General features: G+C 41.8%; 1 protein-coding gene across 1 annotated transcript; it reads right to left on the bottom strand.

The window, feature by feature from the left end:
• Positions 1-51,961: 51,961 nt before the first annotated feature.
• Positions 51,962-71,775, bottom strand: HRH4 (histamine receptor H4). The gene is made up of 3 exons (XM_036244920.1): positions 71,559-71,775; positions 59,084-59,247; positions 51,962-52,861 (listed from the first exon to the last, which is right to left on the bottom strand). The coding sequence occupies exons 1-3, from the start codon at positions 71,749-71,751 to the stop codon at positions 52,070-52,072; spliced, it is 1,149 nt and encodes a 382-aa protein (XP_036100813.1). The 5' UTR covers positions 71,752-71,775; the 3' UTR covers positions 51,962-52,069.
• Positions 71,776-72,089: the final 314 nt, after the last annotated feature.

The raw sequence follows: 72,089 nt of genomic DNA, 5'->3' as shown, positions 1-72,089 counted from the left end.
CAAAGTATCTTAGACTGGAGCACTTACACAACAGACATTTATTTTCTCACAGTTCTGGAGGCTGGAAATCCAGTTCAAAGTGTCAGCAGGGTTGATTCTTCTGAGGTCTCCCTCCTTGGCTTGTAGATGACAGCCTTCTTCTCCCTACGTCTTCACATGGTCTTCCCTCTGTGTGTCTATGTCCTAACCTCTTCTTCTTATAAAGGCACCAGCCTCATTGGATTAGGGCACTCCCTCATCACCCCTATTTTAACGCAATTACTTCTTTAAAGGCCCTTTTCCAAATACAGTCACATTCTCATATGCTAGAGGTTAGAACTTCAACATAGAGATTTTGTGGGGATACTACTCAGCTTGCAACACAGCAAAATATATTTTTGGAAATGAAGAGAGAGCTGAGTGAGTTCTCAGTGCAGCATGGTGATAAGACCTAGAAGGAATAGCTCTGAGGGAGCCCTAGAGAGGACAGACCTAAGCCAGCGAGTCCTCAGCCTCCTCTGGGATTCCTCTGCTCTGAGCACTGCTCTCAAGTAACAGACCAGGACACTACGAGTTCCTGCAGTCAGGGGAACAGACTGGTGAACACTGACCAGATGGTCTTCTCTGATGCCCAGGCTGTAAGTCCCAAATCCTTGGCACAAGTCAAGGTTGGGAGCCTTAGTAATAACTGATACCCTGTGGAATAGGGGCTCAGAGGCAGATTTATATTAATTTAAAAGAAACACAGAATGTTATATTTCTTGTTGTTTATGGACTGAGTCCATACCTGCTGGCATTAGGTCAGGATGTATGTAATCTTTGGGAAAAATCAAACAAAACAGGAAACCACGTCCATAACTATAGAGTAAGCCAACCAAAGTGTCTAAATCAGCCAGCACAGAAGCAGAACAGAGCTTACACTAAGAATTCTTGGGTTACAAAGCAATTTATTTGGATATCAAAGGCAAGTGTAAGTCAGGTCTGACCTATTCCAAATTCACTGATTTTCTCCATGAATGAAAAGAACAGTAGTTAATGAGTGCTAGGAAATGACCCATGTTCAGCCTTCCTACGCCATCCGGTCACACCGGCACTCTCATTTCAGTTTGAAATCCTTCCTGTAGATCTCTTATATATCTTGATGTTATTAGCATTATTTGTGATTTTATATCTTTTGTTTATGCAATCTTCCTACCTAAAAATGATCAACTTTATGAGAGCAAGATTTCTGTTTTCTACTTCTTTGGACTGCCTCACAGAAACTAGAGAAATGTCACTCAGTTGGTCACAGGTCACAGCCATGACTAAGAAGTATTTCTTTTTCTCTCTCCATAGTCATGTGTTCTTTGTACTCTTGAGACAGAACGGGCAAACTGGATGAAATCTTCGTTTTTTTCATTATCACAGGTTAAATCACATTATGAAAGGTGTTTTCAGAAAATATTTCTTGCAGGTAGCTACATTCCAGAAAGACAACTAGGAGAGAGAGAGAGAGAGAGAGAGAGAGAGAGAGAGAGAGAGAGATCTGGCATTAAGGAAGATAAAAGAAACCAGAGGAGAAGCAAATTCCAGAAAAAAAATTCTACATGACAACATGATGATTTGGGATAACATTAACCCTTGAAAGTTCTAATACCACTTACCTACCCCAGCCAAATATATGTCTTTTCTAAGTCTGGAGTTAAGAAATAAAACAAAAGAGTAAAGCAAATACAAGATTAAAATGTCCCCTTTGTTTTAAATAAAATTGATAATACAGAACATAGTACACACGTGTAGACAAGTGGACTTTCTTTTTTTCTTTTAATTTATTTTCTTTATTGATTTTAGAGAGAGAAGAAGAGAGAGGAAGAGAGACATAGAAACATCAATGAGAGAGAACATCAACTGGCTGCCTCCTGCCTACCTCCAACTAGGGATTTGGCCCACAACCCAGGCATGTGCCCTGACCGGGAATAGAACCAGCAAACCCCTGGTTCATGGGTCGACACTCAACCACTGAGCCACACCAGCCAGGCCGACTAATGGACTTTCTAAGATGGAGCCACTGAATTTGACCACCCTCCTCACCTAGGGAGGACTGTGTGTCCTTTGGTTCCTCTAGTAGGTGCCCAGCCTTGGCCACTAAGCTTCCTACAGGTCAAGAGTGATCAGGAGCACATGCTGTCTGAGAGCAGCTTACCAATCAGGGGAATTACTCCTCTCCAAACTGGCGAGAGTTGGGAGAGGCTAGAACTGTTACGCTAATGAGCATGACTGCCCGTTGGAAGAAAACATCAGAAATGAAGAATAAGTATTCTCCCTCTAATGGGTATGTTGAATGTAAGCTTCCATAGAAAATCTAAGTGGATCACCCCACAGGCAGATTCAGAGAAAAAGATGGGGAATGTGCAGGAGAGAGGTCGGGGCTGGGACATACATGTGGATGTCATCTGTGTACAGTAGTAGCTGAAATCATGAACAGACATGAAAGTCCTCAGAAAGGGGATATGGAGTGTGAGGAAGGGGGACTAGGAATAGAGCTCTTAGGAGGAAGAGCATTTAAGGGTAGAGCAGAGAAAGAAGCCAGAAAAGAAATGAAGAAAGAAGAGTCCAAGAATGGTGTTGCAAAAGCCAAGAAAAGGAGAGCTGGAAGGAGAGTGGACGATAACATTAAATGCTGCCAAGCCTTCAGGTAGTTGAGGATTGGATATGGGGTTGGCGATTAAGTAGCCTTTGGGGCACTCTGCCTTTCTGCAGGGCAGCTTCAAGGGGTTGGTGGTGAGAAGGCCTACTGTAGTGTGTTAAGAACTGAATCAAAGTTGAGAAAGACCCTGTTCCCTGCCCTCAGGAAGAGAACCCGGCAGCAGCTATCAATATTCAAACAGGCAGTAACAAAAGGCATGGTCTTTATTTTGGATTCATAAATGTGTTCCCAAAAAGTCCCTCCCCCAAATCATATGCCAAACTTTGTGTGCTTTTCTAGGGAGAAATTTATAGCTTTCTAAAAATCCAACTGTCCAGCATTAGGACCCACGGAAACAGATATCTGAATGGAAATGGGTCAGGATTCTAAGGAGATGGGTCAGGGGCACGGATATAGCTAAAGTCAAAGGCCTTGGGTCCAAGTGTAATATGAAAAGAACTAAACCAAGAAGGCAATTCTTCTGTTTAACCCGTCGATATGTAGGAGACATTTGAGAGGTGAGTTGAGATCTTGGTAAAGAACAGGAGAAACAAAAACAAGCCCTCCATTCATTCCCCAAACACTTGATAAGTACCTGCTACGTCCTGGGGTACACTGCTAGGTCCTGGTGATACAGCCTAAGGGAGCTGGTGTTTAGAAAGCAAGGGACTAAACCTTGAGATTTCAGGGGTGAAAACAGTTCTTCCACTACCTCGGGTTAGGTTTGCTCAATTATTTCATTCATAAATCATAATGTTCACATTTGAAGAAAAAAAAAAAAAGCAAAACCATACGTGGTGAATTAACCCACCAAACTGCCAAGATCAATCTCCTGTTCACTCATTTGAGTCATGAGAGAAGGAGGAAAAAATCAGGATGACAATAAAAGAAAGAGAGAAAATTAAGATGTTAAAAGTTTGCATTTCAACTTTGAGCTGACATTGTGGAGAGGCTCTTTCCAGCTGCTTTGTCTGGCCATGTCAAGAAGTGACCATGATTTATTGTGCCACCTCCATAATTTCAATGCTCTTGATCTCCCACCGGAAGCGGTGACAAGTAAGGTTAACTGCTGTGTAAAGAGACAGTATGAATAATGCTTCATGCACAGAGCTGGCGCTGATCTACAGCGTGAGGTGGGGGGAGCAGGGACATTACCCATTGGTTAAATCCCCTCCAAACAGCAACCTCCCAAATGCCCTAACACTTTTTGGAACAATCTGTACAGGTATGGAAAAACACTCTGAATTGTGTTAGAAATTGTTTCCTTTACTTGTCCCTCACAAACTTGCAAACAACCAACTTTGCATACATTTGTATTTTGTGTTGTTGGTAATAGCTAATAAAGTGTCCCGACACTGTGCCAGTCCTGGTGAAATGGGGTCACGAAACACTTTGAGCCCACTTCTACCTTGCACATAATTAAGCCTAGAGAAATGCCCTTAACTTTCTTGAGCTTCCATTTCCCAATTTATGAAATGGGGGTAATTGTACTTACCTCAATTGTACTTACCTGTGAGGCTTAACGCACCCAACACAATGTTTAGAATGCAGTGTCATAGGTTACTGCTTCATGCTTTATATTCAGTACTTCAATTGTCTTCATGCTTTATATTCACCCCTTCAATTAACCCTCAGCTTGTCATCCCCTCTTATCCCCATAGACAGATGAGAAGAATGAGGCACCAAAGGTTAAACAGCTCATCAAAGAGTCAGAAGCAAAGTCAGATTTGAGCCCAGATATCCTACCTGCAGGACCCTACTATCTTGGTCCTCCACTGGCTCATTCTTAGTCATTTAATTCAGTTAACTTTATCTAACTTGTATTTTCTCTTCAACTAGCTTGCATACATGGCTGAGCAAAGACCATTGCTCTGCCACAACTGTGAGTCAAGTAAGGTGTGCATCACCACAGATAATACTTTTTTGGTCTTCCAAAGTCACAGCTTGTCTTCAGGAACGAGGTCTAGATGGGATGTTTCTGTATCTGCAACTATTTTCATTACTGCTAATCACTTTTTCATATGTTTGCATCTCATTGCCCCCAAATGAAGGAGAACGAGGAACCAACATTGATTGAACACCTACTGGATTCTAAACGTTGTGTTGGGTGCATTAAGCCTCACAATGGCCCCTCGAGGTAAGTACAATTACCCCCATTTTATAAACTGGGAAACACAAGCTCGAAAAGTTAAGAGCATTTTTCTAGGCTTAACTATGTGCAAGGTAGAAGTGGGCTCAGTGTTTCGTGACCCCACTTCCCCAGGACTGGACACACGCTGTGCATGTCTTCGTAACTCAGTGTCTTACATTTCATTATTCATGCAGACAAGGGGAAAGAGAACGGCTGGAAGAGAAGAGATTAAGAAGTAGGGTGAGCATTGGCTTCAGAGTTTAGCTATCCCCGAAACACCAGAGAAACGGCTTCTCTGCATCCCAACTTTCCTCAAGGTCTAAAGTACTGTCAAAGACTTTAGATTACAGGAGTCAGACGGCAACCTTGAGATGCTATACTCAAAGTTTCTTCTCTGGCAAAAAGCCAAACTCCCTCCATCTTCTGGCAAATGAACAGTACCTGTGTGAGGTCTTCTGCTTTCCAAAATGCCTGAGGACAAGGTCAAGGCTGTGCCGCTATTGGGATCTCATGCCCCACGGTGACTCAGCTGGTAGAGATTGGTTCCTGGAGAAGGAGGCAGGGAGGGGCCTAGCCTTCTCTCTTCACACAAATAATTATCTTAATCTCAACTTCTCAACCCTTTCCCTTCACTGAAGAGTTCTTGAAAGTCGATTCAAATCTCACTTTAAACTCTTTTTCACCTAGAGACAGAGGGGAAAAAAATAATAAAAAACCACTGTTGTTTTTGCCTAATGGAAGTACTGTGCTGTGACTGGATTTGTAACTGCGGCGTGTCAAAATGCCAAAAAAGTGTGTCAAAAATAACATTTAAAGAAACTCAGGGGAGACATGTTACAGTCCTAAATGAGTATCCTTATTTCTCTGAGTTGAAATTTGTTAGTCTCCTCTCAAGGGTCTTAATAAACCTCCAAGAAACACACAACCTTAATGAACACAATGTAAGAGCCAACTCAGCCCTGATAATCTCATTACTGTCAAAACGTCTCTCACTTGTATTTGTGAGTTTTCCTCTTCTAAGTCTTTCTATTCGATTTCTTCTTCGACGGATGCCTGTTTTCCCAATATCCTTAACCTCCAAAGTATATGCACATTGCCACAAAGTTAATCAACTAAAAAGAATTAATTTCAATTTATGTTCTTTGTCATTGTCGGGCAAAACATCACAAAATATTTCCTGCCTCTTGACAGATAACAGTCAAATTCATGGCAATCCCGTATTGTCAAGGTTTTGTATATTTAATTTAATGAGTTTTTAAATAATATTCAAGCATATCTATAGGCAGGATGCTGGCCTCCCATGATCTGGCCTAGAGAAGATAAGAATATTCAAATTTCCAAGGCTATTCAGATAATTTAAAGTATCATTGTCTTTTGCATGACTTGAACAGAAAATATTTACTTCCACCACACAGGGTGAAGATGTGATCAGATGCCAGGGAGCTCCTTGAATGTTCTGCTTCCACTACCTCCGTGGCCATGGACTATCTGTCAACTGCTCTGCTTTCCCAGTGCAGAGGCAAACACAAATCAAATCCAAATCAAAACGACCTCATTTCCTGGGCAAAGTGATTAGAAAAAGGTGGGTATTTGTTTTTGCAAGAATTATTTTGATGTGAGGAGGGGAAAGTGTTTCTCTTCTTAGTTCAAGAACAGTGAAGGGTGATATAAACCTAGAGCAGCTGGTGCCCATTTTTGCTGTGATGTGTCTTTCTAAGCATGAAATCCACGAAGGTAGCCAAGAACGTTCTGGGTAACAGTGTTTGTACCCTTGGATCCAGCTATCCCTAAAGTCAGATCCACCCTCTTAGATTTCCAAGTTACACAAGGAAATACATTACCTCTTGTGTTTCTGTTAGTCAAACTTGGCTTGTCTGTATTCCTGACTGAAATACCTGATTCTTCTCTTAGATACCCAAAACAGTGTTTCATATGCCAGAGGCATCATGGTTCAGTGTGGGTGGGCTGTAAATTTTTCTGTTGCATAGCTGTGTGTTGCAAAGATGCAAGGTGCTTATTCTCAGCTGGTTTTCTCCCAGAAAGGGACTAAGGTTGAATATTTGCTCACCCCTTGCTTCTTCAGTGGTAACTTGTCACTGAAGAAGACGACTGATAGCTTGCCCAACACTCTATCTGCTAGATGTTCTGATACATTGACAGTGGGACTATAAACCAATGTAATCTTTCTACAAGGCAATTTAGTGGTAGAGATCCCAAGCCTTTCATATACATACCATTGGAATTATTCAAAAAGCACTAAGAAATCCATCTATGGATCAAAAGTGACAATGCACACAAAAAAAATCCATAAATGTTGAAAGGAGATTTTTAAATGTCACTATGTACATTTAATTTTTAAATCTTAACAAAATAGGAAAAGGCGGATACTTCCTTAGCATGCTACAATATGTCTATCTAATTCCCCAAACTCTCATTATGTTTAATAGGGAAAATACTATACGTATTTTCAGTAAAATGAGAAACAAAACAAAGATGTCCATTATATCAATTACTATTTAACATTATTTTGGAAATACATATATATCTGCAAATATAGGCAATATAACCAAACAAGAAATAGAAATGAAGCATAAATAAGAAGAGGAAGTAAAATTATTATTTGAAATGGTCTAATAATTTATCAAGAAATACCAACAGAATCAATTGCAAAACTATTATTAAAACCAAGGACAAGTCATAGTATGACTAGCAACAAAATTACTACATAGATTTAATAGCCACCCTGGCCAGTTTGGCTCAGCAGCTAGAGTGTCAGCCTGCAGACCAAAGAGTCTCGGGTTCGATTCAAGTCAAGGGTACATACCTCGGTTTCAGTTCAGTCCCAGCCCTGATCCGGTCATGTGGGAGGCAACCAATTAATGTGTCTCTCTCACATTGATGTTTCTCTCTCTCTCTCTCTCTCTCTCTCTCTCTCTCTCTCTCCCACTCTATCTGAAGATAAATGGAAAAAAGTACTCTTAGGTGAGGATTAAAAATATATATATTTAGTGTACAACTACCAGTTTTACTTTTAGATGGAAAAGACCCCACTTGCAATAGGAAAAAAAAATTTTAATATCTAGGAATAATTTAAAATCCTATGAAAGGGTAAATACACAAAAAACCAAAGGAAGGACAATTTCCAAACAGAGAAAATCAAATTATAAAGATGTCCTTTCTCCCCAAATTAATCAATGAACTAAAAATAATCCTAATGCAAACAATTATAAAATTAAGAGAGAAAAAACTTGGTAAAATAATTCTAATATTTCTCTGGAAAAAATAAGTGGATAAGAATGACACAAACACACACACACACACACAAATCTGAAAAAGAACAACAAAGAAGGAAGACTAGTTATGCTAAATGTTGAAAATATTAAAAAGTTGGCATAATTTTTTTAAATATGTTTTTATTTATTTATTTATTTATTTATTTTTTGAGAGAGAGAGAGAGAGAGGAAGGGAGAGAGAGATAGAAACATTGATATACGAGAGAAACATCAATCGGTTGTCTCCTGCATGCCCCCTACTGGGAATTGAGCCTGCAACCCTGGCATGTGCCCTGACCAGTAATCAAACCAGAACCTTTCAGTCCATGACTGAGCCACACCAGCTGGGCTAGAATAATTTCTAAAGTGTAGTACAGTTCATGGAAAACCAGACGAATCAATAAAACAAAATAGAAAAATTGAGAAACAGAATCTAATATATATGGGTATTAATGTAGGATAATGTTGGCATTTTAAAATAATGAGCAAAGATAGATTATACAACACATAATATTGGTTAGCTACCTGAAAAAAATTAAGTTGTATTCTTTTCTCACAAAAATAAATTTTAGATTGAGCAACACTTTGTGTAAAATATAAACTCATAAAAGTACCAAAGGAAAATACAACAATATATTAAGACTATACTTTCAGGGGTCATTTCTATAGTTCATTACAATAATATATTTAAAATCTCCAATGGAGAATGACTTTTTATATATATGACAAAACTCAGTATCTTTAACATAATAAAATAAAATAAAATAAAATAAAATAAAATAAAATAAAATAAAATAAAATAAAATAAAATAAAATAATAGCCCTGACCGGTTTGGCTCAGCGGTTAGAGCATCGGCCTGCGGACCAGAGGGACCCGGGTTCAGTTCCCGCTAAGGGCACGTACCTCTGTTGCAGTTTGTCCCCAGCCCTGGTTGGTCGTGCGGGTGGCAGCCACTCGATGTGTCCCTTTCACGTCGATGTTTCTCTCTCTCTCTCTGTTCCTCTCTCTCCCTCCCACTCTACCTCAAAAAAAAAAATGGAAAAATGTCCTCGGGTGAGGATGAAAAAAAAATAGTTAGATAGAACCATGCATATAAAACATTTATAAGTGGCAGAAAAAAAAAAAAAGCAGCCCAGCCGGTGTGGCTCGGTGTGGCTCAGTGGTTGAGCGTCAACCCATGCACCAAAATGTCACCGGTTCGATTCCTGGTCAGGGCACATACCCAAGTTGTGGACCAGATCCCCAGTGGGAGGCATGCAGGAGGCAACCAATTGATGTTCTCTCTCATCAAAAGAAAAAAAAAATTTTTTTTAGGCAAATAACATAAACAACTGAAAAGATAATCTGGACAAAAAATCTTGCAAATAACAATCAAAGGAGCTAATACTTCATCAATATAAAAATAATGCCTACAAATTAATATGGAAAGAACTTAGAATCACCTCCCCCTAAAAAAACACTTCCCAAAAATACTGCTCCCCAAAAAAGAAATAAGTGGCTGCTGATAAATACACCCTCACTCAAAATAAAAGTTAAAATGATAATAAAATAACATTTCAACCTCTTAAATTGGCAAAGATCAAAACATTTTAATATATTATTTAGATGGGGAAAGTAAGAAAATAGACTCTCCTCTCTCATATAACTGATAGAAATATAAATTGATATAACCTCGATGGAAATACATTTTGTAATGCCTATCAAAATGCTGGATGTTCATAACTTTTCACCCAGCAATTCTACTCCTAGTATTTTATACTGTGGAAAATAAGGTCTATCCAGTAATAGTCAGTACAGCACTGTTTAGAGCAGGAAAGGGTTAGAATCTATGTAAGCGTCAATCAACAGGAGACATACACTCAACTATTACACAACTATTAAAAAGAATAATGCATTTCTTTTATGTGCTGACATGGGATGATCTCCAGGATATATGTGCTCACAAGACAAAGGATTTCTCTGAAAGGAAAATCAAGAAACTGAGGCTGGACTCTTGGTGGCTGGGAGATAGAAGTGGGAAGGAGACTCAATTTCGCTGTACAACATTTTGTATCTTTTTAATTTGTATTATTTAATAAAAATAACTAAAATCATTTCAAATTATTAAACTATTTTTAAAATGATAAAATCGCATATTCATACTTTAAAAACATAAGGTCATTTTTAAGTCTCTATTTTAAGAAAACAATCTGAAATGCAGACCAAAGTACATGCACAGAGATACTTATCACAAGGGTTTTGGTTTGTTTTGTTTGTTTTAATAAATAGGAAATATGGCAACAACCTAAATAGCCAATACCAAAGGAGCAGTTAAGGAAATAATATTACATTTATATTGGAATATTATGCAGCCATTAAAAATAAGGTTTGTGAAGCACTTTAACAACATGAGGATGAACTTAGATGATAATGTTACCTGCAAGATGATAGAGAGCTTGGTTCTTGTCTTGAAGGAAAGATTGTAATCAAGAGACAAAGTGCAGCAAAGCCAGCAAGAGGTTGTTGGCTGCAGCAAAAACACACCCAGGACAGTGAACCAAGGAAGGGCACAGAAGCAGCAACAGGAGAGCCTAGGCTGGGCTGCTTTGGCTCACTGGGAGTCTCAGAAAAGGGGGCCTTGGAGACAGGGTCAGGGGGTTAGCCCAGGACAAGCTGCTGCTGTCCTTTGTTCCCCTGCTTGCAAGTCTCCTGGGGTCCCTTGGAGGAAGAAGAGGGGGGAGGGAATGACTCAGGTGTGCTTCCCTGGGGGAGAGTGCTCGCTGGGTTCTTTGCATTGAGGGTATTTATCTCTCTCTCTCTCTTGCAGGTGGGAATCTTAGGGGAGGGTCGCAGTAGAATATTCATCAGCTTTCCAGGTGTGCTCTTTCAGGGACAGGTCTCCACTGATTGCTCAGTACCAGTGCAGGGGTCCTTAGTCCATGGAGCTGATACTGCTGCACTTGTCTGATTTTGCTATTTTTCTGGGCCTGGAGCCAAAATGCAACTGAGGCCTAAGATGTTAACTTTAGGGAGGAAAAGTCAGGGGATCTAAACCCCATGACCAGCAATATGAAAGGTCAGGGGTTCCAGACCGCAAGACCAGCGATACACTAGGGGAGAAAAGGTTACCCTGGGGGCGAGGTCCTTGTTTTCTCATTTTTGCCCCTTGCTGGGCACCCAGGACTTTCTGCCCTGGTGACCTGTGCCTGCACCCATTGTCCTTGCTCTGCTCACGTCTGTTTAACTGCCTATTACAATATGATTTAGGGGGAAAAGCAAGCCAGAGAATTTTTATACACTGTTATCTCAACTAGGTAAAAATTACAGAAAATGTGAAAATATTATTATTATCTCTGAGCAATGGGATTATAGTAAAACTTTTTTCCTTTGCACTTTTTCATAGTTTTCAATTTTTCCAAAAGAAGAGTATATTTTTACTATAGTAATTAGAAAAATGTTTAATAAAAATTAAAATCTGTGTGTCCTTGTTCACAACCTCTGGCCCCTTTACTCACGAATGACAGAGACATTTGCTTTTTAATTCAAAACTGTGACTTCACAACAGAACAGAAAGTCTCCTAATAACACCCCAATTCTCTATCCGTTTGTTTGCCTTTTTTGTTTCCCAGTAGTTCGAGGTTCTGTTACATGATTTGAGGTTTTCTTTCTCACCCTCTTTGCATTAATTCCTCCTCATTGATTAATTCCTCGCTGCCTTTGAAACCCAGACCAGCAGGAAGCCTCGGGTGTGGCAAAGATCTCAGTGCTGACACCTTAGGAGGGCTGTCTGTCCTCAGAAAGAGCAAATGAGTTAGCAGAGGTCAGAGGAAGCTCATAAGCAACAGGCCTCCAGAAAACGTGTACACCTGTACCCCACAGACCCCTGGAAGGCCAGGGTGATGGTTGGAATTCTTTATGCAGAGCAAGAATTCATTTTCTCATTGACCAGAAGTAGGTTGATTTTATGGCTACATTAAAATAAACAAACTGACATCTAGATTGATGAAGACTCTTCTCCACTAAAAGGCACCAAGAGCTCCTTGAAGGAAAGTGGGCTCCAGGCCTGGGGCAGGGCGAGTTAAAGATGCTCCTGGAATATTTTGTGGTGCCAGAAAGCAAGGAAGCGCTCAAAAATGACGACGAGACAGGAACACAGGAGCAAACTTGAAGGAGCTCCCACTGGCCAAATTGAGAACAATTTGAGCATCAAACTAAATAAATAGTAATGAGTGATAAGCATTAAAATAAAATAAAATTTCGAAAGTACATACTGATGGGAGAAAGGAAGGATGAGAGGGAGGGAGAAAAGAAGCCTCTTAGAGGAGAAGGCCAGCTGATAAGGACAGAAGAACAATGGGGTTAGAAACGCAGCAGTGATGCAGGGAACCAGGGCATTAGCAAGGGGTGGGGTCGTCCGGCAGAGAGGATTTCAGGAGGGTCATCAGGCCATGGTGGTGTAGGCAGTGGGGAGAAGCAGCACCTCATCTTCTGACATTGCAAGCACTGCCCAGAGCTGAGGAGCCCCCAGCAAAAGAAATGGGAGACCAGATGCCAAAATGAGCTGATCGTGTTGTAACCCACCTTGGATATCAGATTACTTTGTTCATTGGAAGATAATTTTTTTTTTTTAATCCTCACCCAAGGATATTTTTCCATTTATCTTCAGATAGAGTGGGAGGAGGAGAGAGAGAGAAACATCAATGTGAGAGAGACACATCGACTGGTTGCCTCCCACAGGACCCTGACCAGGGCAGGGGATGAACCACAACCCAGGTACGTGCCCTTGGCCGAAATCGAATCTGAGACTCTTCGGTCCACCAGCTGACGCTCCAACCACCAAGCCAAACCAGCCAGAGCGGAAGATAATTTTTTTTTTAATCCTCACCTGAGGATATTTTTCCATTTATCATCAGATAGAGTGGGAAGGGGAGAGAGAGTCAGAGAGACAGACAGAGAGAAACATGGATGTCATAGAGCCACATCAGTTGGTTGCCTCCCACATGACCTGACCAGGGCCAGGGACAAACCAAAACCAGGGTACGTGCCCTTGACCAGAATCGAACCTGCGACTTCTTGGTCACAGTGAGCCACACCGGCAGGGCCTGAAGATAGTTCTTAAAGGGAAGAGTTGGTTTCTGGTACTGAGGACACCAGACCTTCCTATACACTTTGTAAAATTCTTTTTAAATTGTAAAAAACACGTAAAATTTACCATGTGAACAATTTATGTGTGCAATTTAGTGGCCTTAAGTACACTCATATTATGGTACAACTGTCACCCAACCATCTCCAGAACATTTTCATCTCCCAAAACTGAGACACTGTATCCATGAAACACATTCCCTGTTCCTCCTTCCCCTGGCCCTGGCCACCACCATTCCACTTTCTGTCTCTGTGGATTTCTCTACTCTAGGTACCTTATATAAGTGGAATCATACAGTGTTTGTCTTTTTTGACTAGTTTGTTTCACTTAGCATGTTTTCAAGGTTCATCCATGTTGTAGCATGTATCAGAATTTCGTGTTTTTAAATTTCTTTTTAAATCTGAATAACATTCCAATATATATATATATATATATATATATATATATATATATATCCCAACATTTTATCCATTCATCTGTTGATGGACATTTGGGTTGTTTCCACCTTGTGCAATGAAAATTAGTGTACAGCCCTGGCCGGTTTGGCTCAGCAGTTAGAGCATCATCCAGAGAGACCTGGGTTCGGTTCCTGCTAAGGGCATGTACTCCAGTTGCAGTTTGTCCCCAGCCCTGGTTGGTCGTGCAGGTGGCAGCCACTCGATGTGTCCCTTTCACATTGATGTTTCTCTCTCAAGGATCTACTTTCAATTCCTTTGGGCATATACTCAGAAGTGAAATTGCTGAGTCATATAATAATTCTATTTTTTAATTTTTTGACAAACTTCTTTACTGTTTCACCATTTTGTGTTCCCACCAGCACTGTACAAAGGTTCCATTTTCTCCACATGCTCGTCAACGTGTGTGTGTGTGTGTGTGTGTGTGTGTGTGTGTTATGATAGCACACTAATGGGGGTGAGGTGGTATCTGAAAGTCTGAATTCGACTTTCCCTAATGAATAGTGTTGTGGGGTTTCTTTTCATGTTCTTTCTGATCATTTATCTTTGGAGAATATTCAAGTTCTTTGCTCATTTTTGAATAGGTTGTTTTCTTGTTATTGAGTTACAAGAGTTCTTGATATATTCTCAATATTAGCCCCGTTATCAGCTATATGATTTGGAGTTATTTTCTCTCAGTCTGTGAATTGCTTTTTTAGTCTGTTAATAGTGTCTTTTGATGGACAAAAGCTTCTAATTTTTTTTATTTTGGGTGGCTTTGCAAGGCATCTTTGTTCGACCCCAAAAGATAGAGGACCGATGGCGATTCATAACCAGGGACCTACTGTGTTTCTGCACCTGTGCCCCTGAGAGTCGCTCTTGCTTTGCTGTCGTTAAGTGTGTAGCCCGTGTTAGGAATATTTCATGGAACTGGCCAGAATGTGTAAAAGAACCCTTTGAAAGACTGTGTCCTAAGAAATAACTAGCTCAGGAGTGTGTTCTCAAATTCAAAGACCTGCATCCCTCAGTGCTGGCCCAGCCAGGAGAAGCCCGGGCCATGCGGGGCCTGACCTCAGGAGGCTTGGGGCTTGCAGGTGGTGGGGGCCTGGGAATGCGTTGGCTAGGGCAATGGTTTAGAAGAAACAACGCTGCCAGGCTGGTGTGGCTCCCAAAGCTTGGAATATTGATGTAGTCTGACTTATCTTTTATTATTTATTTTTGTTGTTGTTTGTAGCCTGTGCTTTTCGTGTCTTATCCATCCCACACACTTAAGTTGTGTCACAACTTAGAGGTCATTAGAGGGGCACTTCTTTGAGGTAGTTGCTGACATTCTTGTCCTGTCGCTTAGTCTTCATCTACAGTGACAGGGAAGTCCTCAACACACACAGTGACAGCAGTATCTCCACTGCAGGGAGGTGAAGGATGAAGACTCACCTCACGAATTATCCGTTCTGAAATGCAAACTCATCTAGAAAAAGCAGGGCTCAGCTTTTTTATCAGTGAGTCACATCCTCTTGGGGTCCTGCCACTGACCAATAACCAGCTGATAAGTTCAGACGACATGCAGCCTACATGAGGGACATTCCCTACTCTGGTCGGCGCTGGGAAAGGGAAACCCTAAATGCAGCCTGATAGCCTGACCACATGGAGCCAAAAAAATACTTTGAACTCTTGTTCTTAGGCAACATAAACTTCCATGAAGTGCTGATCAAAGATGAAAAGAAGCAAAGCAAAGTGATGACTCCGTCCTGAGGGGCTGGCAGATCCCTCTGGGTACCACAATAACATTATGTTTCAGAAAAACTAAAGGCATATCTAGCAGCAATATCTGCATATAAAATGATGAGCCTTCAACTTCCCCATCTAATGCACATTGTCTAGCACCTTCTCCAGTGTCCAACACTAAAAAGCAAAGCATCGTGTCATATATTATTGCTCTCATCTATAACACGTGTAGTAATAAAGGCAAGTGCTTATATATATTTACTACGTGTTAGACACTGTTTTAAGTACATATTCACACACTCAATACTCCCAACAGATCTACAAGGTAAGCACTTTTATTATCACCCCCATTTTATAGATGAGGAAACTAAGGCACAGAGGAGTTTTAGTCACGCCAGGTCACAAGGCTTAGAGAACAGAGCTGGAATGTGAACGTAAGCTGTCAGTTCCAAGACTGTGATCTCAACTGCCAACTCCTGATTTATAATTTTATATGTATTATATCTTCATCTATAATCACCCAAAAGACACCTCTTTCAGGATAATTTTAGAGGATGGAAACAGTAAGTAAACTGGCAGGTTACATGTCATTATCTGTGGCCCGGGCAGTCAATGCCCAGGCTTAGAGATTTCCAAGCACAGACTCAAACAGCTTATCAGAGAATGTTTGTTATTCCTTCCCAACTGCTATTTAAGTTTTTTGTTAAATGAAATTTCTGTTGTGGAATTTCAAGAATCCTCCAACATGTAGGAAAATCTAAAGGGGAAAAGGTTCCAGTCAGGAGGCTTTACTAGTGTCCCAAATTGCCCTGGGCGAGCCCCTATATCTGTTCTGAAAGCACTGGGCTGGCCCCACCCGAGATTTCCCTGTGACTGAAGAAGCCCCTCTTCACATTATTTTGGTGGGTGTTTTTTGTGGGTTATTTTCTCAATTTCATATCTGCCTCTTTATGACTCAATTTTTAAATTGTAAAATGGGCTAATTTAAGTACTTATATCATAGGATCATTGTGAGAATTAAATAAGATAACGTAAAATTCTTAGAATGGCTAGCATAGAATGTTTGGTAAGGGTTTGCTGTTATTGTCATTATTAGCGCTACTGAAGATCTATTTTTTCATTTGTTTTGCATTTTGTGTGATGGTTCCAAGAGGATGTTTCCTTCCTATGGACTGTTGTACCCACCTCGTGACACCATCATAGATGACTTTAGTTACTAAATGTGTGAAATGAACTGTTTCCCAAGAAGACATGTTGAAGTCCTGACCCCCAGAACCTGTGAACGTGGTCTTATTTGAAAATAGGGTCTATGCAGATATAATCAAGATGAGGGCATACTGGATTATAGTGGACCCTGGTCCAATATGACTGGTCTTGTAAGAGGAGAACACACACAGAGAAAGAGAGAGAGAGAGAGAGGAGAGAGACAGGGGTCACAATGGAGGCAGAGGTTGGAGGGATGTGCCTACAAGCCAAGGGATGCCAGCAACCAGAATCTAGGAAAAAGCAAGGAAGGGTCTCCCTCTAGAGCCTTCAGAGGGAGTGAGGCCCTGCAAACATCTTGATCAGACTTCTAGCCCCCAGAACTGTGAGAGAATAAATTTCTGGTTGTTTTAAGCCACTCAATTTGCTTTTCACGTTTACTCTATGGCTTTTTCTTCTCAAACCACCCTCCCAAAATAATTTCTTTCATTCATGTTTTTGTGTATAAACTTCTCATCTTAGAGAATATCTGAAGAAATGTTTAGTCAAAGTGGTCTGTGTCAGAAGCTACCTTGTTCTCTTGGGTTGTTGGGGGTTCTGTGTGTGTGTGTGTGTGTGTGTGTGTGTGTGTGTGTGTGTTTTAATTCATTGTTCATTCATTCTTTCCCTACCATTAAATATGACAGTACAACAAAATGATATGACACAAAACACTGAATCCCCTTGATTTAACTCTGTCAGTGTTAGGGAACAATCTGTTATCACTGGAATCAAAAGCCAATCTTGTCCTGTCGGGTTATCATGAATCGTCACTTGGCTCCGGCCATTCATAATCTTGATGTCCTAATATTCTTTCAACTGGGAGATTGACAAAGAAACCACTGTCATTTCTCTGACTGATTATTCAACTCCATATTCCTAAATCTCATTTTTTCTAGGTTCTCTGAGTTAAACATTGCATTTTATTTCAACTAAATCAACCCTGTAATAAGCTGAATCTTATTCTGCTACAGATTTTGATGACTTCTCCATTGATGGAACATAAAACAGTGTCTAGCATACATACATTTTTACAGTTTAATTCCGTGCTCCCAAAAGATAAATTGTGAACCAAATGGGGAAAGAGACATGAATAAGTAATACCAGCTGAACAGACTAAAATATGTAGGAAAAGTTAAGCCCCTCTCAGTAAATGTCAAGTATGAAATTGTTTTATATAATTTTATTCATTGGACCTAACCTACTCCCACAAGATTTTCTTTGATTTTCAGAGATTGATACTACTATGTTCTGCATTCCAAGTATGAGATCAAAACATTTCCAGTGCCAGACTATAGTTTCTCACGCTGTGATGCAGAACTGCTCAACAATGGTGCATCCCCAGAACAGAGTGAAGTCAGTGGTTCAGCTAGACCCTACCCAACACTGCTCACGGTGGATGGATATGTGTGGGTCATCCCTGAGTGAGGACAGGGTTGTCTCCATTACTACAATTGATCACAGCAAGGATGCTTAGTGCATGATCTGAGGAATCACTCTTATTTCCAACAGCTATTGCCAGAGCTGGGGTTGACTAGAGAGAGCCGAGCTGACTGCACACGTAGGCAGAGGTGGCAGATCATTGCCTTTCCTCCTAGACACACAGCTAACTATATACCCAAGCCTCCCCTGTGATGAAATGTGGCCAGGTGACTGAGTTCACGGATCCATTGGAAAGTGGTATCCTCTGCTTTCCAGACTGGGCTACCAAACCTCCCATGCAGTCCTTCCTGCTCCCTCTCTTTCTTCGTCTGACAGCTAGACTCAGAGGATTCAGGGGAAACCTCCAAGGCCCTGGGACAAAAACCAGCCAACATGTTCTATAAAAGGCCAGAGAGTAAATATTTTAAGGTTTGGGGTGATATAAAGTCTCTCATGACTATTCAACTCTACTATTATAGCAGAAAAGCAGTCATCAACAATATGTAAATGAATGGATGTGCCTGTATTTCAATAAAGCTTTATTTACAAAAGCAGGTTAAATTTGGCCCACAGGTCATAGTTTTCCAAACCCTGCCCCAAGGTGAGCATAGGGGAAAAGATTTTGAGTTCTTAAATAGCTGTGTGGATTAGACCATCCCCTACCGTGTGTTGACCTAATTGGCTGGGACATGAGTGATGAGTTGGCATAGGGTTTTGCTTATATAGTCTTGGGAATCCAGGTCAATTTAGCACACACTTTCACAATCACCCCTACTGTTGAAAGGGAGTGAGTGCTTGAAACTTTACCTTCTCAAAGCTTCCTCTGGGAAGTGACATGTGTTCCTTCCATTCAGATTTTATTGGCTAAGTCAAGGCATATGATTACATCTAATTTCTAAAGGACAGCAAAAAAGGAAAACATGGGCAACCCTATGCCCAACAGAAGAGAATTTGATTATTTGTGCCTGACATTAATGATACTACAGAATTTGATTATTTGTGCCTGACATTAATGATACTACAGAATGTCAAACAAAGCTATCAGTCATTCACATCCTAAGTACAAGAAATGTTTAATCAGACTGCTATCCTTCAAAGGCTGAAGACTGACCTGCTAAGGAGAATTGAAAGATGATATTAGAACTCAGGAGTTCATAGGTAGAGCAAGCTTGGATTGGTTGACCAAGTCAGGGTTTTCAGAAAGCAGCATTGCGCACGCAGGAAATGAAAACAGGGAGGAGCTATGGACAGGGGGAGGAAAGAATAGGGGACCTAGATTTGTATCCTAGATACAGTTTTGCTACAATCCATCCTGTTCTCTTCCATTACAGGAATGACAGAACCTGCCCACTTACAAATGATTCTCACTTAGGTTGAGACTGTTTTTTTTTTACCTATAAAAACAGTTTCACGAGGTCAAACCTAATATCTTCTATTTTAAATGTCACTAACATTTACTTTTAAAATAGAATAGCATAAAACAGTTATGCTCATAAAGTTGGAGGGTTCTATCCAAAAATGTGCTCAGCTAATAAAATATTCCCCAGACTGTGTAATCAGATCTAGTCCTTGAACATACTAATAAAAGGAGTAAGACTGACTTTATTCTTGTCTTGACACTGCCTCTTGTAAAGTCGCAATCACCTCTCTTCTGAACCTAAGGAAAAGAGAACTAGCACACATTGGGTTCCAACTATTTAAGGGGCTTAACAGCCAAGGTCATAGTTGAGCTCAAGCGGGGATTGAGTGTCTGGCTGGCCCCGAGCAGCCCCAAGGATCTTTTTGTCAAGAGAAATGGTTCCTGTAGCCAAGCAGAGGTGGAGAGTTGCTGAAATGAACATGGCGATATAGGGCCGGCTCTGAGCCCAGCCTGCGGGACCAGGTCTGAGCTCTATACTAAGAAGCTGGGGGCAGAAGTTGGGGGTGCTGTTTTCTTGAGAGACTTTGTGAAATATAAGCCTTAAGTGGTGAGTCTTGAGGGCCACTGGGGTTTTGTGCCTTCTGCAGAGCAAGAACCGGGCAAGAGTGCCTGCAGTAGAGTCTTGGTTTGCCACACAGCACACAGCAACGCGTAGAGGGCTGTGAGAAGACTGTTCATGAGCACAGGTGAGGTGTTCCCTCAGGGAGCTCAGAAATAAGGGAGGAAATATGAGGGCGAAAGGAGGCTGATGTCCTAGAGCTATGCAGATGAGAGCAATTGTCCATAGAATATGGGCACTTCTTACAAAGTGTGTTAGGGTTCCCCAAAGAAACACAAACAATAAGGTGTGCATGTGCATGTGTGTGTGTGTAAAAAGATTTATTACAAGGAACTAGCTAATGCCATTATGGAGGCTAGGAAGTCCCAAGATCTTCAGAGTGAGTCAATTTAGCTCAAGACCCAGAAAGGTCAATGGTGAAGTTCTAGTCCAAAGACTGGCAGTCTCAAGACCTGGAAAGAACCAATGTTTCAGATTAGGTTCAAAGGCAGAAAGAAACAACATCCTAGTGTGAAGGCCATTGGGCAGATAGAATTCTCTCTTACTCAGGAAAGTCAGCCTTGTATTCGAGACTTCAACTGATTGGATGAGGCCCACCCACATTAGGGAAGGCAGTCTTTACTCAGTCTACAGATTTAAATCTTAAACTCATCCAGAAATATCCTCTCAGAAACACCCAGAATAACATTTGACCAAATATCTGGCTACTCTGTGGCACATAAAATTAACAAATTGACACATAAAATTAGCCATCACACAAAGTAACCTCATTTATTCACATGGACTGGTTATTTTCCACTTTATGGAATCTTCCCTACAACCTGTGAATTAGATATTACTGAGGGAAGTGAAGAGGTTAAGTGAACTGTCTGAAGTCACAGATGGTGGAGGAGCCAGAATTTGAACCCATGACTTCCTGCATTTGTTGTTTTTAACAAGTTCTACCACAAAGATTCCTTTTTAATAGCAATAAAAGACCAAAACTTTGTTTATGTCTTGCGTCAAGAAAACAAACTGTTGAAAGATTTTTAAACAACAAGGGAAAACTGAATATGATCTGAGTTTTTGATGATTTTAGGAAATTAACTATAAATAATTTTAGGAGTAAAGTGGCAAGATCATGTAAAATCACAGACCATTACATGACAGTATTTTTGTTTGAGTAAAACTTTTTTTTCAGCTATGAGTTTCTCCAGTCAGAACCCCAGTGCACCACACTGCTGGTGTTCATTCAGATTGATTGGCTTTTCTGGCATATCCCTACTGAATATTGAATATTGACCCTGCCTCAGTGTGTTTAATTCATTCTGAGCCGGGCCTTCCCAACATGATGACAAGATAGCTGCAGATGCCCCAGCCCTCACATTTTCTTAACTTTATGATCAACAGGGAAGAAAACCTTTCACTTCCTGGACTGTTTCCCTGAAGCCCTGGACCTTGTTCTCATTGGCCCTAACTAGTCACTTTCCTTTATCTGAATCAATCAACTATAGCTGGAAAGTTTAACCCTGGAGCTAAAAAATACAGCCAATCCCGTGCTATATTACATCAGCTAATATTGGGGAAGAGGTGTTTGCCTAAATAAATGTAAGGTGCTATTAGAAAAGTAAAATAGGTGATGAGTGGACAAAAACCAACACTTTTTTCTCTCACATCCTTCTAAATAAGATCATCTCTGGGTGTGCTGAGTTTTCAGTTGACAAGCAAAGTTAGCCCTTCAAGGGAGGAATGTTTCCTAAGGACATAATGACGCGGCAATATTATATTCCACTATTCTCTCACTCTAGACAATTAATTTATTGTTTCTTGTACAATCCTAAGACATTCTTGTCTTTGCCTGTGTCAAGTCCCTCCATCCATATGCCCTCCCTCCCAACCTCTCTCATTTTTTATATATTCTTTTTTTTTTTATCCTCACTTGGGGACATTTTTGCATTTTTCTTCAGATAGAGCAGGAGGGAGAAAGGGGGGAAGAGAGAGAGAGAGAAACATAGATGTGAGGGAGACACATCAACTGGCTGCCCTCCGCATGACCCCAACCAGGGCTGGGGACAAACCGCAACCAAGGTACCTGCCCTTAGCAGGAACCGAACCCGTGACTCTCTGGTCTGCAGGCTGACACTCTAACTGCTGAGCCAAACTGACCAGGGCTCATTTTTTATATATTCTTTAAAATATGTTTTTATTGATTTTTTAGAGACAGAGAAAGGGAGAGAGAGATAAAAACATCGATGTGAGAGAAACATTGAATGGCTGCCTCCCGCACGACCCCCACTGGAAATAGAGTCTAAATGTGCCCTAAACGGGAATCAAACGGGGTCATCTCAGTCCATGGGATGATGCCCAGTCCACTGAGCCACACCACCAGGGCCCTGTCTCATTTTTAAAACTCCTGCTTACCTTTGATGGCCACCCCAGGTGCCACTTCCTTCACTAAGGTTTCTCTAAGCTCCTCTCCTCACAACCCTCCCTAGCCAATCTGATCCACCCACTTCTGAACATCAACAACACTACACACCTCACTCATGACACCTCTGCTCTCCACGTGAATTCAGGGGGTGCAGAGCTAATTGCGTGTGATCTTCTCCCTTCCAGACTGTAAACTCTCTGAAGCAAGCCTGTTTCTATCCATCTTTATGTGGCCCAGCACCAACTCATTGTCAGCACGCAACACTTACCCAATTTCACTCAGCTCAGCAGCCAGCGATTGGTCAACTCCCACAATGACTTCAACCACCATGAACGCAAATCAAGATGTTGTATTTGTTAAATCTGGGTGGTGGGTTCAAGAACATCATTTTAATAATAATTATTACTTTTTAACATGTGTGATATAAATTTTTTTTAAGCAAACCAGAGAGATAGAGCCTGAGTTCTCATAGATTTTCCATCATCGACACATTGCTTTCCTCCATAGCAGTCTGTTTAAACTGTAGAGGCCTCTAGGTAGACCGTGCCCTGGCTCTAATTCTGCTCTGGACCCCCCCTAAGCCTCTCGGAGCTCAGTCATTCCTGCCTTAAGAAAGCACTAGTTGAAACTTGATGCCTATAATTCTTAATTACAATTGCATTGCCGGCTTTATGTGCATCTCTGCTCATTTAAACTCAGTGCTGACTGACAAATTGTGCTCATCCGCCTCGTCGACAGTAATTTAGTCAGGCAACCTGCAGCTTGCACCAGACTGATGAGCAGCTGTTTGATCTGTTTGGGGATGTATTGTTGTTTTCTTGGTGTCGGCAGCTTTGTGCTGCTGCTGAACAGATAGATGGTCTTGTCTCCTCCAGTGACATTGTGGACACTCTGATGGCCTCTCCTGTAACTCCAAGTGCACATTTCAAAAAAATCGATAACCCTCCATCCCAGACACGGCATCACACAGAAGAGCAGGACAAAGTGGCTTATCAGACTCAACGCAAACTCAAATATCTGCTTCTCAGGCCAGCCAAAAAGTGGCTATTCTCAAACTGCAAACCAAAACCGATGTAACGATTACACTTGGTTACTTCTCACTAAAGAATGTTATGCTAGTAGAGTTGCCTTTCAGTAGCATTACTCTACTTATAACAATACAAAATACAATACAATACAAAGTATGATAATAAGATTCAGGCCCTGATTGTGTGGCTCAGTTGAACGGAGCATTGTCCCGTGCAACCAAAGATTTCGGGTTTGATTCCTGGTCAGGTCACATACCTAGGTTGCTGGGCACATATGGGAGGCAACCGATTCTCTCTCTCTCTCTCTCTCTCTCGCTCTCTCTTTCTCTCTCTCTCTCTCTCTCTCTCTCTCTCAAATCAATGGAAAACACATCCTCAGATGAGAATTCATTTTTTTAAAATAATATGATTGGGAACCACCCACTCCTCCTCTGCCATACCCATGGCCTTCAGTCATACTTCTCCTTAAGTATGGCAGGTTTCTGAGCTAATTATCTGAATCTCTTCCAGTTGTGACGTGATCTCCCTCCCCCATGACTCAAACTTTATTTTTTTTCCAGTTCAGGTTTTTCGTGCTCCCTGTGGAATGCAGAGTTATGAAAAAGTGTCCCTAAGGTATCAGCAACTACTTTATTGAGATATAATTCACATACCATGCAAGTCACCCATATTAAGTGTACAATTTAATGGTTTCTAGTATAGTGCAGTATTACTTTTTTTAAGTTGTGTTAAAATATATATCATGCAAAATTTGCCGTTTTGACTACTATAAGGTAGACAGTTCAGTGGCATTAATTATATTTAATGTTATGCAACAATCATCACTATTTCCGAAATGTTTTTCATCACCCCAACAGAAAGTCTGTAACCATTAAGAAACCACCCCATTCCCCTCCCCAGCCACCGGTTACCTCTATTCTACTTTCTATTTCTATGAATGTGCCTATTCTAGGCACCTCATATAAGTGGAGCCATACAACATTTGTCCTTGCATGACTGGCTTATTTCACCAGCATAAAGTTTGCAGGGTCCATCCTTGTTATAGCATGTATCAGAATTTCTAAGGTTGAATGATGCTCCACATTTTATTTATCCCTTCATCTGTTGTTGGACATTTGAGATGTTTGCACTTTTTGACTATTTTGAATAATGCTGCAATGAATATGAATGTACAAGTATCTGTTTGAGTTCCTGCTTTTAATCACTGGGTCATATGGTCTTTTTACATTTCACTTTTTGAGGAACTGAACTGCCAAACTGTTTTCCCTAGTGTCTCTGCACTAGTTTTTATTCCCAGAGCAATATACTAGGGCTCCAATTCTCCACAGCCTCACCAACACCTATTTCCCTTTTTTGTTTTTATAGTCATCCTAATAGGTGTGCTGAGCTCCACTGCAATTCTTAGAGTCTGGAGTAACCATTTTACAAGTAGTAGTAGAAAGGAAGAAAGAGATTGTCCAATATGGGTTTGAAAATATACTGATATCGGGGACTTCCGGTCAAGATGGCGGCGTAGGTAAACGCAGTATCGCGTCCTCCCACAACCACATCAAAGTTACAACTAAACTACAGAACAACCATCATTCAAAACCGCCTGAAATCAAGCTGAATGGAAGTCCTACAACTACGGGATTAAAGCAGCAGCCACATCCAGACTGGTAGGAGGGGCAGTGGCACGAGGGGCGGGGCGGTGGCAGCGCGAAGGGCTGGTCAAACACCCAAGTGTGGCAGATAAAAATCAGGAGGATACCTCCTCTGGGAAGGTCCTCCCTGAGGACTGAGGGGTCCCTGTCCCACACCAGGTGCCCCGCTCAGGGTTCCAGTGCCAGGAAGAGAATCCCCATGACTTCTGGCTGGAAAAACCAGCAGGAACTGAGGCTCAGGGAAGCTGACGCGGCTGGAGCCCCAGGCAGCTCCTTAAAGGGCCCGCGCACGGACTTATCGGACTCTCTCCCTCTAAGCTTGGAGGGGAGGCAGCTCAAGGGGCACCAGAGACATACAGGGAAGAACTGAGCTGTTTGGCACTGGAGCGAGGGCTGGAGAGGGGGCTTTCTCGGGGACAAACGTGCTGTAAGAGGCCTCTGTTCCTTTGGTGAGCCCTTCCCTGGGGCGGCAGACAGCTGCCATATCTGGGACTCCAGCAACCTGGCTCACACTGGTAGCCCCGCCCTGCTGACTCCCTGAGGCCCCGCCCCACCCCACCACACCCCACTTTCAAGCCCACCCAAGCTGTTGCCACTTGCTTAACCATAGGATTGGCCTGTCTTGGATCCTGCTTCAGGTTTTTCCTAAATTCTTTCAAACAAGCAGCATCTGGTCTCAGCGAGCCCCATACCTCTCATTAAGTAATACACAGAAACAAACACAGGGAGGCAACCAAAATGAGGAGACAAAGAAACAGGTCCCAAATGAAAGAACAGAACAAAACCCCAATAAAAGAACTAAGCGAAATGGAGATAAGCAACCTAACAGATACTGAGTTCAAAATACTGCTTATAAGGATGCTCCATGAACTTAGTGAGAACCTCAGTGAACTTAGGGAGGGCCTCAAGAGCATAAAAAAGGACCAGTCAGAAATCATGGATACACAGTTAGAATTGAAGGAGGCATTAACTGAAATAAAGAATAATTTACACAGCTTCAATAATAGAGTACATAAATCCAAGGAGCAAACCATCGATTTGGAATATCAGAAAGCAAAAAATGCCCAATCAGAACAGCAAAAAGAAAAAAGAATCCAAAAAAATGAGGTTAGTGTAAGGAGCCTCTGGGACAACTTCAAGCGTGCCAACATTCGCATCTTGGGGGTGCCAGAAGGAGTAGAGCGAGAACAAGAAATCGAAAACCTGTTTGAAACAATAATGGCAGAAAACTTTCCTAACTTGGTGAAGGAAACAAACATACAAGTCCAGGAAGCACAGAGAGTCCCAAACAAGATGAACCCCAAGAAGCCCACACCAAGACACATCATCATCAAAATGCAAAAGGTTCAAGACAAAGAGAGAATCTTAAAAGCAGCAAGAGAAAGGCAGCTAGTTACCTACAAGGGAGTTCCCATAAGACTGTCAGCTGATTTCTCATAAGAAACTTTGCAGGCCAGAAGGCAGTGGCAAGAAATATTCAGAGTGATGAAAAGCAAGAACCTACGACCAAGATTACTCTATCCTGCAAAGCTGTCATTTAGAATCGATGGACATATAAAAACTTTCCCGGACAAGAAAAAGTTAAAGGAGTTCATCACTACCAAACTGTTATTATATTAAATGATGAAGGGTCTTTTGAAGAAAAGATAAAATGTATAAACAAACAAAATGGCAATGAATACATATCTATCAACAATGGAATCTACAAACAAAATGAACAGGTAGAACAGAAACATTCTCATAGATACAGAGAACATTTTGATGGTTGCCAGTTGGGAGGGGGGTTGGGGGAATGGGTGAAAAAGGTGAAGGGATTAAGAAGTACAAATTCATTGCTAGACTGACAAAGCTCAAAGGGAAAGGGGTTGGGGAGGTGGAAAGAAATAAACCAAAGAACTTATATGCATAACCAATGGACACAGACAATAGTGTGGGAAAAGGTGGGAGAAGGGCGGGAGTGGGGAGGAGGAGGTCAATGGGGGGAAAACGTGGAACATCTGTAATACATTTTACATCCAACAATAAAGATTTTTTAAAAAAAGAGAGAGAATATACTGATATCACCACATGTTAAGGAACTTCATCTAGGTCAGCTTTAATTACAGATGTTTTCTGGTTGTCCTATGACATTGAGAGAGGATGGTGGGGACCCTAAGTTCATACAGATCTTGCAAACATGCTACTTGGTTCCTTTTAATGGACAACATCAAGCAAACCAGTGAGTCAATCCTGAGGACAATACAGTATAGGCACATAACAGAAATATAGTTTCTCTCCCAGATAAACTATAAGGAAGTCTCCCAGAGTTGAAGACAAATATCAGGGTCAGGGGGGATTTCAACTTCTGAAACTGATGCCAGGAAGAACCAAATACATGTACTTTTTCCAAACCCCCAACCTACATACCAACTTAATATCATAACCAGTAAGGCCAATTCCCTCATCCCTGAGCAAATAAAAGCAATTAATGTGGGCTCCTCAAGTCTCTCTTCCCTATCAATATAGGTCTTTATCTTCACTTACTATCTCTGAATCCTTTCCCATGATCTCTTCTTCAAGACTATGTCTCCTCATTGCTGACCTCCACCCCTTCTCAGTTTTGCTAAGGTCTTTCCTTTTAATGTCCCCATCAGCTTCGTTATCCTTTCTCTCTGTCTCATCCCTCTGAAGTCACAAACATATTTAAGTCTCTTATCTTGCTTCTCTCCCTCACCTAACCATCCCATATCTTCACCGCACAAGTCCTTGACAAAGTAATTTAAATTCACCCTTTCCAGTTGCTCATCCCATACACTCTGCTTAAACCCGTGCAGTCGTTTGTTTCACCAGCCGCCCCCTGACACGGTGAACCTGAAGTGAAAGAGGACTGCTCAGGGCTGAGTGACATCTAGTAACCAAGAAAGAAGGCCAGTGAAATAGCTCATGCAGAGCGGGAAAGCAGAATGGTGATGATGGAGTTGGAGGCAGAGATGCAACAACATGGAGAAGGAAATTCAGGCAGGAATATAGGAAACCGAACCTGGAGCCCTATTCATACTAGAGCCAGGACCCTTTTGTAGGGCTCCTGTCACCTGCCCATAAGTAAAAAGGGGGTTAAAAGAGCTGAGCTCACTGGGACACTGTCTCAAGTTCACTAATGACATATTTCCTTTCAAGTCATTTTCAGGTTGTCAGAGTCAACAGACACAGATACAACATGCCCAGTCAAATTTAATTTCAGATCAACAATTTTTATTCATTACTCTATTTTATTTGTATTTTATTTCTCAGTATGTCCAATGAAATATTTGGATGTCCTCAATATAAGTATGTTCCAAACAATGCATGGAAAAACAAATGAATTTTTTTTCATTGTTTATCTGAAATTCAAATTTAACTGGGCACCCTTTATTTTATCTGGCAATCCTAGTCATACTTTACTTCTGTGAAGGATTTTAACCAGCCTCTTCCTGGATCTTCCTCCTCATTTGGGTTCTAAAACATTGTTCCCTCTCAGTTTCTGGTGATGGCTTCTCCTCTTTAACTTGCTCCTTGAATTTAGAGATTCCCCAGGGTTTGAGCTACAGGATAGTTTCTGACTCATTCCGTGTCTCCCCTCAGTTAATCTACTCCACTCCTATTTCTTTCTCACCCTGAACTTATGGCTGACAAGTCCCCAGTCTATGTCTCCAGCCCTCTCTCCTCAGAATTCTTTAAATTACTTTTATCCTTATTTTAACTTCTTCACTTAGAATTTTCATTCCTTATCTCAAACCCAATGCATGTAAAACTGAACTCACCATCTACCTCTAAAACCTGTCTCCAGTTTCCTCATCTGTGCTAATGGTGCCAACGTCTTCCTGATCGTCCATTCAAGAAATGTCAGACCTAAATTTGATGTTTCCTATTTTGTTGCTCACATCCAATCACTAAATTCTCCCCATTCCACCTTCAACTGTCTGTCATCTCTGTCACCAATGCCTCACCTTTTGTCATCGCTTGCTTGAACAATTGAAACTGCTCTCCCTGACGCCCATCTCTCATCTCTCCAGTTCTTTCTTCAAACTACTGCCACACAACATCCAGAAATACCTTCTAATCACATTATTCCCTTCCTTGAAGGTCTGCATGGTTTCCACTGACTAAGAATAAACTTTGTTTGATACTTACATCCATTCCTGAAGGAGCCTTCTCTAGTTTTCTGAACCAAGGTCTAGGGACATTACGAGAGTGCACCTTCACTCAATGACAGTGTGAACATACATTTCAGTGTGTGTGTGTGTGTGTGTGTGTGTGTGTGTGTGTGTGTGTGTTGCAGACCATTTGAAAATACAGACGAGCATAAGAACAGGATTAAATCATATTTTTAAAAGAATGAACTTTTAACCTCTTAGTAATCTGTTGAAAGATTCAATGATCTAACCCAAATAATATCTACAGGTCCATCTGAAACTAAATCTTGGGGTTTACTCATTGTTTCGTAAATAATGATGTTTACATCATACCCTTGCAGGCCCATGTGCCCTCTTCCAGCTGGACCTTCCCTTTTGCACATCCCCCACCCACTCATCTTTTAAAAGCAACTCTTCTGTGAGGCCATCCCCAATTCCTCTCCCTTCCCCCAGTCAGAATTCACTTTTTCTTCTAAATCCTCACAACATTTTGGACTTTTATTCAGCGAATACTTATTCATTTATCCACTAATTTTTGGAACAAACATGACTTGATTGAGTCATTTACTGTCACAGGCATGGGAGAGGCAAGACCTGCCAAAGACAGCAAAACACATTAGACTCGGAGTGGGTGGCGTGCGCTCAGAAAGTGAGTAATGAAGTCAGAACACCTGGGCGCATATGGGGCTCCCCACTTACTGACCCACAGGCGCCCCTCCCAGATCCCCTTGGTAAGGGCCCCCACCTTTGGCCTTCCTTGGCTGACAGCCACTATCTTGGCCCAAGAGCCTAGACAGTGACATCACCCACTACCCATGGTCCATACCCCTTTGCTAATGACTGATTCTGGGCTAAAGGCCCAAATAAGTCCCTCGCCTCCATGGGACCACTTTTGAGTCAGGTTTAGGCTCCAGAAGACCTCTCCCTGCCCTCCACCCTCAGTAGGCCAAGGCTAGACTTGACCTAAAACCACGCTTTGCTCAGCCTCTTTCCCTTCCTTTCCTGCTTTCCTTTCTCTTCAGTTTTCCTAAGAGCACACCCACAGTACATCACTCACACCTGAAGGCCTGGCTCATCATTAGGCCTTGCACCAAGGATGTGTTCCCTCGGGGATCTAGTCTCCTCCTCTCTGAAATGGGACTGAAGTTTCCCTGAGGTCGTGAGGGAGGGCCTGTGGCAGCACTTAGTGGGCTGGCAGGGAATTGACAGGCACCCATTAACTGCTGCTGGAATCCGAGCATCAGCCCTAAGAAACGTGGTCCGCAGGGGCAGCCCGTACACAATCGGGGTGTGAATGCTCCAGCGGAGGGCAGGGCAAGGTGCTCTGCCGGGAAGGCGAGGGAGAGCTCCACAGCGACTGGGACTCAGTCTCAGACCCTTGGCGTCTAATTTTAATAATTATTTCTAGTTATTGCTATGTGACCCCCAAGAAACTGCTTGGTACCCCATGGTTGGACGGTAAGCATTGAAATCCTCTGGTGAGGAAAACACCGTCTTCTTTCAACACGCAAGAGGATGATGGTGTGCAGGCGACAAAATCGACGCAGTGCAGAGGAGATGGGGTGCCATCCTGGACATTCAGGGCCCAGGAAGGGAGCCAGGAGATGGGTCACCTAAGGCTGTGGACACGTCTTCCTGTTTGTCTCGTGGTATGCTAGCTATTCCCCAGCCCCGCACATGCGGTTGTGACTTATGCATCCACCCAGTCTTTGTCTACTTCCTACTTCGGTCCTCCAGCACTAAGGGTTCTACTTCCCGAGAATTGAAAGTCCTGCTCAGAACGTTTTAATTTGCAAGTAGATAAAAGATCTTCTTAAAGATCAGTTGAGAGCATTTCAATATCTTTCCTTGCTGTGACTTCCATCCCAAAGTATACAACGTGATTCAAGAAACAGACATAAGAGTTATGAAAGTCAAACATAACCAGATGGTCTTCCAGTCCTGGCTATCCAAATACCAAGTCATCTCTGTTACATAATTCTCATGGAAAATGCGCTGCTTTAATTGTGCAGCAGAGATCATGACAGATTGCTCAGTCTTTTTGACATCATTTTCTTTGGTGTTTTCTCTGCTGTGAGCACAGGGAAACTAATTATGACCAGGTGGGGTCCAGGTGCAGGTATGTGTGCTAACTCCAGAGGGCCTGCTTATATATAAAACGGTTTGGTTGGAGAGTTCTAGCTTTGAAAACTTGCTCTCTTGGCCCTTTTTAGTAAGTGCTCATTTCTCTCTAAATAGTCCCCCACCCCCATGCTGACTAATGACTAATTGAAGTTCTGCAGGAATGAAATAGCTCTGAGAAGAATGAGAGCTTTCTCAGGCTCCATTGAGTGTGTGGGCTGCCATTCTTAACAGTCTCTCCGGAAACCTATCTTTACAGCACACGAGCTCATTTCTTAAATGATCATCATCACACCGTGCTGAGATGACTTCGCTTCACTTCAGAAGAGAAAATTCCTCTTGTTAAGAAGATGCATTTCCCATTATCAGAAGTAACTGGGATTCTGAAGATGGATGATGGTGACGGTTGCACCACATCGTGAATGTACTAATGTTACTAAACTGTACACTCGAACATGGTCAAAACAGTAAATGTTATGTGATGCGTATTTTACCACAATAAAAAATAGTACCTGGTTTTTGTGTTAACTTGAGGAGGTGGGGTGAGTAGAAATTAGAGTACTGTGCCAGTGATATTTATAGAATCCTTCCCTTCTATTAGTTACTTTAGAGACTATCACCTTGCATTGGCATAGGGTTGCTTTATACTTTGAAAGCAATTTTTTAATATTTATCTTTATTGTTGAAAGTATTACTCACAGATGTCCCTCCTTTTTTCCCCCAATGACCTCCCCCTCCTCCCTGCTCCGCCCCTGCCTTCACTGCACCTTTGTCTGTGTCCATTGGTTATGTATATATGCATATAAGTTCTTTGGTCAATCTCTTTCCACCACCACCCCCTTCTATACCTTTCCTACCTGTCTCTCTCGGTGTATACAAGTCAAGTGGATTTATCACCATGTTGCAAATGAGCACTGCTGCAATTATCCTTGCTGGATAACAAAGTACTCCAAAACCTAGTATCTTAAGAAGAACACTCACGCCCTGGCAAGTTCGGCTCAGCGGTTAGAGCGTCGGCCTGTGGTCCAGAGAGACCCGGGTTCGGTTCCCGCTAAGGGCACGTACCTCGGTTGCAGTTTGTCCCCGGCCCTGGATGGGTCGTGCGGGTGGCAGCCACTCGATGTGTCCCTTATGGCGTCGATGTTTCTCTCTCTCTCTCCCTCCCACTCTATGTGAGCAAAAAATGGAAAAATGTCCTCGGGTGAGGATTAAAAAAAAAAAAAGAACACTCACTTATTTTGCTCACCAATCTGTAGTTATGGGCAGTGCTTGGCTGGGATGGCCATCTCTGCTCCATGCAGCATTTGACGGGTGGCTCAATGAAGGATCCACTTCCAAAAATGGCTCTTTCACATGCCTGGCTGTCAGCTGGGGGCTCAATCAGACATGTCAGCAAAGAGTCCTTCTCTACATGAGTCTCTCCACGGGGCTGCTTGGGCTTCCTACAGCATGGTGGCTAGATTTCAAAAGTGGGGGTTCTATCCTGGCCAGTTTGGTTCAGTGGTTAGAATGTCGGCCCATGGACCAATGAGTCCTGGGTTTGATTCCAGTCAAGGGCACGTACCTTGGTTTCAGTTTGTTCCTGGCCCTGGTCGGGGTCATGTGGGAGGCAACTAGTTGATGTGTCCCTCTCACATCCATGTTTCTCTCTATCTCTCTCTCTCCATCTCCCCCCCCCCCACTCTCTCTGCAGATAAATGGAAAAACATCCTCAGGTGAGTATTTAAAAAAAAAAAAAAGTGGGTGTTCCTGTTTCAAAAGACAGGAAGTGGAAGTTCCCAGCCTCTTAAGACTTGGATCCAGAAACTGGCACTTCATCACTTCAGCCATGGTCTATTGGTCAAGGCAGTCACAAAACCCACGGATATTTCAAGGGAACAGACATGGACCCAACCTCCTAAAAGGAGAAATATCAACCAATTTGCTGCCATCTTTAATCTGCCATGGGAAATCAAGGCTTAGAGCATTTGGTCATGGTTACTGAGCTAGTAAGTAAGAGCTGACCCTTGGTTTTCCCCACCAAACTATTCCAGATTGGTGTGATGGTTGTTTTTGTTTGTTTGTTTTCACCAAAATCCATCTAAGTCACTTGAAATTATTTCTTTCCCTTGAAGCCAGTGGATAATCATGCTTAAAATACTTTTTTCTCCTTTAAGTTAGCATATGGAAGTGAGTTCTTAAGAGTAATTTTTTTAACTACTAAATGCTTTGAAACACATTTCTTCTGGGCCTTAGACCTAGGTACAGTTGACCTTTGAACAACACGAGTTAGGGGTGCCTATCCCCAGTGCCGTTGAAAATCCACACACAACTTTTGACTCTCAGTGGAGATGACTATTGAAAAGAAAAAAATCCACATTTAAATGGATTCATGTATTTCAAACCCGTGTTGTTCAAGGGTTATCTGTATAAATATGGAGTCCTTAATTTTGTTTCTGTCAATAATTTAAACACAACCCCGCATAATGTTTATCACCACCAAAACACATAAATTCAGTATAATGTCTTAAGTTTAAGCAACTTTAATAGCACAAATGTCATGTTTATCAAATTCCCTCAAGTGGAAAGGTAATTCACATTTTTACCTAAAAATCTCAAAGATTAGAAATGATCTATTACTATTAAGAATATTTTTTATGGTATGAAGCTCCCATTTTAGGGAGAAGCTCTATAAATAAAATAACCATTTTGCTTTGAGCAACTTTACCTTGCAGCCAAATTTGCTGGGAAGAAATTATTTCATCAAGTGGGAGATATTGACCTCTGAGTGCTTCATGTTGACAAATGAGGTTGTTAAGCCACGGAGACCTGGGAAAACATCCTTTACAATGGAGAGACCTGGCTGTCACCACCTTAACCAAGTGATCAAACTCCACATCCCGTCACTAATGGTGGAACAACCTGATGTTAAATGCCTCTCAGTGTGATAGAGTAGGAAGTGCACAGTACCACCTGTAAAATAGTCTTGCCAAAAATGTTTAACTTGACCCTAGAAAGTCTTAAGACCTAAACTTTCAGGATCCTTTCTCAACTGGAATTCTTCAACTGAACCATAGATCATAGAAAATCAATTGAGTGACAATTTTCTCAATTCTCCCCAAGAATGAAACGTGACTAGTACCATTCTAGATGCACAAGATGAAAATTATATAAAATGGATGCCTTAGGACAATACAGATTGATTTTCTCATGAATCCCCAGTTGTGAATGAACAAGTTAAATGAGAAAATGAGCAGACAAATCTGGAATGTGAGAGAGCCCACAAAACAATTCATCCTGTCTCTTCAAAACAAAATGTCATGGAAAAAATGAGTGATAAGACACTAATGACTACTCTCACAATAGCTGATTTGTGCCTGTTTCTGACTTTTATCTACAAGGATTCATACAATATGTATTCTTTTGTGTCCTATTTGTTTTGTTCAACATGGTATCTAAATTTCACCTGAACTATGGTGTGACTCGGTATCTGTCTCCTTTCCATTGCTGTGTAGTATTCCTTTGTATAAATATTCCACAATGTATTTATCCATTTTATTACAGATGGACATTTGGGACAGTTCCAGTTTGGAGAAATTATGAATAAAGCTGCTATGAGTATTCTTGCACAGGTCTTTTAGTGGCATATGCAATTATTTCTCTTAAATATATATTAAGGAATGGAATTGCTGGGTCATAGAGTCAGTATATGTTGAATTTATTAGATACCGGGAAACAATTTTCCTAAGTGGTTAAACCAATTTACATTACAACCAAAAGATCTGAGGGTTCTAACTGTTTCACATCCTTGGCCCTTCTGAGGGATGGGGAGAAAGAGATACTGACAGAAAGGGGGCATGAGGGAACCTGCTGAGATGATGGAAGTATTCTAATTATCAATCTGATAAGTGGTTACATAGGGGTGTACTTACATTAAAAAGTCAACAAAGTCTAAAATTGTTATTAAAAATAAAGTCTATAGCTATAAGAAAAGTGCAAAGCAAAACCACAATGAAATACTTCCTCTGTTAGAATAGCTGTTATCAATAAGACAAGGCATAACAAGTGTTAAAAAGGATGTGGAGAAAACGGAACCCTCGTGCACCGTTGGTAGGAATTCAAATTGGTACAGCTGCTTTGGAAAACAGTATGGCGGGTCCTCAAACAATTAAGAATAGAGCTACCATATGACCCAGCAATCTCTCTTCTGGGTATCTACCCGAAAATTTTGAAAATGTTTATTCATAAGGATATATGTTTATTGCAACATTATGCCCAGTAGTCACGACAATAGTTTAAAGTCAATTGGAGAACTTTTAATATGGACTAAATGTTAAATGTTATTAGAGAAGTATTTCAATTTTCTTAGATGTAATGATTGTACTGTAGTTATATGCAATTTCTTATTAGGAAATGCATCCTGCAGTATATAGGGGTGAAGTGTAATGTCTGTAACTTACTTTCCAATGGTCCAGTAAAAATGTGTGTGTGTGTGTGTGTGTGTGTGTGTGTGAATGCATATACATAGAGGCTAAAAATAAAACAAATATGCAAAAATATTAACCATTGTTGAATCTAGATCACATATATAAAGGTGTTTCTCAACTTTTATTTTTTCAACTTTTCTAAATATTTACTTAGAATCTTGACTCCTAACTCAGTGCCATCCCTTGTATTGTTGCTTTTTGTTACCTACTGATTGTTAAATATGGATATGCCTTGTAAAATTAATTTCCTTCTGCAAAGTACCCCCAACAGTCTAACCAGGCAGCATAAAGGTACCCCCAGATTTCTCTTATAAATAAATTGAAATCGCAATCTGCCTGTAAACTTACACATCCCTTTACAGGTCTCTTCTCTCTCTCTCTCTCTTCCTCCCTTTCTTCCTCTTCCTCCCTCCTTTTCCTGCTCCTTCTGCCCCCCACCCTTCTCCTCTCCATCTCCCTTCCTCCCCCCCCCCTTTGCTACCCGCTCTCTCGATCCACCTCTCTCTCAGGTTACACAGGCACTTTTCAAAATAGTCTACAACCACCTTTCCCATGTCCACAATTTCTTCTAATGCAAAAGCTAAATTGAAAGCTGAGTGGCCCGGCAGCCCGCCAAGCCCGCGCTCCCCTCCCCGCCCCCAGGGCAGAGGGTCTCGGTAAACGCTGGGCTTCTGTTTGAGGCTCACCAGCCCAGCTGCAGCCCTCAGCGGAGCTTCTCAGGTGGCTGGGCCGCTTTGAAGGTTTACTTTCAATTAAAAAAAAAAAAGTAAGAAAGAAGTCAAATCAGCAGCTGTCAGCGATGCAGGGAAGATTTATTCAGAGTGGTCAAAGGGGAGCGTGGGCAGCAGTCAAGGCCTGAAGGTAGACAGGAAGGAAATTCAAGCTGCAAAGAGACATTCCTCCTGGCAAGGTCAGGCCGGCCCTGGGCTAGGCCTGGGCAGGGCTGCTAGGGATCCTGTTGCTGGGCTGGGTCACAGGAGGGTCCTGTCTGCAGACACTTGGAGGGCGGTGTTGGGGAGGGGGCTCCCCAAGGGAAGGAAATGGGTAGAGCCTTGAAAGCCAAGCTTATTAATCAGACAAAACCAGGCCCACAGGATCAAAACATGACTGATTTTAAAATTGCTTCCTGATTCAGAAGCTGGTGTGGCCCACCTCTCAATGTGATGAGGGGTGAGGAAGCCGGTCCCCCGGGCAGTTTGCAGGCAGGGCTCCTCTTGAAGCAGGCCTGTCGCAAAGGCAGCCAGATGTGCAGAGAACAGTGGCAGCCGGTCCATGGCTTCACCGCCTTTTATTTCCTACCTCTGTTCTTCAGTGACTTTAGACATTTGCATGTTAGAGTGAAAACGACTGTGTGCCTTTCACAGAGCAGAGTCCCACGTTAACCCTGAGCAGGCCCAGGGGATTTCTAGAAGTAAACAGTTAAGCTACAGGCCTGAGTTTGAGCACATTCTCCTCATCTCTCTCCCCATAATTATACCCCTTCTTCATTTCGTCCAACCTTGGGTGCAGTTGGAACATAAAAAGTGCTAGAGTGGGTTCCATGCTCTGTCCACTTCCTGCAGAGAGGGAATTATCCAAGTTATACCCGTTCCCACTGTGCTGTGGGCAGCAAGAGTTATTAGTGAAATTGCTGGTTACCTGTGGAGATGTTGCCCAATATCCCAGAGCTCATTAGCGTGTGAGTGTTTTAAACATATATATGTGTATGTCAATAAACACAGATATATGTATGTATACACGTATATCATAATACAGAGTGGGGCAAAAATAGGTTTGCCATTGTGCGTATGGAAAATAATACAATAATTAATAAATAATAATGCAAGAATAAACTCTGTTTTAAATACTCACAGCTGTAAACCTACTTTTGCCCTACCCTGTATGCACAGAGTGAGAGATGTAATTTTTTTTTAAACAAACAAACAACATCATATTAGATTAAGCCCACATTTGTCTGATTTCCAGACACTGGCCTTTTTGAACCCGTCCCGTGACTTCCTCAAAGATGTGCCTTTGCCCACTTCTGCCCACAAAGCAGGCATCTGGCTCCAGGCAGCATGAGGCGACCCTCCTCTTTCCCATCTCTGGTTCGCCCGTGTCCTTGTCACCACACACAAAGCCCCTGGATGAGGAAGGCCCGGTGCTGCCCGTGCTGTCAGGAGAGTCCCCTGGGCCCCAGACGATGTGCTGTGTCCGGTGAGTCCAGAATGAAGAAACAGTGGTCAGAACAATGCTGGGCTCCTCGGTGTACCAGAGAATGGCTTCCTTCCTGGCCGTCACATTTTGACATCTGGTCACCAAGGCAGCTTTCTTACGCCAAGAGGATCACAAAGTCTCTCTTGAAATGTTCTCTCAACTTCTGGTATCTCCCCTTGCCTGGTAGCTCCAGAGCCCCTTAAGTAAAATAATTCCATCAGCTTTTGGTCCTCCTTCTGTTCTCCAGAGGAGCTCAAATATAAGCCAGGAAAACACATGTAAGTTATTATCCCTTCCTTTCTTTTTCTTCCTCTTCCTAGATTTTCTTCCCCAAATAAATTTCTGTCTCTTCCACAAGTTGCAGAACAAAACCTCACAAGATTTTAATGAATGAAACAGATATGGATTGATAGAGATGGAATGAAAGTATTCCAACAGTGTCTGGGGTTCGTCGTAGTGTGTCAAAATTTTGACTAAATCTAAAAAGTCACTCCCAACACCTAGCTTTTGTAACAGATGAAATTTTCAGAAATATGTTTATCTTGTGCATCATAAATAAAGCCCACATTATGAAATTGATTACTTCTTGAAAAGGTGACCATAGAGCAATTTTTATCAAAATGTACATTATTTCCCTCATTAATTTCCATTAGAATATCAAAGGCAGTCTCAGAAGAGCAAAAAGTTTGGGAGTGAAGGATGCCCCAGTTAAATGATATGGAAAATTTGGGGGAAGATAAAGATTTTATTTTATTTCTTTTTCTTTATTGATTTGAGAGAGAGAGGAAGGGAGAGGGAGAGATGGAAACATCGATGAGAGAGAACATCGATTGTCCGCCTCCTGCATGCCCCTCACTGGGGATCGGGGCCACAACCTGGGCATGTGCCCTGACCAGGAATCGAACTGGCGACCTCGTGGTACATGGGTCGATGCTCAACCACTGAGCCACACCAGTTGGAAGATAAAGATTTTAAAGGTGGTTGGACTCCTGGAACATGGTGTAACATGAAATTCAAAATTATTCTGTGATTAAAATTAATTTCCTTTTTACATCCTGATCATACAATTACAGAAGAAGCTCTGTTGCTTGTTTTGGAGCGGGGCATTAACTAGAACTGAGCTGCAATACCAAATTTAGCCAATTGGTGGTGCTTTCTTAAACGAAGAAAATACTTGAAGATTCTGTTTTTATGAAGATTATTTGAAGTTAGTGGGTCATGAGCTGCCTTTGTTAAGTTTTGTCTACTTCCGGGTACAACTATTACATAGAGAAATAAACAGCTACTTTGGGGGATTATCAAGAAATTTAAAGAGTAGATGTAAGAAATGCTGATAAAATAATGATTTAGGCAAGATGGGTTTGTGTATGTGTAACATGAGAAAAGAATTTCTTTTTTTAAGTAAATTTGGGGAAAGGAAGGTTTTTCATAAGCTTTGGAGGTCCTGAAATGCAATAATTTTTTAAGCCAATGATTTGTAATATTTTTACAAAGGAAATTAAGCAAAGGACACTAATGAAATAGACACAGAAAAATTCTTATACTTTCTGTGTAGTATTAAGAGATTTTAAGAGATTGAGACTCTATGCCACTTCTTGGAATGTGTGTGTCTGTGTAGTAAATGTGCATGGATATGGACATGTGTGGGTCGGTGTGGGTGCAGGGATGGGCATGTGTGGGTTGTGGGAAGATGTGTGTTAGGAGCTGTGTGTGTGTGTGTGTGTGTGTGTGTGTGTGTGTGCCTGCACATGCGTGCCTTTCTGTAAGCACCGTTATGTGGCTTTACCTTCCAGAAGGGGAAAAGAAGTCATTGTTTTGGTTTTTTTATAGAGTTGATGTAGCCTTAACTAATTTTATGAATTTATTTTAATATAAAATATTGACAAGTGAGAGGGCTTTTATCAATTTCTTTCAATTGTAACACAAAACTCTAGTACCCATTTATTTAGTGGCAGCGCAAACAGAAATAAAAGGGAGAAAAACTATGTGGAAATACTGCCATCTGGTGGAGAAAATAGAGACTGCTGTCATTGATGGAAAAAAAACACCCTTAGATTTGGATTTTGTCCATGTGTATTTGTTTCGTATTGATTTGATTAGATTCCGGGGTTTGTTCAGTCCATCTACATTCACCTCCTTCTGATTCATTAACTTCTCTGTGTGGAAGAAGTGAGCAGAGATCTAGTGCTGAGAGGCAGTGTGGGATGGGGCTGAAGCATCTGAACCTTAGTTTTCGACTCCCTAAGTACAAGTTTTAGCTTCATTTCCTGCTGATGGTACCACCTGGGGCAAGTCATCTACTCTGTTCTTTAGTTTCCTCATCTGTGGAATAAGAATAACAACGGTATTTGTTTTACACAGGTGTTCTAAAGAATTAATCAATCCGGTCTGGCACAGAGGAAGCCTCATACATACGTTTCTGCGTATCATTATCCATGCAAATCCTGCTCAGTCTTCTCCAGTCAGGGCCTTGTCTACACTGGTCCAGAAGAAGGACACATTGCTTGGAAACATAAAGGACCCCACGGGCAGTTCTGTAAAAGTACAGCTGCAGGGGCACTGCCCTCTCTTGCATCCCTATAAATATCACTATAAAAAATAAAACTTATCAAGCTATGTCACTTCACTGCATTTGAGTGTGTGTTCCTGTTCATTTCAAGCCAGTTGATACATACTTCTTTACAGGCAAGGACTCTGCCTAACTTGTCCCCCAGGCCCCACTGCGTGGTATAGCGCTGTTGGAGCTATTATCTCAAAGCAGCAGACACTTTCCTCAGTCCAGAGAATAGGGTAGTGGAGTTCCGCCTTCAGACTCCAGGCCATCCTTTCCTGGCCCTCAGGAATGTCTAGAGAGTGAAGGATACTGAAGAGTAGACCATGGTATCCACATGCGAGCTATTCTTAGCTCAGAAAAAATAAGGGTCTTTAGCTCAGCCTGAGCCCCATGCAGCCAGAGGAACAAAACCTCAAAATAAGTATTGAACTCAAAACAGTTGGATTCCAGAAATGAGAAGCCAGCAAGAGCAGAACATCCAACCAGTTCACTAACCACTACCTTGGCCATGACCTAGATTGGGCCAAGGGCACAGGAAGGATGGAATAATAATTTTAAAACCATTTGTCTACCAATTTCTAAGAAGGAACTGATAAGTGCCTTTCTATGGAATGATAAAGACTAACGGAAACTTTAAGCAATCATAATCAGTCGGAGGGTCTATGTGAGATGCTAGGACTTATGGGAGGATTACACACTCTACGTAATTATGACCACCCTACAGGAAGAAGTCTGTGTTTATTATAATAAAGCTTTAAGGTTCTAACTTCCTCTTCCCTTCTACAAATACCCCTCCATCTTGCTAGAGTGAGCACATGGCTTGCATTGTCCGTATGTACTGGATTGCACCCCTTTCTTTTTCCCAAATACATTCTTTTTGGTGATGAAACACTTAGTCAATATTATTTTTCTGTCAACAGGAGGAAAACTATATTTTTTACATCTTTATCTTGACTACTGGAAATTTTAGATAAAGGTGAACATATGAAAAATGTTTCAACAGGAAACTAAATTTTTCTTAGAATTTGCATCTTCCTTCTAACATGGCCCCTCTCTTGTATGCTGTCTACCTTATTCATCAGAGCCCTTAGCATATTCATCTCAGTTGTTTAATTTATTTTTATTTTTTCTTGTTCTTATTTTTTTTTAAATGTGTCTTCTTTGTGGAATGTTTTACAGATGTCCCCCATTTTTGCCCCCATTGACCCCCTCTTCCTCGCTCCCACCCCCCTCCTGCCTTCCACACACTATTGTCTGTGTCTATTGGTGATGCATATATGCATAGAAGTTCTTTGGTTTATCTGCTCCTGCTCCCCCTCCCCCTTTTCCTTTGACGTCTGTCAGTCTAACAACCAATTTCTACTTTTTAATCCCTTCACCTTTTTCGCCCATCCCTCCAAACCCTCTCCCATCTGGCAACCAACAAAAAGTTCTTTATATCTATGAGTTTGTTTCTGTTCTGTGTGTTTATTTGATTTGTAGGTTCAATTGTCAATAGATATGTATTTTTTGCCATTTTATTGTTCATATTTTTGTTGTTCTTCTTCAAGAAGATGCATTTTTTATATTACTGGTTTGGTGGTGATGAACTGCTTTAGCTTCTTTTTGTCTGGGAAACTCTTTATATGTCCATCCATTCTAAATGACAGCTTTGGAGGATAGCGTAATCTTAGTTGTAGGTTCTTGCTTTTCTTCACTCTGAATATTTCTTGCTACTCCCTTCCGGCCTGCAAAGTTTCTTTTGAGAAATTGGCTGACAGTCTTATGAGAGCTCCCTTGTAGATAGCTAACTGCTCTTCTCTTGTTGCTTTTAAGAGTTTCTGTCTTTAACCTCTTGCATTTTGATTATGATGTGTCTTAGTGTGGGCCTTTTTGGGTTCATCTTGTTTGGGACTCTCTATGCTTCCTGGACTTGTATGTTTGTTTTCTTCACCAAGTTAAGGAAGTTTTCTGTCATTATTTTTTCAAATAGGTTTTCCACTTCTTGTTCTCTCTCTTCTCCTTCTGGCACCCCCATGATGTGATTGTTGGTACACCTGAATTTGTCCCAGAGGCTCCTTACACTATCCTTCTTTTTTTGGATTCTTTTTTTTTTTTTGCTGTTCTGATTGGGTGTTTTTTGCTTCCTTATATTCCAAATTGATGGTTTTCTTCTTGGCTTAACCTACTCTTCTGTTGATTCCTTGTAAAGTATTCTTTTTTTTTTTATCCCCACCAGAGGACATTATTATTATTTTTTTTTTTTTGCATTTATCTTCAGATAGAGCGGGAGGGAGAGAAGGAGGAACAGAGAGAGAGAAAAACATCGACGTGAGAGAGACACATCGGGGGACAAACTGCAACTGAGTTACATGCCCTTAGTGGGAACTAAACCCGGGACTCTCTGGTCCACGGGTCAACGCTCTAACCACTGAGCCAAACCAGCCAGGGCAATTCCTTGTAAAGTATTCTTTATTTCAGTTAGTGCATCCTTCATTTCTGACTGGTCCATTTTAATGTTGTTGATGTTCTCACTAAGTTCCTTGAAGGTCTCACTAAGTTCCTTGAGCATCCTTATAACCAATGTTTTGAACTCTACATCTAATTGATTGCTTATCTCCATTTCATTTAGTTATTTCCCTGGAGTTTTATTCAGTTCTCTCATTCGGGACATGTTTCTTTGTCTCCTCATTTTGGCTGCTTCCCTGTGTTTGCTCCTATGTATTAAGTAGAGTTGCTATGTCTCCTAGGTTTCTTAGGGTGGCCAATTGTTGTAGGTGTTCTGTGGGGTCCAGTGGGCCCTGATCACCCCAGCTGGGCCCTAGAGGTGCACCCTTCGTGTGGATTGTACACCCTTCTGTTGTAATTGAATCTTTATTTCTGTTCGCAGGTCAATGGGAGGGATTTACTCAGGCTGATCAGCTGCAAGGACTGGATGTACCCACTACCCACTGCCTTCTGACTACTTTGGAAGATCAGTTGTGCAGGGGCCACCACACAGACCAAGATTTACTTCAGCAGGGCTTGGTACCCACTGAGTCCACTCCTTGACTATGTCACTTGGGTGGTGGTGCTTTGACGTGGTCTGAAGCTGTCACTGGGTGTGCTGGCTCTGGGGCAAGGTCAGCCACTGCCTGTGTTCTACCCGGGGCCACCAGGCATAAGCTACAAATTGATCTGCAGATGGCTGCTTCTTGTAATGGGCTTGGAGGTGCCCAGGCAAAGCCAAGCTGTGAACCAAGGTTGGCTGCTTCTAGTGCCAGGCCTGGGGCCACTCAATGAGAGATATAGGGCTCACTGAACCCAGATGCTATTTGTTTGAGAGAATTTAGGAAAATCTGAAGCAATAACAAAGACAAGTCAAACCTATGGCAAAGCCACTGGAAATAGCTTGCGTGGGCCTGAAAGTTAGATGGGGCGGGCCTCAGGGAAATCACCAGGATGGAGCAAACAGTATGAGCCAGGTTGCTGGTGTCCCAGGGAAGGGCTCATCAAAGGAGCAACGGCCTCCAACAGCAAGTCTGTCCAGGAGAAAGCTGCCTCTCCAGCTCTCGCCCCAATTCCAAACAACTCAGTTCTTCCTTGTATGTCTCTGGTACCTTTTAAGCTTCCTCCCCAGTGCTGGAGCCTGGAGGGAGCATGTCCAAATAAGTTCATGCTCAGGCCCTTTAAGAGGAGCTGCCTGGGATTCCAGCAGCCTCAGCCTCTCTCAGCTTCAATTCCCACTGGTTTCTACAGCCAGAACTTATGGGGACTTCTCTTCCTGGTGCTGGAACCCTGAGCTTGGGGGCCTGGTATGGGATGGGGACCCCTTGATCCTCACGGAGGACCTTCACAGACGAGGTATCCCTCCTGATTTTTATCGGCTACACGTGGGTGTGGGACCAACCCATCCACCTTCCACCCCTCCTACCAGTCTCGATGTGGCTTCTTCTTTAATTTTGTAGTAGTAGGACTTCCATTCAGCTGATTTCAGGTGGTTCTGAATGATGGTTGTTCTGTAGTTTAGTGTAATTTTGATATTTGTGGGAGGAGGGAAGTGCCACGTTTAGCTACGCCGCCATCTTGACTGGAAGTCCATCTTAATTGTTTTAAAATCCAGTTCCAATAATTCCAACTTCCCTGCTCTGTCTGGTTTTGATACTGGCTCTGTCTCTTAAAACGGTGGTGTGTGTGTGTGTGTGTGTGTGTGTGTGTGTGTGTGTGTGTGTTTGCCTTTTGGTATTCCTTGTAATTTTTTCTTGATAGCCAGACATGATGTACTGTATAAAAGGAACTGCTGCCCTGGCCAGTTTGGCTCAGCGGTTAGAGCGTCGGCCTGTGGTCCGGAGAGACCCGGGTTCGGTTCCCGCTAAGGGCACGTACTTCGGTTGCAGTTTGTCCCCGGCCCTGGTTGGTCGTGCGGGTGGCAGCCACTCGATGTGTCCCTTCACATCGATGTTTCTCTCTCTCTCTCCCTTCCTCTCTCTCCCTCCCACTCTATCTGTACAAAAAATGGAAAAATATCCTCGGGTGAGGATAAAAAAAAAAAATAAAAATAAAAATAAAAGGAACTGCTGTAAATAAATCTTTAGATCTGTGATGCTGAGATATAGAGGATAGGGTCGGGCATTTCCCTTCACCTGGTCAGTTGAGATCTGATCAAACCCAGATTAGGCTCTGGTTAACTAACAGTTACCCAACTTTTCCTGCAGGATGTTACTGCAGAGATACTTATCTTAATCAAACTGGCTGATTCATGGTCCTCTCTCTTCTCTTATTACATAGTAGAAGTTTAAATGTCTACAGGCATGAGCAAGGAGAAGAGCATCAAGAAAAAAGAGAGAGACTATTTAAAACAAAGTATATAACCAGTCTTTAGGTTGCAGTATCTGAATTAAGATGGTAACTTGAAGAGACTGAATGAGGCAGCTAAAGGAGAGATGTGCATAGCTAAGAACAGCTTGTTGTAACCTGTGATGCCATTTATCTTCCACCCCCATGATGCAACTTTCTACTCGTGGGTGCATCTCTCCTACTATTGTTATGTTACATAGTTTATAATGATTCAAAATCAATTATCTTTGCTACTAAATAATTTTGTTCCTATAGAGAAGTAACCATGACCTTTAAAAGGGAATCTGTCATATTTTAGGATAATGTTTATTTATTTTGTCTCAGCTCCCACAAAAGAACGAATGATGTAAATATCTACTTCGCTCTTGCACTCAACTTTCAGATGTTATGTTTAATACACAGTAGGGTAGGTGCTTGACATGTCAGTTAGTGGTTGCTGAATAACAAACCACTCCCCAAATACAGTGTATTATCATTGCTCAGGGGTCTCTGGGTCATCTGAGTAGTTCTTCTGGTCTGGCTTATGCTAGGCTTCTTTCATCTGGTTTTGTTTAACTTGTTTGCCATGCATCCTCAATCAGCTGCTGAGTCAGCTGGAGGTTGGCTTCTCTAAGATGGGCTTGATTCTGCTCCACGTGGTCTCTCATCCTCCAATACGCTAGCCTGAGCGTGTTCACCTAGCAGCTGAGTAAGGTTCTAAGAGGTAGAACAGATGTGCACAGTCCTCATGAGGCCTAGGTTACACTGATTTGATGTTACTTTCACTGCCTATTGGTAGCAGTTTATTGGGCCAAGCTGGTCCCTCTTGATGAGAAGAATTACAAAGTAACATTGCAAAGGGTGCAGTAAGAATTTGGGTTGTCTTACACAGTATGAGGAAGATAAGATGTTAATGATGTCCCCAATTTTTGAATCCCCAATTTATTTCTACCCTCTTCTTCTGGTAACCATATCTCTTTTCATTTGAAGAAACTATTTCTCCCTCTCTGGTCACATAGATTGAATGTGGCTGACTTTACCTTCCTACCACAGACACTAGTCTGAAGGGGACTGACCCATGTAAGTGGTACAATTATCCACTCTCACCTGTAGAGATGGATCCTGGCGTACACACCCAAGATACTCATTGGACACTCAATTTATCTTTTCCAGAATTTTTTCCTCACTATTTCTAGGAGAATCCCTCTTTCTATCTGATCAAGAAAGACAGGAGCATTCTTTGAGGAGAAACTACAGTATAAGATAAAGTTGTCACAGAGTCTCTAGTTTTAGTCATCCTTGGACTGCCTCCCACCATTGCCCTTATGAAAACCAATCTGCTCACTTTTGCTCAGGTGGTTCAAATTGTTTCTGTCACTTGTAACCAAAGAATCCTAACTGAAAGAGCCCAAAACATAAAATTTATAACACAAAAGGCAATGTTTGTACTTTCTGTAGTACTCAAATAGTTTTATAAATCACTTTTTCTTTTTACATATAAACAGGTATTACAATTCAGATGCCTAAATGGAACAGACAGGTAAAGAAAAGTGACCTAATGAAGAAGAGTAGAATTAAGAGATACTGAAGGGTCTCTCTCCCTGTCTACCAGAGGTAGCCACTACTCAGTAGACAAATTGTTTTCTCAAGGGAATGTAAGCCCACTGTTGCTTGATCTTCTGATTTCTCAAGAAAGCCTGAGAAATCTCAATTTAATGTTAAATTCCACAACTTTTAAATAATAACAACAAAATCACTCATAGACCAGATACATAAACCACCAGCTTGGAATCTCTGTTATGAAATTATAGTGAAACTACCAACTATAGGGCTGACCCCCTGCTGAGTTCTCTACTTGGACTTCATCACTCCTGCCTCACTTCCATCACCAACACAAACATATTGAACACTCAGCACTGCAGTGTTCACGTGATAAGAATAGAGGTCAAGAACGAGGATGCTGGGCTTAGCGCCAAATCACTCAGCATACCAGCTTAAGGGTACATGAGTTGAATGTTTGCCTTAAGAAAATTATAAATTACAATGTTATGGACCAACAGGCTGCTGTATACAGTTAAAACTGTGGATGTTAAGTCCCTAAAGACAAAGCTCTACTCTACTATGCTTAAATATGGAATGGGATTTGCCAACGATCTGTTGCCTATTAGCTTCAAGCCTACATTTTTATACACTGCTCTAAGCTGGGGCTGGTAGGCATATATTTCTCAGACTCCCTCGACAACTGGCTTTCAATTAGGTTCCACTAATGGAAGGCACTAGCAAGAGATTGGAAGATGGGAGGCATTGAAAAGAAAACTCACTTAGCACTTCTAGCTTGACTAGGCATCCTTCCAGCATCATTTCCCAGTAATGCTTCTGCCTTGCTGTGCCCCATCTGAAGTACCAACAGCAACTGAGTCTGTCCTGTCTTACCTCCCATGAGGGTCTGAGCACCAGCTGGTCTCAACCCTTTGGTTGCCCAAACCTAACTATTGGGCATAATGCATCAATCAGAGCTCCAAGCATCAGTTCTCCAGGGTCTTCAAGATCCTAGATTTTTTTATTCCCTGATATTTTTCTCTATCCCTGGAGATGGCAGCTGGGCTTTTTTAGGTTATTAATGTCTGGTTATGTCAACAGCCACTTGTTGGTCTTTTAGCTTCCCAGTATCCTGTGTTATCCCATTCCCTGTATTAAATCCCTTTTATTTGAAATTATTAACATGGCTTTCTCAACTCAACCCTGATAACAGTTATTAGACCAAAAAGTTTACTTTGCATGCTAGAATTCTATTTTTCTGAAATAGTAATGTGAAAATACAGTTTCTTCAAATGCCAAGATCCTTAGTACAAAAAAGTAGTCACCAAAAATCCACAAAAGTAACCTCTGAAAAATACTTATAATTGTTTTGTCACTTATACGTAAAGCCCTCATGACTCACAAAAAGCTTAATCCTAAAGAGTCTGTCATAATGGGCATTTATATCCCTAAACCCAACATCTGTCTCTACTCTTCTTGAATCTATTTCTAGACAGGCCAACTGAAGCCAACACTTCAGGTCAACATTCTAAGGAATGTCCTGCAATGTTCCGCCAATTACACCAGTGGGGTTGGGTCTTGATTTTAAATGAGTTAATACGTATTTAAATTTTTTTTTAATATTTATTAAAAATTTAATATTATGTATTGAAGTATTTTAAATCTGTTTAAATTTAAGTATTTTAAAAATTAAAATTGAATAAGTATTTGAGAACCAGCTCTGTTTGGGGAAGGAAATGGCAATTTCTCATTGTAAAATAGCTGTCTTCATTTTATGAAAGGATTCACCTGAAGATGTGAAAAGTTTAGGGAATAGGTTGGATATACAAACGTGTTCCTAAAATATGGCATTACATTTTTTTCCCTCTGGAAACAGCTATACCAAACTAATAATTATGGTTGCTTCTTGGGTATAGGAATTGTTTTATTATTGTCATTTTCTTTGTTTCCTTTATTGATTTTAGAGAGAGAGGAAGTGAGAAGGAGAGAGAGATAGAGACATTGATGAGAGAGAATATCGACTGGCTGCCTCCTGCATGCCCCGACCCTGGGGATTGGGCCCACAACCTGGGCATGTGTCTGGACTGAGAATCGAACCAGCGACCTCTTGGTGCATGGGTTGACACTCAACTACTGAGCCACACCAGCCGGATTATTGTCTTTTTCTTTTAATGATATGCACAGATTACTTTGTTATAATGAAAAACATTTTAAAGTTCCTCCAGTGCAAATTTAAAATACTTGGATTTAAAAACTGGGATTTACACTTTTTTTTTTTTTACTTTTTTTTTTATCCTCACCCGGGGACATTTTTGCATTTATCTTCAGATAGGGAAGGAGAGAGGGAGGAAGGGAGAGAAGCATCAATGTGAGAAAGACACATCGACTGGCTACCACCCACACAACCCCAACAGGGCTGGGGACAAACTGCAACCGAGGTACGTGCCCCCAGTGAGAACCGAACCCAGGTCTCTGGTCTGTGGGCCAATGCTCTAACTGCTGAGCCAAACCAGCTAAGGGCTATATTTTATTTTTAAGGAAAATGCCTAATGCATGCTTTTTTAACAGCTACCTACTGAGCCCCTATGGTGTGCCTAGTATTGTATTAACAGAGCCCAAAATCAAATTCCTTCCTCACAGAGTCTGTCATGTTGGCAAGGTTCACAGACATCTTTGCAGTAGGTAGCTATCACATGATAGACTCTCCATAAACATTTGTGTAATGACTCCATGAACATACTATCAAAAGTGTTTATTGCCCGGGCCAGTGTGATTCAGTGGTTAGAGTGTCAGCCTGCAGAATAAGGGTCACGGGTACGATTCCCAGTCATGGCACATACCTGGGTTGCAGGTTCAGTCCCTAGCCCTGGTCAGCGTGCTTGTGGGAGGCAACCAATTGATGTGTCTCTCTCACATTGATGTCTCTCTCTCTCTCTCTCTCTCTCTCTCTCTCTTTCCCCCTCCCTCCCTCTTCTCCCGCCCCCCTTACTGTTTCCCTAAAAAAAAAAAAAAGTGGAAAAAATATCCTTGGGTGGAGATTTTTTTTAAGTGTTTATTTATTCAAACTCTAATTTCATAGAGGATTAGCCCTATTCTGTACTATTCTGTATATTTATTTTACACGTATTTCAGTATTTCTATGAAACACATCACTCACTTTTCAGCAACTTTGAAATCAGAATGAGATTTACTATCAATGTAATTTTTTAAAATAAGTTTTTATTGATTTCTTAGAGAGAGAGAGAGCAATGGAAACATCGATGTGAGAGAGAAATATCCATCGGCTGCCTCCTGCGTGCCTTCTACTGGGGATCGAGCCTGCAACCCGGGCATGTGCCTTGACGGGAATCGAACCACGACCTCTCAGTTCATGGGATAACGCTCAATCCACTGAGCCACACTGGCCAGACTCAATGTAGTTTTTTAAAGTATTGTTTTAGAGACACTTTGCAGCATTTTCTCTTTTATAGTGGTAAATAAAATAACAGTATGTTTTACATTGATGGCATCTTAATCAAGTAAAGTACAATATATGTTATCTTATCTAATTTTAGAAAATACATATCAATATTTAGACATGATTCCCTGAGGTTCAACTGGTAAAAGTTTTCATATGGACACTCCATTTGATGAACAGTCAAGTCTCCAGTGATCATGTAAATCATATGTAATTCATACTGCTATGGCCGGTTTGGTTCAGCGGTTAGAGCATCGGCCTGCAGACCAAGGGATCGTGTGTTCGATTCCAGTCAAGGGCACATACCTCAGTTGTGATTCGTCCCTGGCCCCAGTTGGGGTCATGTGGGAGGTAACCAGTCTATGTGTCTCTCTCACATCAATGTTTCTCTCTCTCTCTCCCTCTCTCTTTCTCTCTCTCTCTCTTTGTCCTTCCCTCCCTCCCTCCCTTCCACTCTATCTGAAGATATATGGAAAAATATCTTCAGGTGAGGATTAACAAAAAAAAGAAATTCATACCTATTAATTTATAAATGTTAAAACCAACAGCTGACAACTAACAACTTTAAAAAGTTGTGCATTTATGAGGGTTTATTTCTCAAAATTTTTAAGTTACTATTGAATTCTAAATATGTATCTCCTAATGCAAGGAAGAATGTATGTAAAATTTATATGTATTTCTAAACATTTATGTACTTAAAATATTTTTATATTTTAGTGTTTGAAATTAATCAAAGGTTTAAAAACTTTGAGAAATATGAAAATGACTGAACTATATAAGAACTCAGAGATTATAGAGAGAACACTGATAAAACCTTCCAGAAGAGATTAGATTAACTATAGAATCAAAATAAAATGTTATTACTAAGACAGGCAAAGAACACTGAAAAAAACTGATAACATCACCAGAATAATTTTATTCATCAGAATAAAATGTGACTCATCAGGAAGGTATAACCTTTCTTAACCGCATAATGAAGGGAGCACTCAGCGCTGCAATTGAAAGCAGTAGGCACACGAGTTAAAGATAGCAGACAAATACAGAAAGGTATTTTAGTAATAATAATTGACACCCACAAATTCTGTGAATGTTATACCAGGTACATCAGGTTTAATCATATAGTCCTTTCGCCTTCATCTCTCAGTCTTTCTCTTTCTTTCATATTTTCTCAGAGAGGTTTTAGCTGATGTGGGAGTGTGGAGAAGAGATCAGGAAAAAATAGGAAAAACCCCCGCTCCCCCACCCAGTGATCATCACAGACTTGCACACCCAGTAAAGAAGGCCTGATAGCTCCTTTTCCTGTTGTGTATTTTAGAGAATAGTTTTAGAACTTGGCATGTTTTCATCCCTATAAAATGAAAGGGGAAATTTACTTAAGACCGTAGCAAACACTGAACATAGAGAAAAACTATTGACTTTTACCAGCAATGTTTTATCAGCATCTAAAAGACAAGAAAGAGGTGATGACTAAGAAAAATACAGTGCTTTTGTGGCTATGACTTTACAAAAATATTACTGTCAGTTTCTGATTACACTGTTATTATTCAACAGAATAATTTTCCCTTGACTGTTAGTTTCCGTTTTTGGGTTGTTTTTTTTTTAAGTTTTTCAGTATTGCAATTTTATGGACATTTTCGGTAGAGTGGAAAGGACAAGATGAAAGCCGGATAAAATTCATTTAGGTCCGAATCAGACTAAAATTATGTAAGTAGTAAAATTATCTTTAAGACACTGACTGTCAGTGTGGTGATAGGGGTTGCTTTTTTGTACAAAATATTTTCAAGAAAGCCTTCTGAAAACGCTTGTGACACAGTGGATACAACAAAGGATTGAACAAGGAATTACACCACTGAAGCCAAAACATGATATGGTATTCTATTTCCACATGCTGGTTTGGGGTGCGAATGGAAAGAACCAATGTATACAGAGAATAAGGGGCCCAGGTGATGAGAAAAACACCTAAGAGAATGGCCAGTGACTTGGCTAATTTTCTGGCTCTGAGCAGTTCAACATATTCCCTTTGGTGAAGAGCTAGCTTATCCGAGAAGGAGTGGGAACTTGTTTTGGAAGCAGCTATATTGCTCTTCTTCTGGGTCCTTATGGAAGACAAGAGACTGCCTTTTCCCCCCAGTTTCTTGACGTGAGGGGATGCTACTACTTTCTTCGGTTCAACAAGAGATGGTTGTGAAAACAGGCCACCGCTGAACGGGTGTCCAGAGTTGCTGGCAGAGGCAGAAGTGAGTCCAGGGTGGCTTTGCCACCTATTGAAATGACCACGCTTCCACAGGCTCCAGTAAATATAGATGTTGAAATACGCCACTGAGAAGACTGGGACCAGGAATTCCAAGAATAATGTGATGGCAAGGACATACCATCTTAGCATGAGTTCAGGTTCACAGTGGCTTCTGTCTGACTTCCTGAGCTTTGAAGCCATTATCACTGGCCCATGCACTAGGAAGGCGAGCACCCAGGCAGCCAGCATCAGAGCTACGATCTTCCAGGTCTCAGACTGTTGAGCTCTGTACAAGACCTAAAAGAGGCCAAATAAATTATTTTCAGTATTATAAATCACATGTTTATTGCGTAAAGCATACCAGAGGCCCTCAGGAGTTTCAGGATGTGCAAGAGGTGAGGACATCAACCGGACCTGGGTAACATGATGGGGGCCAGGGCAGAGGGTTCGATGGCAGTGGAGCCTGGACCCAGATGCAGACTTTCTTAGTGATTTTCAAGAGGAAGGGTGTAACCCTCAATGTTAAACCTCTTAACACTATAGAACATGTCGAAATCTGGACTATTAAACAACTAAAACTGGGTGCATTTTTTCACACTGTTTCCCAATCTGCCAGCTGGGTCATGACCAGCATTTTTTTTTTTTAATGAAGTAGAATGTTCCATGTCAGTGCACATCACACATTGTATGTTTGATGAAACTTTTGCTTTGGGAATATAGATAAATGTATATAGAGAAAAATGCATGCACTGTCACAGTATAAAATGCATTTCTTGGCTGAATGAAAAAAAGGTGAAGGGATTAAGCAATAAAGCGTGTGTGTGTGTGTGTGTGTGTGTGTACACAACACACAAAGACACCAGTATGGTGATAGCCAGAAGGAAAGAAGAGTGGGGTAGGTGGAGGTGGGCAAAGTGGGGAGAATGGAGATGGAAAGAAACTTTGCTTTGGGTGATGGGCACAAGATGCAGCGTGCCAGTGTTGTTTCCTTGAGTTGTACACTTGAAACCTGTATGGTTTTGTGAACCACTGTCACTCCAATAAGTAAATAAAATGCATTTCTCACTGTAGTCACAGTCAAAAAAGGGTGAAAACAACTGGCTTTCCTGATTCTAATAAAAGAAGAATCTACTCCGCACTTCTTGCTGAATTTTTAAGGTGGGATGAAAAAGAGAAAGAAAAACATCACTTCCAAGAAGATGACACACAAAAAGAAAAGTGTAAACCTGCTGTGGAGAGATGTTACAGTGTGATTGAAAATTACCAAATCATTTCTTTCTGTAAAGGTTTCCACCTGATAAAAACAGTGCCAAAGCCCGGCTAGTGTGGCTCAGTGGATTGAGCGTCGTCCCATGGACTGAGAGGTCCCAGTTCGATTCCTGGTCAGGCCACATGCCCTGGTTGCAGGCTCGATTCCCAGTAGGGGGCGTGCAGGAGGCAGCTGACCAATGTTTCTCTCTCACCCTTCCTCTCTCTCTAAAAAATCAATAAAAACATTTTTTTAAAAACCAGTTGCCAAAGCTATGGTGGCTAGCCATTTTGAGGGACATGGCTATGGTAAGTGCCACTGTCTTCTTTAAGGGTGAAGCATGTTCTAGATCCTCTTATTCACAATGACAGGTTTCCATACGGGAAAATGAGGTTCTCTGAGTAAGGATTGCTCTCGGGTCACAGGAGCCGTGATCTTTGATAGATCCTGAAGTGTTCAAGAACATCTTCTGTAAGAAATCTAAAGATGCCCAAGACAACCACAACTCTACCTAAGGGAGGAAACAGGAACCAAGAATTTTGTAAAGGTACCTGTTTTAGAGTAGTAAGTTTTCTTCTAGCTGAAATGTTCCACATTTCTCTGATTTCCTCACTTGAAGGGAAATGAAATGACAACCTGCCTCCCTTTTCACCAGCTCTCTTCCATTTCTCTGTGAATTTTTAAGTCTCATTCTATCATATTCCATCGTTTCTTATGGAAAGGGTGTAACGTTGCCAAGCACTGTCTTTCTCTGATGGATGGTACATGCTGGGAAGGGCTCAACAATTGACTAGAAGTAAGATAAAACTGGTCTTATATGTTTTTAAAACTGAGTTATTTTTTAAAACTACAGGGAGGTGGTTTGGGGCATGTTCTTTTTCCACTTTACTGGTGTTTCTGAGGCTAAGCTAAAACGCGTCTGGTGCTGACAATCAGCTCCCGTGTATGATAGGCCTTTCTGCCTTCTGCTTCTCACGCCACTGACTAATACATCTCTTGCACTAAATCTAATGATTATGAAGATGGTAACAATACCCAGATGATCATAAACTGCATTTCGTTTTTTAATTGCTCTGTTCAGCCTTTATAATAAGGTGATGCAATATGCTAGAAAGTGATCTCTTTTCCATTATGCATAAGGTCAAATGGGATAATGGACATCTAAGGGAATTGAGAAGACAATGCCAATCTCACAGTATCTGCATAGCATTTTTGAGAGCTAGACAGCTCCAGCATTGCTTGAACCCAGGTTTAGGACCGTTGGAGTGACCTCCCTGAAATCAGTCAGTTGCTCACCTCTCACCCATAACAGAACATGTCCATTTGCAGAATATTGCCTCTTACTCAACAAAAATATTTTTCATGGTCTTGATTTTCCTGTCAAGCTTCTTTTTTCAGCTGCAGGTAAAGAAATACTCTCCTCTTACTATCTGAATTCTGCATACATTTTCATTTCCGTTCCTTCCAGCTGTATTGTTCTTTCGCCCACCTGCTCTTGCTTCAGCCCTGGAAGCTACCCCTCTAGAAAACTTGTCTGCGCCTTCTAATCATGTTCTGCCACCTGCAAGAAGCCTTCCTTTTCCAGCTCATTGTCAGATCCCCGCCTCCTGGCTCAGCACACAGCCCTGCCTTGTCACGCTTCTCCTCACTTTTGTCTCCTGCAAGAGTCAGTCTCCCCATGACCACATCCTACAAGCTCCACTCGGCTTTGACGGAGTCCTTCTGGTTTCACACAGCCTATGTTGGGTCTCAGCCCCACACCAGGCTCCCCAGCCCAGGGTCCCAGTGCCAAAAAGAAAAATCCCCATAACTTTTGACTGTGAAAACCAGTGGGGATTGTGGCTGAGTGAGACAGGGGCTTCTGGAGTCCCAGGCGTTCCTCTTCAAGGCCCCACATGGACTTACTTAAACTCACTCTCTCTGAGCTCCGGCACTGGGGCAGCAGCTCAAAAGTTGCCAGAGACAGATGGAGAGGAACTGAATTATCTGGCATCAGGGCAGGGGCTAGAGGGGCAGCTTTGTCCCAGACAGAAGTGCTGACAGAGGCCATTGTTCCTGTTCTGAGCTCCCCTCACAAAGCCTGCAGGTGGGCACCATAAACAGTCTCCAGCCACCTGGTTCACACTGCTCGCCTCTCCCTGGTGATTCCCTGAAACCCCACCCCAGCCAACTTTCAGGCCCACCCAAGCCCTTTCCAGTGGTTTTTCCATACAAACAGTGTATCTTGGTTCATGCTGCTGACTTTCCTGAAATATCTCAAACAAGCAGCATCTGGTCTTGGTGTGCATTTCTGGGTATTTATCTGAAGAAACCCAAAACACTAAATTAAAAATACATGTACTACATCCATATGTTCATTGCAGCATTATTTATAATAGCCAAGATATGGAAGCAACCTAAGTGTGCGCCAAGAATGAATGGAAAAGAAGTGATGCATATATACAATGGATATGTTTCAGCCACAAAAAGGAATGAAGTCTTGCCATCTGCAACGACATGGGTGGATCTAGAGGGTATTGTGCTAAGTGAGATAAATCAGACAGAGAAGACAAATGCCAGCTGAGTTCACTTATATGTCAAATCTAAAACCAAAATAAATGAACAAGCAGAACAGAAACAGACTCATAGATACAGAGAACATTTTGACAGTTGCCAGAGGGGGTTGGAGGTGATGGATGAAAAGGGTGATGGGATTAAGTACAAATGGGTAGTTACAGAATAGTCATGGCGATGTAAAGTACAGCTTAGGAAATATAAACAATAATATTGTAATAACTATGTATGGCATCAAATGGGTACTACATTTATCGGGGTGATCACTTCGTATGTTATATAAATGTCTAATCACACGATGGTACACCTGAAATGAATATATTTGATGTCAACTGTAATCAAAAAATAAAAATTACTTTAAAAAAAGAGACCAGAAAACAAACCCACCCATTTCCCCTCTGGACATCACCCATCGTCTCTCTAAACTCTAAGCATTTTTTTCTAACTGGACAAGCTGTCTTTTACTTTCCAACAAACCTGAGGTAGCCCCAAGAATTTGAACATTCAATGAAGCAAGTCCTAGGAACATCCAGTGAAGATTAAAAAGAAATATTAACCCAGAAAGAAAGAAAATTAGAAAAGGCTTTTTGAAACTTCTTTCCAAACATTTTGACATGACTAAAGTAAGAAATACATTTTATATTAAAACCAACTACACAGACAAAAATATTCATAAAATAATACCCTTATAATTTGCAAGGTACTCTGATATTCTATACTCTAATTTTTTTTATTCTACTTTATTCTGCTCCTTTCCATATTTTTCAAATAAAAAAAAGCTACTGGTCACCACCCACTGAACTGGTTGGTTTTATGACTCAATAATGGGTCAAGACTTACCATTTGAAAAACATGAGATTATAGACATCTGAATTGCTCGTCCAAACTGCTCTGTACTTCCATAGTTTGTCCAGTACAAACTGCAGTGGACTTTGGTGCCAAGTGTCTGGCTGTCCAACTATGCCATCTACCTCTTCTTCCTGGCCATATGGCAGTTCAGCTAGAAGCTACATTTCTGAATGGAAATGATTATGTTATTCTGCACCACTTGGTTAAAAGAAAATTCCATGCCCTAGACTACTGCTCTTTGCCCTTCCTTTCTAGAACCTGCAGTCACAACAACCTGACTTTGACCACTGAGGAGGATCATGAGCTACAGCAGTGTTCAGCAAACTACTGTCCATGGGACAAATGTTGCCACCACTTGTCTGGATCAACAGTTTCACTGGAATCCCCCCCCCCCCAACACACACACACACACACACTGCCTTTTTTTTTTACATGTAACTATGGCATTTTTGTGCTACAAGAGCAGATTTGAACAGTTGCAGCAGTGACCATAGGTCTCTTTCTAGTAAAAGTTTGATGATTCCTGCCCTAGAGGATGCAGAGTCTCCCAGCTAGCCTGGGTCTCTGGATAAGTTCCTGCAGCAGAGACTCCCACCTTCCCTGGACTGTACTGGAGAGAAAAATACCCTATCTCGTTTGAACCTCAGATTCTGGAGTCTCCGTTACAGCAGTTTACCCTTGCCTTATCCAATATATCCTCTCATTCCTGCTGCCACCAAACTGCACAGCCCTCTCAGTGCCTCCAGCACTACACTGAGTCCACTGAACCGAATCTGTCTCCACATTGGACTATTATGCATCTCAAAAATAGAGACTCTGCTTCATTTCATTTTTTAAAATATATTTTATTGATTTTTTTTTCTTTTTTTTTTTTTAGAGAGAGAGAAGGGAGAGAAAGATAGAAACGTTGATGTGAGAAACATCAATTGGCTGCCTCTTGCACGCCCCCTACTGGGGATCGAGGCCAAAATCTGGACATGTGCCCTGACCAGGAATCAAGCGGGGACCTCTCAGTCCATGGGATGATGCTCAATCCACTGAGCCACACAGACCAGGCTGCTGATTCATTTCTTCATCCCAGCACTTAGCAAAATCCCTGGCACACAGTAGTCTCCCAAAGATTTGGTCCCTGGGACTAAGGAGTGAAGAAAGTTTCCCATCCAGGTTTCAAAGATTTCAGATCACTGCCTCATTATTCTATGGCCCCCTTTACTCCTTCAATGCATCAAGGACAAGTTCTTCCCTTTGTTCTATTGCCGAAATTGTTTTTAGCTTGCTTAAGACTTATCGCTAACTTGTTTATGAGACCATTCTAAATCTTGGGTAAGTTCAGGCTTTCTTGGCGTGTATCCTAAACTGGCATTGAGTATTGACCTTGCTGGTCGGTCCCACTTTATAAACTGTACCTTCCTTGTATACTGTCTTTTCCTTTTGCCATTCAAAATCGGTTTTCTCGTGACATTTATAAGTCTGGGAGTTTTTCTACTTGCCCACCAAGTTCTACCCTGAGGAAAATATTCAGGTCTCAAGTTGTCTAAGGAGTGGAACTGATAAACCTATTGTGAACCTCATGTATATCCAATTCACTATGGACTCAGTACCACTTCTGACAAATTGCCTTGGATTCTCTTTGATGCTTTTCCATTTTAGTAGCACGAAGGGCATTGACTTAATCAAATAACATGCAGAATATGTTCACTACAGGCCAGTGAGAAGTTAGTGCCAGATAACAAAAGAATAATCAAGTTCCTCTAAGGTTTGTTAATTAAACAACAACAAAAAATTAGACCTAAAAATTTTTTGCTTGGGGACCCAAAATTTACAAGTACCTACTCTTCTAAGGAAGATCAATTAATGGTTTGACTCACAGCATTCGAGACTGACTGGTATCGATCATAGCTGATGAGTACGATGTTATACACAGATGCTGTACACAAAAGATAGTCAGTAATGTGCCAAAAAGCACAGACTGGATCTTTAGGCATCCAATCGAACAGACGCTGAGGGATGTACAAAGGAATGGAGATCGCACCTATACAGGGAAAAAATAAGGGTAAAAAAATAGCACATATCAATGAAAACAAAGAGGCATAGTACATATATGACTGTACTATGATGACATATATGAATTGACCAAAAATGGCTTGATTATAGTTTATAAATTTATAGTATTTCATCAACAAACTCAGGAAGGATGTTGTACACATTCTTTAAATACCATTTTTATAATAGTTGTCATAGCCTCATACCTTCAATGGCTCCTCATTACTTTCCAAATTTAGTTCAGGTCCTGATCTGTATTTCCAGCCACATACAGCATGAATCATCTTTATGTTCATAATCCAACCCAAACAGGATGGGCCACTCATCCGCAAACATCTCACATTTCACATCTCTTTGCTTTTGCCAACAGCACCCTTTCTTCCTAGAATGTCCTTCTCTCTCTCTCTCTCTCTCTCTCTCTCTCTCTCTCTCTCTCTCTAGATAGAGTGGAAGGAAGAGAGAAATATCAATGTGAGAGATACACATCGGTTGGTTGCCTCCACCGGGCCTGGGGATTGAACTTGTGACCCTTCTGTCTGTAGCTGACATTCTAATCACTGAGCCAAACTGGCCAGGGTATGGCCTCCTCTCTTCTACTGAGAAGTCTATTTACTTCCTTTTTCTTCTTCACACAGTTAAGAAATGACTTTCCTTATCATTTTTCTTGGAACTTCCTTGGCAGAAGTGATTTCTGCGTCACCTGTGGTTTCCTAGCATGTTACTTGTCCTTTCCTCCTTTGTATACAAAAACATTCTACTTTACATTGTCATCATTTTTTTTTAATCCTCACATGAGGACATTTTTCCATTTTTTTATTCAGATAGAGCAGTAGGGAGAGAGAGAAAGAGAGAGAGAGAGAAACATCAACATGAAAGGGACACATCGAGTGGCTGCCACCCGCATGACCCAACCAGGGCCGGGAACAAACTGCAACCGAAGTACATGCCCTTAGCAGGAACCGAACCCGGGTCTCTCTGGACCGCAGGCCGACTCTCTAACCGCTGAACCAAACCAGCCAGGGCACATTGTCATCATTTTTTAATTTGTTTCTCCTGAGGATTGGGACCATGTTGTAAGTCAATCTTTGCATTTTTCACAACATGTAGAATTGATCAAAATGGCTTACATGTTTACCATAAATAAATTAATAACAGCTAATATGTATTGTGCAATTACCATATGCCAGACATTGTGCTGTGTACTTTACATATATCATCTCATTTAACCTTCATTGGAACTTTGTGACATAGGGACCATGCTAAATTAACAAATAAAGAACCTGAAGCTCAAAAATGAGACAGAATTAGCCCAAGGTTCACTTAGCTAGTAAGTGAAAGATGGATTTGAAACTGTGGTAGGCAGTTGAACAGATGTGAGCAGAGCTAAGACGAGGGGCCAGGTTCAGAAGGTCACCAGGGGTGCCTAGCATAGAACTGCTGTAGAGTAGGACCTCGTCCCCAGGGTGACCTTCCTTCCCCTAGCATATTGTTGGTCACGTGGTTTGGACCCCCTGACCATTCCTCCCTAGAGATAACATCGAGGCCTCGGTTGTATTTCAGCTCCAGGCCCAGAAAGGCAGCAAAACCAGACAAGAATAATGACCCCTGCCCCGGTGCTGACCAATCAATCAGTGGAGCCCCTGGCCCTGAAAGGACATACCTGGAAAGCTGATGAATATTCTATTAAGATCATTCCCTGCAACTTCCCCTAAAATGTCCACCCTTATATCCCTTAGGATGGAGGACCCAGCATGCTCTCCCTCCTGGGAGCATGCCTGTGCCTTGCCCCTCCCTCTCCCTCTCCTCATCCCCCAGGCATATCACCTTGACCTTCCTCACTTCAAAGCTCCAAGGGTCGTTCCTTTACCGCTATAACTTGTTTCCTAAGCCTACTTCTTCTACAAATTACTTCTTCTACCTCTGTGATTTTCCAAGTAAATGTCCTCTATAGTTTAAGTCTGAGCTCAAAATTCTTTCCTAGACAGAACTCAAGTACCGAGGTTGCTGAACCCAGGTCCCTACCATTCTAACACTTGGAGCTGTTCCCACCCACCTGCAACAAAACTGGGCAATGTGACTTCAGAACCCCTGATGTAACCACTACCCTTCACTGAATGAGCACACACACAAGTGATGCCTCTCAGCACAAACCTGCTTCACTATAAATAATGACTAAACTGGGCTCCTTCTCCTTTTACTTTTTTATTTTTATTTTTTATTTTTATTTTTTTATCTTTATTGTTGAATGTATTACAGATGTTCCTCATTTTTCCCCCACTGACCACCTCCTCCCCACTCCCATCCCCCTCCTGCCTTTTCCCACACTGTCTGTGTCCTTTGGTTATGCATATATGCATATAAGTTCTTTGGTTTCTTTATTTCCACCCTCCAATCCCCCTACTCTTTGAGGTTTGTCAGTCTAACAACCAATTTGTACTTCTTAATCCCTTCACCTTTTCACCCATTCCCCCAAACCCCCTCCCATCTGGCAAATAATAAAATGTTCTCCGTATCTATGAGAATGTTTCTATTCTGCTTGTTCATTTTGTTTGTAGATTCAATTGTCGATAGATATATATTCATTGTCATTTTGTTTGTTCATATTTTTTATCTTTTTCTTCAAGAAGACCCTTCAACATTTCATGTAATAATGGTTTGGTGGTGAACTCCTTTAGCCTTTTCTTGTCTGGGAAACTCTTTATATGGCCATCGATTCTAAATGACAGCTTTGCAGGATGGAGTAATCTTGGTTGTAGGTTCTTGCTTTTCATCACTCTGAATATTTCTTGCCACTGCCTTCTGGCCTACAAAGTTTCTTTTGAAAAATCAGCTGACAGTCTTATGGGAATTCCCTTGTAGGTTACTAACTGCTTTTCTCTTGCTACTTGTAAGATTCTCTCTTTGTCTTGAACCTTTTGCATTTTGATGATGATGTGTCTTGGTGTGAGCCTCTTGGATTTCATCTTGTTTTGGACTCTCTGTGCTTCCTGAACTTGTATGTCTGTTTCCTTCACCAAGTTAGGGAATTTTTCTGCCATTATTGTTTCAAATAGGTTTTCGATTTCTTGTTCTCTCTCTTCTCCTTCTGGCATCCCCATGGTGCAAATGTTGGCACACTTGAAGTTATCCCAGAGGCACCTTACACTATCCTCATTTTGGAGGATTCTTTTTTCTTTCTGCTGTTCTGATTGGGTGTTTTTTGCTTCCTTATATTCCAAATTGATGGTTTGCTTCTTGGCTTTACCTACTCTACTATTGAATCTGTGTCAATTATTCTTTATTTCAGTTAGTGCCTCCTTCATTTCTGACTGGTCCGATTTTATGCTCTTGCGGCCCTCACTAAGTTCGCTGAGTTTCTCACTAAGTCCATCGAGCATCCTTATAAACAGTGTTTTGAACTCAGCATCTGTTAGGTTGCTTATCTCCATTTCACTTAGTTCTTTTCCTGGAGTTTTGTTCTGTTCTTTCATTTGGGACCTATTTCTTTGTCTCTTCATTTTGGCCACCTCCCTGTGTTTGTTTCTGTGTATTACTTAACGAGAGATATGCTCGCTGAGACCAGATACTGCTCGTTTGAAAGAATTTAGGAAAAACCTGAAGCAGGATCCAAGACAGGCCAATCCTATAGTTAACCAACTGGCAACAGCTTGGGTGGGCCTGAAAGCTGGGTGGGGCGGGGCCTCAGGGAATCACCACGGTGGGGCAACCAGTGTGAGCCAGGTTGCTGGAGTCCCAGATATGACAGCTGTCTGCCACCCCAGGGAAGGTCTCACCAAAGTAACAAAGGCCTCTGACAGCACATCTGTCCAAGAGAAAGCCCCCTCTCCAGCCCTCGCTCCAGTGCCAAACAGCTCAGTTTTTCCCTGTATGACTCTGGTGCCACTTGAGCTGCCTCCCCTCCAAGCTTAGCGGGAATGAGTCCACTAAGTCCGTGCCCGGTCCCTTTAAGAGGAGCTGCCTGGGACTCCAGCCACCTCAGCCTCCCTGAGCCTCAGTTCCCACTGCTTTTCCAGACAGAAGTTATGGGGATTCTCTTCCTGGCACTGGAACCCTGAGCAGGACACCTGGTGTGGGACGGGGACCCCTCAGTCCTCAGGGAGGACCTTCCCAGCCGAGGTGTCCTCCTGATTTTTATCTGCCACACATGGGTGTGGGACCAGCCTGTAGTGCCTCCGCCCCTCCTACCAGTCTGGATGTGGCTGCTGCTTTAATTCCGTAGTTGTAGGACTTCCATCCAGCTTGATTTTAGGCGGTTCTGAATGATGGTTGTTCTGTAGTTTAGTTGTAACTTTGATGTGGTTGTGGGAGGATGCGATACCGCATTTACCTACACCGCCATCTTGACCGGTAGTCCTCACAAATTTTCCTTTTTAAAGTACTTTGAAGAAAAGATAAAACATGGCCTTGGAAGTTTTGGTTCTTTTTCCAAATTCATGATACAGGTTGGTTGGGTGGCATCAACTGCAGGTGGCGCTGCCTGAGGTGGGCGGGCTGTGGCCAGGACTCTCTACCTGAACATGCCCACGTTTAGATTCTGAGATGGGAAGTGGAGAGTGAATAGGTCACGGCAGCCTTTTTGTTTTTTAAAGAGGAATTGTCATTTTTTAAATATCAGAACCAAGTTAGCCTATTATAAAGAACGAGCCCTGGCCGGTTTGGCTCAGCGGTTTGAGCGTCAGCCTGGGGTCCAGAGAGACCCGGGTTCGGTTCCCGCTAAGGGCATGTACCTCGGTTGCAGTTTGTCCCTGGCCCTGGTTGGTCGTGCGGGTGGCAGCCACTCGATGTGTCCCTTTCATGTTGATGTTTCTCTCTCTCTCTCTCTCTCTCTCTCTCTCTCTCTCTCTCTCTCCCTCCCTCTCTCTCCCTCCCTCCCACTCTATCTGAACAAAAAATATGGGAAAATGTTCTCTAGTGAGGTTAAAAAAAAAGAGAGAGAGAGAACAATAGTAAAGGAAGACTTCCGGTCAAGATGGCGGCGTAGGTAACCATGCTATTGCGTCCTCCCACAACCACATCAAAGTTACAACTAAACTACAGAAAAACCATCATTCAAAACCACCTGAAATCAAGCTAAATGGAAGTCCTACAACTACGAAATTAAAGCAGTCGCCACAACAAGACTGGTAGGAGGGGCGGAGGCGGACAGGCTGGTCCCACACCCACATGTGGCAGATAAAAATTAGAACAATACTTCAGCTGGGAAGGTCCTCCCTGAGGACTGAGGGGTCCCTGTCCCACACCAGGTGCCCAGCTCAGGGTCCCAGTGCCAGGAAAAGAAGTCCCCATAACTTCTGGCTGGAAAAACCAGCAGGAACTGAGGCTGAAGGAGTCTGAGGTGGCTGGAGCCCCAGGCAGCTCCTCTTAAACAGTCAACGCACAGATTTACTTGGACTCACAACTTCCAGGCTCCAGCATGGTGGAGGCAGCCAGAAACATATGGGGAAGAACTGAGTTGTTTGGCATTGGAGTGAAGCCTAGAGAGGGGGCTTTCTCCTGGACAGACATGCTGTCAGAGGCCCTTGTTCCTTTGGTGAGCCCTTCCCTGGGATGGCAGACAGCCACCATATCTGGGACTCCAGCAACCTGGTTCACACTGGTTGCCCTGCCCTGGTGATTCCCTGGGGCTCCACCCCACCCAACTTTCAGGCCCACCCACGCTGTTGCCAGTTGGTTAACTATAGGATTGTCCTGTTTCAGGTTTCCTAAATTCTTTCAAACAAGCAGCATCTGGTCTCAGCTGGCCCCATACCTCTCGTTAAGTAATACACAGAAACAAACACAAGGAGGCAGCCAAAATGAGGAGGCAAAGAAACAGGTCCCAAATGAAAGAACAGAACAAAACCCCAAGAAAAGAACTAAGGGAAATGGAGATAAGCAACCTAACAGATGCTGAGTTCAAAACACTGCTTATAAGGATGCTCATTGAACTTAATGAGAACCTCAGCAAACTTAGTGAGGGCCTCAAGAGCATAAAAAAGGACCAGTGAGAAGTGAAGGATGCACAGTCAGAAATGAAGGAGGCACTAACTGAGATAAAGAATCATTGACACAGATTCAATAGTAGAGTAGGTAAAGCCAAGAAGCAAACCATCAATTTGGAATATAAGGAAGCAAAAAACACCCAATCAGAACAGCAGAAAGAAAAAAGAATCCCAAAAAATGAGGATAGAGTAAGGAGCCTCTGGAACAACTTCAAGGGTACCAACATTCACATCATGGGGGTGCCAAAAGGAGAAGAGAACAAAGAAATCTAAAACCTATTTGAAACAATAATGACAGAAAACTTCCCTAACTTGGTGAAGAAAACAAACATACAAGTTCAGGAAGCACAGAGAATCCCAAACAAGATGAATCCAAAGAGGCCCACACCAAGACACATCATCATCAAAATGCAAAAGGTTCAAGACAAAGAGAGAATCTTCAAGCAGCAAGAAAAAAGCAGTTAGTTACCTACAAGAAAGTTCGATAAGACTGTCAGCTGATTTCTCAAAAGAAACTTTGCAGGCCAGAAGACAGTGGTAAAGGAGTTCACCACCAAATCATTATTGCATGAAATGTTGAAGGTCTTCTTGAAGAAAAAGATAAAAAGATAAAAAATATGAACAATCAAAATGGCAATGAATACATATCTATCGAAAATTGAATCTACAAACAGAATAAACAGGCAGAACAGAAGCATTCTCATAGATACGGAGAACATTTTATTGGTTGCCAGATGGGAGGGGGTTTGGGAGAATGGGTGAAGGGATTAAGAAGTACAAATTGGTTGTTAGACTGACAAACCTCAAAGGGAAGCGGGGGTGGAGGGTGGGAACCAAAGAACTTATATACCTACATGCATAACTAATGGACATAGACAACAGTGTGGGAAAAGGCAGGAGGGGGGTGGGAGTGTGGAGGAGGGGATCAATGGGGGAAAAATGAGGAACATCTGTAATAAGTCAACAATAAAGATAAATTTAAAAAAGAAAAAAGAAAACAAAAAAACTATAGTAAAGGTAAAAGAATGGAAAAGGGAAGCGAAACATGAAGGAAACCCTGAATTCTTCCCCAAAACAGAGGCCATTGTAACAGTGAAATGCTCAGTCTCTCTGACTTCACATTGTCCAAACTTATATTGTTCCCATGACCTTCGAGCTAGTAGTTCCTGCTTTAATCATGAGAAAAATTCTGCTTGGAGCTTGAGTTTTTACTAACCTAGACCCTCCCATTTCCCCGTCCCTTGACATAAAAGAAGCCTGAACTCTATTTTCTAAAGATAGACTTGAAAAACTCCTAGGGCTCCCATTTTCTCAACCGGCACCCTCTTGGTCAATAAACATTTCCTCACTCCAAACTCTGATGCTTTGAGCTTCGGCCTTTTGACACATCAGTCACACAGGCTTCGGACCAGTAACACCACGAGGACATAATGGTGTTTCAGAACCAATGAAAGGAAATGCAGAACGTAGTATTCTGTACCTAGGTTACATACAATTGTGAGAAACTAGACACCACGGAGATGAAGAGTTGTGCAGTCAGTTCTTATATGTAGTTCAAATTGCCTGCTTGCTTATGTTTTAATTATATTTTTATGATAACTAAACTTCCTTATGGTGCCTTCCATCTCAAAAGTGTGTGTGTGTGTGTGTGTGTGTGTGTGTGTGTGTACGTACACACATGCCTATGGTATAAATTAGGTCACCAGGTTCACCTGAGATATATCAAAGTATCTTCAAAAAAAACATTTATTATATTTCAGCCCAGAGTTATAGCTTTCAATCTTCCCCAAATAAGCATATTTCATGCACATACTCATCTCTTCCATAGAGTGAGAAAAAACAGTGCAGTTCTTTTATAAGCACTATGAAACCAAAACATTTATGTAACTTTCTTTATTGCAATATTTACTTTATTGCAATGATCTGGAATGGACCCTGCAATATTTCAGAGATATTGTGTTAAATAAGTGATCTCTGGAGGAAGCTGGCTGGGTTAGGGTATATGTGAAGGATGAGGCCAATAGATTAATAGAGACTCTGCTGGACTGCTCGTTAAGAGCAAAGCCAGCCCTGGCCGGTTTGGCTCAGCGGTTGGAGTATTGGCCTGTGGACCAGAGAGTCCAGGGTTTGGTTCCCGCTAGGGGCACCTACCAAAAAAAAAAGAATAGAGACCTTATCCTAAATAAATATTATACAGAACTTATATGCATGTATGTATGAACAATGGACATGGACAACAAAGCTGGGGACAGGGCGGGGAGGGAGAAGAGGGGGAAATCAGTGGGGTAAAAAGGAGAAACATCTGTAACAAAAATAATTAATTAATTAATGGGGAAAAAAAAGAGCAAAGCCAAAATTTTTCCCACCCACCTGCTGATAAAGGGGAACCACCAGGACTGGTGTATAACTGCATCTGCAGGGATATCTCTATTTTTTTTTTTAGTTTATCTTTATTGTTGAAAGTATTACAGATGTGCCCTAGCCGGTTTGGCTCAGCGGTTAAAGCGTCGGCCTGCAGTCCTGAGAGACCCAGGTTCGGTTCCCGTTAAGGGCACGTACCTCGGTTGCAGTTTGTCCCCGGCCCTGGTTGGGTCATGCGGGTGGCAGCCACTCGATGTGTCACTTTCACATTGATGTTTCTCTCTCTCTCTCTCTCTCTTCCTCTCTCTCCCTCCCACTCTATCTGAACAAAAAATGAAAAAATATCCTCGGCTGAGGATAAAAAAATAAATAAAAATAAAGTATTACAGATGTCCCCCATTTTTTCCCCATTGATCTTCTCCTTCCCACACCTTCCTCACTTCTGCCTTTCCCACACTAGTGTCTGTGTCCATTGGTTATGCATATATTTAAATAAGTTCTTCAGTTTATCGATTCCCACCCCCCCCCTTCCCTTTGAGTTTCGTCAGTGTAGCAACTAATTTCTACTTCTTAATCCCTTCACCTTTTTCACCCATCCCCCCAAACCCTCTCCCATCTGGCAACCAACAAAAAATTCTTTATATCTACGAGTTTGTTTCTGTTCTGTTTGTTCCTTTGATTTGTAGATTCAATGGTCAATAGATATGTATTTTTTGCCATTTTATTGTTCATATTTTTTATCTTCTTCTTCAAGAAGACCCTTCAACATTTCATATAATACTGGTTTGGTGGTGATGAACTCCTTTAGCTTTTTCTTGTCTGGGGAACTCTTCCTTGTATGTCTCTGGTGACTTTCAAACTGCCTCCCCAACGCTGGACCCTGGAGAGTTTGAGTCCGAGTAAGTCCATGCTCAGGCCCTTTAAGAGGAGCTGCCTGGGGCTCCAGCCGCCTCAGTCTCCCTCAGCCTCAGTTCCCACTGGTTTTTAAAGCCAGAAGTTATGGGGCTTCTCTTCCTGGCACTGGAACCCTGAGCAAGGTGCCTGGTGTGGGACAGGGACCCCTCAGTCCTCAGGGAGGACCTCCCCAGCAGAGCTATCCTCCAGATTTTTATCTGCCACAGGCGGGTGGGGTCCAGCCCGTCCACCTCCACTCCTCCTACCAGTCTCCATGTGGCTTCTTCTTTCATCTTGCAGTTGTAGGACTTCCCTTCAGCTCGATGTCAGGCGGTTCTGAAGGATGTTTGTTCTGTAGCTTAGTTGTAATTTTGATGTGGTTGTGGGAGGAGGCGAGTACCGAGTTTATCTGCACTGCCATAGTGACCAGAAGTCGGCCGGGACCTTTCTCAATCAAAGATAAACCACACCTTTATGTTGTGGTGCTCAAGCCACAATGGTGGGGCGGCCGTGACGCTGACCTTGTGCCACAGACAGAGGCATTCCACTGCTATCTGGAACCATCCCTGAGCACATCTGTCAGCCTCAGGCTCTCAGTGAGTATAGATTACCCCATCCCTCCCAACCACCAGGTATTCAGGGCCTCCCTCCTTTTCAGTTAGTCAAAATACATGATCAACTTTAAGTCTCAGTATCATCTAAAAGTTCTACAGCTCGCCCTGGCCGGTTTGGTTAGAGCGTCGGCCTGCGGTCCTGAGAGACCCGGGTTCGGTTCCCGCTAAGGGCACGTACCTCGGTTGCAGTTTGTCCCCTGCCCTGGTTGGGTCGTGTGGGTGGCGACCACTTGACGTGTCTCTTTCACGTCGATGTTTCTCTCTCTCTCCCTCCCACTCTATCTGAACAAAAAATAGAAAAAATGTCCTCGGGTGAGGATAAAATAAATAAATAAATAAAAAATAAAAAATAAAAGTTCTACAGCTCTGTGAAGAAAGAGAAGAGGGCTACATATATTTACAGCAGAGTAGTCCTTATATTTACAGAAAGATAATTTTTACATAAATACACAAACTTATATGTGGTTTATGTGAGCATGGAGAATGGTAAGAAAGCATTTGCATCAAGTTCTTAACATTGGTGACCTGGAGGGGCAAAACTGAGAGAAATGGCGAAATTGTTGCATTCTTTTAATACTCCTATATTGGTTAGCCGCCTTTATCTGTGACCCTGTCATTTCTATATCATGACTCCTAAATCAATCTCTCCAGCTAGAAATTTCCTCCAGGAGTTTTATCAATGCCACACCAGAAGTAGAAGATGCCCTCCCAAATGCTCCTCCTTTCTATTGAGTTTCATACTTCTCAGTCCCCAGAACTCAATCTCTGACTCATCTTTCTCTTTCTCCTGACTGAACCCACTCTTGCAGCTCTGCACCCCAAACCTCTTTTCCACCCTCACCCCAGCTGAGCCTCACCTACCACAAGACTTCTACCTAGATTGCTGTAGGGTCATCTCTGAAACAAAGCTGCCCCCTGCTCCAGCTTCTTCACCTACTACATCTCTTCTGATGTCTCTAAGGTAAAGCTTCGATCCATCCATTCACTTGCTTGCTTTAAATTTTTTTAATTCCACATTGCCTGCTGAATAAACTCCGATGCAGAATCATACTAGTATTCAAGAGCCTTCATTATACAGATTCTGACCACTCTGACTTCAGCCCCACTATGCCCACACAGCCATTGCTCACAGCCAGCCTGGAAGCCGGGAGCTCACACTTGGAAAGATACACACTGGCCTGGCCAGTGTGGCTCAGTGGATTGAGCATCCTCCCATGGACTGAGAGGTCCTGGTTCAATTCCCGGTCAGGGCACATGCCTGGGTTGCGGGCTGGATCCCCAGTGGGGGGCCTGCAGGAGGCAGCTGATGGATGTTTCTCTCTCACCTCAATGTTTCTATCTCTCTAAAAATCAATAAAAACATATTTTAAAAAAGGAAAGATACACACTGTGTTCCAGGCAATAAACTAAGTATTCTATGAGTATTGCTTTATTTTAATATAAATGCAAGCATTTATGTAGCTATAGGCAATGGCAGATTAAATTATGCTAAAAGCTCCTGTAAAACAATACCGTCAGCTGACACTTCTGCACATTTACTTATAAGCTTCCTGATGAGTGTCAGGAAGTAAAAAAAACACCAAATACATGTTTTCCAAAAAAGATTAATTTAATTTCTATGACCCCTTATAATACTGTGATACCATATCACATACAAGGTAGTTTAGTGTTGGGTATATTTTATATTATTTTATACCATATCATAAAATAATATTATTAGCCATACAATTTAATTGACCTGAATATCCCATTCGCTGATTGTGCTAGTTACCAGCATATACATTATTTCTTACTACTCCAACACCGTGCCACTAAGGAAATTATACTTACTTAAAGAGGAATACTTATATCCCTGGCTGGTTTGGCTCAGCAGTTAGAACATCGGCCTGCGGACCAAAGAGTTGTGGGTTCGATTCCAGTCAAGTGCACGTAACTAGGTTGCGGTTCGCCCCCCGCCTTGGTCGGGGTTGTGTGGGAGGCAACCAGTTGATGTATCTCTCACGTTGATGTTTCTTTCTCCCTCTCTCTGTCTCTCTCTGCCTTCCTCCCTCCCCCCACTCTATCTGAAGATAAATAGAAAAATATCCTTGAGTAAGGATTAAAAAAATAAAAAAGAGAAATACTTATAAACCTAAACATACAAGGAAAATAGCTTCAAAACCAAATAACTTTTAGATTAAACAATTTTGGGTATATTCTTAAATTATTTTTATACTATAAAAAGAAAATAAACTGTTTTCAGATGAAAATTTTCTCTACAAATTACATATATATAGTAGTCCCCTACATCACCATATGTATAGACGCCCCTGAACTTTAATTCTTAAACTTTTTGTTTGTAATCATTCCCAATTTCATACAATTCCCTGAAATAACAAAAGCTTATTTTAAGGTTTTAGAAATAAATTATAATTGGAAAAGATTATCTTAGATAAAGAGATGTAACTTACCAACAAAGAAGTCAGAAATGGCCAAGTTAAGAAAAAAATAAGTACTTCGATGTCTAAGTTTTTTGTCCACCACAAAAGCTAAAATGACGATGGCATTTCCTAGCATTATAGCAAAAGCTAGAAAGCCCATTAAAAATGCTAAAGCAATGGTGGTGCTTAATGGGGCTGTATTTGTGCTATTAGTCCCTGACATCACATCAACTGAGGAAGCTCGATATAGCCAGGCAACTCTGACAAGTGTATGTTTGTGAAACTAATATATATAGTCTTCTACTCATAATGTGGTTTTCAAGATTTAAAAACTGATAGCAGTACTTCCTGATTCTTGCAAAGGAAATCTGTCATAACAGTTTCCCTTTTGACACTGAAAATAATTACTTCCAAAATACAGTAACACTTTTATCTTAAACATTTTAACGTGATTCATCCATCTCCCATTACTAGAGAGCAATTTTATATATCTGATACATTATATAGGTAATAAATTAGGTCCAAATGCGATTCATTTTTAAAACTGACATAAATCCCATT

This window comes from Molossus molossus, unplaced genomic scaffold (assembly GCF_014108415.1).
Source record: "Molossus molossus isolate mMolMol1 unplaced genomic scaffold, mMolMol1.p scaffold_m16_p_6, whole genome shotgun sequence".
NCBI classification, from domain to species: Eukaryota; Metazoa; Chordata; class Mammalia; order Chiroptera; family Molossidae; genus Molossus; species Molossus molossus.
The sequence above is the reverse complement of the archived record's forward strand: the minus strand, read 5'-3'. Positions and strand labels throughout refer to the sequence as shown.

What these genes read in the sequence shown, in the direction of transcription:
- HRH4 (XM_036244920.1), bottom strand. Translation starts at nt 71,751, where the DNA reads ATGTCAGGGACTAATAGCACAAATACAGCCCCATTAAGCACCACCATT. An exon ending in CATTTCTGACTTCTTTGTTG is followed by an intron (nt 59,248 to 71,558) that starts GTAAGTTACATC and finishes TTCCCTGTATAG; the next exon opens with GTGCGATCTCCATTCCTTTG. An exon ending in ACCAGTCAGTCTCGAATGCT is followed by an intron (nt 52,862 to 59,083) that starts GTGAGTCAAACC and finishes GGCCTCTTTTAG; the next exon opens with GTCTTGTACAGAGCTCAACA.